Raw genomic sequence first — 72,089 nt, 5'->3', positions numbered from 1 at the left:
GATGAGCAACAATCTCCCGGACATACACATCGGCCAAATTTTTGGCCGAAGAGCTCTCCCGGATGGCCAAAAAGTGGGCACTCTTGGTCAATCGATCCACGATGACCCATATAACATCAAAAACTTTGGCAGTTTTTTATAATTTGGTGATGGAATCAATGGTGATCTGTTCCCACTTCCACTAGGAACCTCCAAAGTATGTAACTTGCCATGCTACCTATGATGCTCGACCTTGACCATCCTTCATGTCAAGCACCTCTCAACATACCAGAGTATCTCTCGCTTCATACACGACCACCAATAACTCAATCTCAAATCCTGATAAATCTTGGTGGCTCACGGGTGTATACAAAAGTGATACTTATGAGCCTCCTCTAGTATTATTTGCCTGATCCCACCAGAAACCGGGACCCATACCCGACCACACGAGGTTAATAACCCCCGACTATCAATGATAAACCTGTCGATCTCGCCCTTGGTCCTTTCCTATTTCCAATTATCCTTTCGAACTTCCTCTGCTTGTGCCTCTTTGATCAAACCCAAAAGTGGAGAATCAACGAATTTCCTCATACACATCCTTCCAACTGAGATCCAGCCGACTTTCGGCTCAAAGCATCCGCTACCACATTCGCTTTACCCGGATGGTAAAGGATCTCGTAGTCATAATCCTTGACCACGTCCAGCTACATGCGCTGCCTCATGTTCAGGTTCGGCTGGCCTATAAGATATCTAAAACCCTTGTGATTCTTGTATATAATATAACAGACCCCATAAAGATAATGCCTCTAAATCTTGAGGGCAGACACCACTGCCCCCAACTCGAGGTAATAAGTAGGGTACCGCACCTCATGCGACTTCAGCTGTCGTGAAGCATAAGCAATCACTCGCCCCCTTTGCATACGGACCGCCCCCAACTAGTGATGGATGCATCAAAAAATACCATGAAGTCCTCAACACACTCGGTAAGGGTCATCATCGGGGCCTCACATAACCTTCGCCACAGCATCTCAAAAGCAACCCGCTGCTCGGGGCCCCATCGGAAATCCACTCCCTTCCTCGTCAGACGAGTGAGGGTACCGCGATCTTGGAGACCTTATAAATGATATATATCGATACTTAAACTTTTCTTTTGTACCCTTATGTTAATGACGAGGGCCATATTGTTTAAATGAGTGTCCATAATGCATTTTCCCTTTATTATTCTCTTAAGTAAAATTTCAATGTTCAATTCTTAAACTAACCTTTGGAATTTGGAGACCTTATAATGATTTTATTGGAAGATATTGATGGGTTTTGAGCATTCTAACACTCCTATGGTGTACATGCAACCCTAGAAACCTTGGATCTATGTTTGACTAAGATACATGCAAATAATTATTTTTCCAAGGTTCTTATCCTATCTAGCATGGCATGGGGAACTTGAATCAAATAAAGCTAGTAGAATTACTTACCTTGTAGTTGTAGTTGATTGCTTGGAGTTTTAGAGCCTAGCACCAATAGTGTGGATGCCTCAAATGGAAATCACAAATCACCACAAACTTTGGAACCTTGAGAGAATAGTCACAACTATCTTGAAATCGGACATCTTACTTTACTCACCACAACTAGTGTGATTTCAAGAACCAAAGCCTCCTTTATATAATGTGGTGGATTAGAGTTACATCCATGTAAACCCTAATACCCATGTCTTTTCATTTCCATGAGATCCATGGGTTAAAGCTCCATGGAGTATCCATGGACTTTCCATGCAAGCCTAGCCCATTCCAAATAAGCATTAGCCCACACTATATAAATATAGGACCCATATTTAATTAGTAATACTTTTGATCTCTAAATTAATCCTAGATTAATTATAGATCAATACTAATTAAATAATATGATTTTATATTAATATATTAGAACTTATAATATATTAATAAATCATAACTTATACTATTCTCAAAAGATTATCCATAAATTGTTCGGGTGAAGTGCAACCCAAATGGACCATGTCGGATCAGGTCAAGTACATACCAAATATAGTTATAGACTTAGACACTATATCCAACAGTCTCCCACTTGGATAAGTCTAATAACTATAGTTGCAAGTATGACTTCAGGAACCGATCAACAATCGTAGCTCTTTAAACTCTGTTGAACTAGAACGCACCATTTTAGATAAGTGATCATATAATCCTCTGTTCTAGATATCAGTCGGACAAATACATGGAACATGGTCTTGCTTATTGTCCAACATTTGTTTCCCGATTTCCGATTTGTTTGACATAGAACTTAACTGAACACATCAATTTAGTTCTGACCGGGCCCAGTACATAGGTCAAAACAAAATCATCAACGGGCCCAGATATCGCTTCTAATCCTAGAAGGAACAAATAAACTTCAACTCATATGTTTGCTCTACTACTTGTTGAATTACACACAAAGGTACGTTTTATAACATCGAGTTACCAATGCATTTTCGTACAATCAATGCATAACCAACTCATAGGCAACAAATCATATCTCTAGGTTTGAAGACTTATATGATATTAACGTCTCACGATCACTCGAGATAAATTCCATGAAGTGATACTAGTGAGCGTGGGTTGAATCCAATACTCAGAACTTATGAGCACTCATGAGTGTTGTAGCCCCGCTTTGTCTAACATCTTAGACCTCTACAAGCCAACCCATGACAGTCTTGATTCATATCTACTTCCAACATATGACCAACTGTGGAGAGTTTGAATAATATGATATAAATCATAACATAATTATTCTGGAAGTCAAAACATGCAAAAAGAAATAATAGTAAACGATTGACAAGTGATAGCAACACTTTACTCATAAATAACAGCTTTTATTTATCATCAAATGTCAATTACATTTTACAAATTTCAAGATTATCTAACTACTAAAACTAATATCATCCTTTAGCCCTATGCTCCGAGCATGTTGGAGATGCTTAGCCCGAGTCAATCCCTTCGTGAGGGGATCTGTTGGGCTCTCATCCGATGATACCCTCTTTGTCACGAGGATTCCTTCTTCTATTCGATGTCTGATGAAGTGATATTTTCTGTCAATGTGTCTGGATCTCCCATGATCTCTCGGTTCCTTGGCTAAGGCAACCGCGCTATAGCTGTCACAGAAAATCTCCATTGGCTCTTTTATAGCTAGTACAACTCCAAGGTCTCCGATGAAGTTCTTTAGCCATATAGCCTCCTTTGCTGCCTCGCTTGCTGCTATATACTCTGATTCACAAGTGGAATCAGCCACTGTCTCCTGCTTGGAACTTTTCCAAGTAATTACCCCTCCATTTAGGGTAAAGACCCAGCTCGACTGAGAGCGGAAATTATCCCTGTCAGTCTGGAAGCTAGCATCACTATACCCTACAACTCGTAAGTCATCACTCCCACCGAGGGTAAGGACCCAGTCCTAAGTCCTCTGTAGGTACTTGAGGATATTCTTTACCACAGTCCAGTGTGCCTTGCCAGGGTTCCCCTGATACCTGCTAACCATGCTCAAAGCAAAGGCTACATGAGGTCGAGTACACGTCATATCATGCATGATTGATCCTACAGCTGAAGCATAAGGTATTCGACTCATTTCTGCTATCTCAGCCTCTGTACTAGGGCTTTGTGTCTTACTCAATCTGGCGTTACTATGGATGGGTAACTCATATTTCTTGGAGTTATGCATGTTGAATCTTTTCAACACTTTGTCCACATAGGTGCTTTGACTAAGTCCAATTAGTCTTTTACTCCTGTTTCTCAAAATCCTTATCCCTAGGATATAGGCAGCTTCACCAAGGTCCTTCATAGCGAAACACTTCCCAAGCCAGGACTTACTTCCTGTAGGGTTGGGATGTCATTTCCTATGAGCAGTACGTCATCCACATACAGTACCAAAAAGCTAACTATGCTCCCACTAGCCTTGATATAGACACAAGATTCATCTTCACTCCTTGAAAAGCCAAATTCTTTGACTTTCTCTTCAAAGCAAAGATTCCATCTGCGAGGTGCCTGTTTCAATCCATAAATGGATTTCTCGAGTTTACACACTCTATTGGGGTACTCTCTACTGACAAAACCCTATGGCTGAACCATGTAAACATCTTCAACCAACTTTCCATTAAGGAAAGCGGTTTTGACATCCATTTGCCATATTTCATAGTCATGAAATGCAACAATGGCTAATAGAACCCTAATTGACTTAATCTTGGCCACTGGTGAAAAGGTCTCATCATAATCAACTCCCGGAGTTTGAGAATAACCCTTTGCAACCAGTCGTGCCTTATAAGTGTGTACATTACCATCCATGTCGGTCTTCTTCTTGAAGATCCATTTGCACCCAACTATCTTACGATCAAGTACATTGTCAACCAAGTTCCAAACTTGATTGTCATATATGGACTGTATCTCGCTATCCATAGCCTCTTTCCATTTAGCAGCCTCAGGGCCTGCCATGGCTTCCGTGTAGCTGTTAGGCTCATCCACATTTACCAGTGTGTTATCACTGATAAGTGTCTCACCTTCTGTAGTAATATAGAAACCATAATAATGCTCAGGTGCATACCTAACTCTATTGGAACGCCTCAGAGGTACAGATTCTTCAATCGGCTCAACGGGAGTTTCCTCCTCAGGTTGAGGGCTAGGGTTTGAGGTTCCTTCACCACTTGACTCTTGAATTTCCTCAAGGTCAATTTGCCTCCCACTGTCTCCTTGGCTCATGAATTCTCTTTCTCGGAAGAATCCTCTTCTTGCTACAAAGACCACATTATCACTGGGTCTGTAGAAGATGTAGCCAAATGATTTCTGTAGGTAGCCGATGAAAATACACCTTTCACTTCGGGGTTCGAGCTTATCGTGAGTCTCGCGTCTCACGAAAGCCTCGCAGCCCCAAATCTTGATGTGGTCTAGATTGGGAACTTTTCCAGTCCACATCTCGTGAGGTTTTTTGGCAACCTTCTTTGTAGGGACTAGATTAAGGATATGGACTGCAGCCTCTAAGGCATACCCCCGAAATGAGATTGGTAGCGAAGCTCGACTCATCATGGAACGAACCATGTCCAACAAGGTCCGATTGCGCCTCTCAGCTACACCATTCAACTGTGGTGTCCTAGGAGGTGTAAATTGTGAGATGATCTCACATTCCTTAAGATAGTCAAGGAACTCAGTACTAAGATACTCACCACCACGATCGGATCGAAGCATCTTAATGTTCCTGCCCAACTAATTCTTCACTTCTTGCTTAAACTCTTTAAATTTCTCAAAGGTTTCTGACTTATGCTTGATTAGGTAGACATATCCATATCTACTAAAATCATCAGTAAAAGTCACATAGAAGCGATTAGCATCTCTTGTGGCGGTTCTGAAGGGTCCACACACATCCGTGTGTATGAGGTCCAACAAACCTTCACCCCTAGCATAAGTGCCAGTAAAAGGTGACTTTGTCATTTTACCAAGCAAACACGATTCACAACTATCATCTGACTTTAGGTCAAATGACTCCAAGACTCCATCCTTTTGGAGTTGGCCTATGCGTTTCTTGCTTACATGTCCAAGACGGCAATGCCATAAAGATGCTTTATCTAAGCTAGTGGAAGAGTCAATACACAATACATTATTTCCTATATTATCTACAACAGATACAATTTCATACACACCATCACAATGTAATGCTTTAAAATAAAGAACATTATTAAAGAAAGCATCAATACTACCATTATTATTATCAAAATAAAAGGTAAAACCTTGTTTATACAATGCATGAAAGGAAATAACATTTCTTTCCATTTCTGGCGAATAATAACATTTATTCAAATCTAATATAAACCCACTATTTAGCACTAAGGAATAAACTCCTATCTTGGTGACAGGTGAAGCTTTCCTGTTTCCCATGATCAAGTTTATCTTTCCTTGCTCCACATTCTCACTTCTTCTTAGTATCTGCAAATCACAACATATGTGAATACCACAACCTGTGTCAAGGACCCAAGACTTAGAATGAGGTGAGTTATTAGACAATATAGTGTATATACCTGCATGGTTGGGTTTTACTTTCCCATCCTTCAAATCTTGCTGGTACTTTGGGTAGTTTCGCTTCCAGTGAGACTTTTCATAGCAATAGAAGCATTCAACCTCATTAGGGTTAGCAGAAGGAGTGACAAAACCTTTCTTGGTTTTGCTTGAAGAGGAGCCTTCAAGGGTCTTACCCTTGGTACCCTTAGAAGGGTTCTTTCTCTTCTTCCCTTTGCCATGCCCGATTGCCAAGACATTGGCCGCAGTTGGAGTAGGAGTAGGAGTAGTAACAACCGACTTACCCTTTAGACCACTTTCGGCGGTCTTCAAGAGTCCTTGAAGTTTGCTGAGGGTGACTTCTTCCTTGTTCATGTGATATGTCATGCGGAATTGATCATAACACGATGGTAAGGAGTGCAAAATGATGTCTATTGCTAACTCCTTGAGGAAATTCACATTCAGCTTCAATAAACGGTCCACATACCTTTGCATTTTCTGCATGTGGCCCATGATGGGTTCACCATCCTTCATTCCGGTTGTTATCATGGAGGAGATTATTTCATATCGCTCTTGACGAGCACTTTCATGGTAGCGGTCCATCAAGTCCCATTGCATCTCTAAAGGATAATAGTCCTCATAGGACTTTTGGAGCTCGGAAGTCATGGTGGCCATCATGACGCATGCCACTTTTGTAGCATCTCTTTCATGTACCTCATATTCAGCAAGCTCTTCAGGAGTAGCAGTTGGCTCGGGTACCTTTAGCTCCTTGTCGAGAACATATTCTTTGTTCTCATACCGAGTGACCATCCTAATGTTTCTGATCCAATCAGTAAAGTTGGATCCATCAAAGATGACTCTCCCACAAAGATTCATGAGAGAGAAGGAGCTAGTAGGGTTAGAGCCAGAAGCATTGTTATTGGAAGACATCTGAAAAGAAGAGGGAATATATTATATTAGATTTAGAGATAGTCCTTAATAAAACACCCAAATGTAGTATTAAGGCTAGGACCCAACACAATATTTTATAACTTAGAAGAGGGATGTCGTAATCTAAGCTATAAGATATTTGAAGGTAGGTGAATGACGATTCACCAATTTCCACCATGAAAAACGAAAATTTTAATTAGGTTTTAATTGGTTTAGAAACTCCTAGATTCTTTGAGATTCATTGAACTTTCTTCAATGGCATGTTTCAATCTCGAGTGTGCCCTTCAAGTTTTGTGACTGGGATGCCGAGGATCACAAAACAAGGTGTGAAGTAACCATGCAAATTATTTGGTACCCTTAATGTATTACCCCTCAATCAATGTGCCGGTTAACCACACACGCTCCATCGATACTATGATAAACATTAAGTCGCCCTTTACCTACCTTGTTAAGTTCAAGTTAGTGTGCCGGTTAACCACACACGCTCCACTAACGACTTAAACAAAGTGTAAAGTGTAATTTCATGGATTAGCACCTTATTCACATTTTCCTAAAATAACTAAGATTGGGAATTTAATAAGGTTTAGTTACTTTAGTATTTTCATTATACTTTTAATGAGAATTTATAAGTCCTTGTCCTAGCCGTTCGGCTAACGACTCTCCACCGATCAAGGAAGCGGTGGGTGAGAGTGGACACCCATTAAGTTGCCATTTTATAGGTAACAACCTTATACCCCCTTATAGACCGGCTTCATGAATGAGGCGTACTAGCCGTAAGACGACTTGATCTTATACATATATATTATTATTAACTTATAATATTATAAAGTATAACAGTTGAATTTTAACTTTTAAAATTCTAAGGGTTGGAACTAAAGTTTTAATCATGACTTTACTTGTTCCAAAACTTGAGGGCAAGTTTTGTAAACTTTCAAAACTTTTCATTTCTTATAACTTATGAATTTAATTGAGTATTAAAATGAAGACTTTCATTTTTCTAACTCTTGTGTTCTTTTAATGGTTTTATTTCAAGTGTGACTCTTGGTTTTCCATAACTTGAGGACAAGTTATGGACTCCATTAAAACACATTATGATCAAGAATTAAACTACCAAGTAGGTTACAAACAATTCCTATGATCATCTAATCTTCATAAGTTCAAGAACATGAATATGAACATGTCAAGAATCATAAATTACTCATAAAACTTGTAATTTTTTATTATAGCCATTGTAAATGGATTAGCATAAACATTACACCATCTAAAACAAGTTTTATAACACCAAAACAGTTTAGGGTAATGTTTATAGTCCATTTCTAGCAGCAAAAGTTGAAAATCTGCATTCTGAGGCTCCTACTCGTCGAGTGCACGAACCTACTCGGCGAGTAGGATGAATTTAGACATGAACTCGACGAGTCCCCCCATGGACTCGGCGAGTTCAGCAGGCAGACAGCAAAAAATCAACTTTTTCCACTATTTTGCATCAAGTATCAAACAAACAAGCATAGGCTCTGATACCACTAATGGGTTTTGAGCATTCTAACACTCCTATGGTGTACATGCAACCCTAGAAACCTTGGATCTATGTTTGACTAAGATACATGCAAATAATTATTTTTCCAAGGTTTTTATCCTATCTAGCATGGCATGGGGAACTTAAATCAAATAAAGCTAGTAGAATTACTTACCTTGTAGTTGTTGTTGATTGCTTGGAGTTTTAGAGCCTAGCACCAATAGTGTGGATGCCTCAAATGGAAATCACAAATCACCACAAACTTTGGAACCTTGAGAGAATAGTCACAACTATCTTGAAATCGACCCTCTTACTTTACTCACCACAACTAGTGTGATTCAAGAACCAAAGCCTCCTTTATATAGTGTGGTGGATTAGAGATACAACCATGTAAACCGTAATACCCATGTCTTTTCATTTCCATGAGATCCATGGGTTAAAGCTCCATGGACTTTCCATGCAAGCCTAGCCCATTCCAAATAAGCATTAGCCCACACTATATAAATATAGGAGCCCATATTTAATTAGTAATACTTTTGATCTCTAAATTAATCCTAAATTAATTATAGATCAATACTAATTAAATAATATGATTTTATGTTAATATATTAGAACTTATAATATATTAATAAATCATAACTTATACTATTCTCAAAAGATTATCCATAAATTGTTCGGGTGAAGTGCTACCCAAATGAACCATGCCGGGTCGGGTCAAGTACATACCAAATATAGTTACGGACTTAGACACTATATCCAACAGATATAACGTTTTACTTTAATTATAATGTTAGGTGTGTGATTTGATTATTCAAGGAAATGAAATCAAAGAAGACAGGTGAGGGATGAGGTAAGTATGAAGATGTTCTTTCTGTGTTTGTTGTAGATTACATTGTACTTTCATTTAAAACTACCTGGATATAAGATTGTATTTTCATTTGTTTTTGAAAATCTGTTCAAATATAGCATTGTACTTCTTTTAGTAGCTTGATCTATCGTTACATTTCCATTCATTCGATTGATGGGTAATTACACTGAATAGCAACATACTTTAATTTGGATACAAAATTATGCAATGTATTTCATTATTTGTCTCACAAAATGAACACATTTCGCCCCGCGCAACGCGCGGGTAACCCCTCTAGTTTACTATTAGGTTTTATACATCTAACATTTTCTATTTCAATCATATTTTACTTTAATCCTTTAATTATATTTAAATTTAAAATATTGGTATGTCTTTTATAATTAACTAATTATCAAATTTAAATTTTAAAAAACATATAATATTTGCAATGTTTTATTTATTTTTATAGTAATAACATAATAATTTTTTATATTTTATATATATCAAATAAATAACCAATATAATTGTATTTAATATTTTAATGTCTAATAGTTTTTGGAACATTTCGTATTAAAATATAATATGTGTTTAAAAAACAACAAATTAAAGTAGAAGTTTATAGAACATGTTAGATAGATAATGATAAATGAGTTAAACTTATAAATAAAAATAGCTTTTAAAAGAGGTTATGGTTACAAAAAAAACATCATATTAGAGCTTCTCCAACGACATAACACTAAAATAATCATTGTTTAACACAAAATGGTAATTCAACCCTAACCAACCTCTAAAATGGTGTTTTTTAAAGGCCTTCATATTTGGTGTTAAAAGGAAGTCAACACAAAAATGATGTTAAATTTGATGGTCGGTTAGAGGATTCTTGGCCTCCAAAACACAAAAATATTGATTTTTGCGGGATGATTGAAGTTGTTCTTAGTAGTTAAAGTTGATGATGGACAAAATTTCGAGTCATAATATACATTGACTAGTGTGACAATCGTGTTGTATTTGATTTGACGGCTTATAAACACAACTCTGACACGACCCGTATAACCAAATGTGTCAAATTGTTTAACACTAATGTGTATGTACCAAACACGAATATGACTCACCTAACTCGTTTAATTATATGAGTCCGCACGTCATAATTGTGTTCACATGTCATAAACGAGTTCGCGAGTCATAATGGTGTTCACATGTAAGAGCATGTACGTAACACTTTTATTCATTTTTAACGTATTTCATGCTATTTAAAGTTATTTTTCATTACTTTTAATCAATAATGCTTATCTTCATAAGAAAAAATTATTGATAGAAGATCTTATAGATTTTGACAGCGCGAATAAATTATTAGTAGAAGATCTTATAGATTTTGACAGCACGACGTCATGAAATGTGAAATGTGGAAAGAATTATGATTTAGGTAATGCATATTAAAAACATGAATTAAGAAGACAAAGTTCAAAGTTCAAAACTTATGGCTTGACATGTTAAAGAGATTTGTGTGTAGGGATATGCACATTTAGGAAAGTGTATATTAAAAAAAGACAAGTATTTTTTTAGAGTTGGTTGGTCGATCTGCATACGACCTCGGACATGTCTCATTTATTACATGTGTTATGCGGATACTCAAAAATAATTCAAACTCGCTTAAGGTCAACCCAAACCTATTTATTTTTATATTACTCTCGGTATAAATGAAACCCTTAAAACATTTCAATAAAAATAAAATTCATCTCTTTGACAACTAAATAAGTTATGGGAAAAAAATTTCCATTTCTTTAAGATTATATCAAAATCTACATTTAAGAAAACGTGTCATAATTGAACTACTTTGATCACCACCGGGCACGTTAAAATCGTTTTTTTATTTTTGAAAAAATTATCTTGACACTTTCCTTCTATGAAAGTTCAAAAGCGAAAGTAACTTTTTATCATAACTTTGTTGTCTTGTTAATTTTTTTTTAGTTTTTTTTTTCAATTGTATTTTTTGTTTCGATACTCTTACATTTAGCTATTGTTTTAAGATCAGGAATCGCAAAGAGTTACTCTATTGAAGTTATAGATTGTTGGGTGCTTTGCATTTACCTAAAAAAAAAGTATTATTGTTGTATTATTGTCTTTGATTATTGTTCAAAGACTAACTATGTGTCTCTTAAAAATTTTAAAAAAATCATAATCACAAATTCACAATTAATATACGTTCAATACTTATTATTACAATGTTAAACTATAGTAATCATGTTTACAGTAAGGGAAGTGATCCGTACACAATAGTTTTTTGTCATACACAACAATTAATGCATTATATAGTTGTACAATACAACATTTTAAAGCATCAATTGTTGTGTATTGAAAAATTTGTTGTGTACGGATCAGCTCCCTTACAGTAAACACGTGCACTTGTAAAATATTCTCCTGCCAATACTATCAAAGCGGTGTGTATTAGACATCGAGTTTTTTCTAGAGATTTTAATAATTTTTTTGTTTGTAGCTTTTATAGAAAAAGTTTTGTTCCGAGTTATGAACTTAAATCTTTAATTTTAGAAAGAAAAAAACACCTCATTTAATTCAAGTAGCTGAAATAATTTTTTTATAACTTGAGCTTTTGACTTTTAGTTTTTTTTAATTTGGGAAAATGACAGTGTAGCATATTAAAGTTTCATCATTTGTCCGATTTTGTCACTAAAGTTATTTTTTTGTACAATAGACCACTAAACTCGTATTTGACCTGTCAATTAAGCCATTTTTCTTGACTTTAAAAGGTGTACTGATTTTCATGCTTACGTAGATACATGATGTGTCAAAAATGCATACTTGTACATCCAACGTGGGCTACTGACGTGGCGAAGATGGTCCATCGATCTAACAAACCTATTAATTGAAAGCCTGATTTGGACCACATTCACTTATTTGTTACCCATCCGTGCAAACTCAAATCAAGAACCTTCCTTTTCTTAATCAGACTGTTGCATTCTTCAAGATCAATGTCTTCGAGCTTGTCCACTGCAAGGAATTAGCTCCAAGTAGCTCGTCCATGTTCAACATGGTGCGCCGAAATACGTTTGCGATGTTCCAACTAAGGAATGAACATGTTGGAAACTCACTGTAACATCCTAAAAATTTAAGACTAGGTTCTTAAATTAATAAAGTAAATAATGTAAGATGACTTATTTATAATTAAATCATTATGGGTTAATCATATCATTAATTGATATGAAGTTTAGAAATTTAGAAGTGAAAATAATAACATTTTAAAAGTTAAAGGACCAAAAATGTCAAATTGTAAAGTGAGTTGACCAAATGGTTTACTCAATTTGTGTAAGGGACTATAAAAGTTACATAAGGCATGGAAAAGGACTTTTTATGTCAAAAATTAAAATAGCATCACAAGTATTGATGATTGGTGAGTTTTAACCAAAACAAGCAAACTTGAGAGAACCAAATTGTAAATTTGGAGAAATAAGATGCATCTATTCCCTCATATGGAGAAAAACATAATTGAGCCCCTTTCCACCTCCTCTAATGGCGATTTTGATCTCAATAGCTTCTAGGGTTTGTTCCAAGTGAGTAATTAAGCATCTGAGCAAAGAAGAGAAGGAATCAAGGCTTCCAAGGTATAATTTCTCCTCCATGATGGCAGAATCAAGTATAAACTTGGTTTTGAGTTGGTTTTGTGGGAAATTATGCTGAGAACAATGAATTACATTATAGTTGAACCATTTAATGAGTAAAGAAAGTTCATAGTCATGAATGTAAACTTTTTTAATGATTTGGATTCAAAAACATGAAGGCTTGAATGATTTTTAGATGAATGTATGGAATATTTGGTCATAAGGGCATTTTGGGAAACCTAAGGATAACTACATAATGATTGACATCTAAGAAGTGAATGATATTCATGAACATGAGTCGACAATCTAGATATATTGGAGTATTAACATGAATGATGTTAGGTGCATTTTGTGCACCTTTTTGCACAACTTTTAGCCTTTTTTTAAGCATGTCCTTAGCATAATTTCGTTGTTTTTATTGCATTTTAGCATATTTAGGTTAATTTCTTGAACAACCTTATTTGCACACTTTTATGTCTTTTTCAGGTAAACCGAAGCTTGGAACGCGCTTTGGGAAGTGCCGGAAAGCATTGGTGAAGATTTCGGGATGATCGGGCGAAGAACAAAAAAGTTGGAAAAATCAAGTTTGGAATTGGAGTCAGAGAGGTACACGGGGCGTGTTGAATTTACACTGAAAAGTGGGCACGGGGCGTGTTTGACCAAAATGGGAGCTGTTGACCATGCTGAACACGGGGTGTGTTGCTAAACACGACCCGTGTCAGTTTAGTGCAAATCAACACGGGGCGTGTTGCTGAACACGACCCGTGTCAGTTTAGCCTATTTTAACATGGGCCGTGTTCGACCCAAAAACCAACTATTGGCAGTTTTTCCTATCTTTCATATTACGGGTTGAGGGTCATTTTTACACACACACAACATATCAGAGCACCATTGGAGAGGAGAATTCGAAGGTTTTTGCAAGGTTTTGTCCATCAATCATTTGGAAAGATTAATTCTTGTTTTTGTAAGTTGTAATTACACTTAATTTCATCTTTGGACTTGTGATCTTATTCTAGCCATGTGTGGCTAGAACCCTAATTTCTCCAACTCATGTTTTGACTTTCTAGTTGTGAATCTAATCATATGACTTGATCTTTGTTCTTAATTTCTATCTAATGAATTTGATTTTGCTTCAATCGAATGTTTGATTCTAATTGTGATTCTTATTGGCCATTTGAATTAGGGTTAGGTCATTCCAGTTATCTCTTTTACAAAATCCGTAATTGTTTTGTAAAATTGAACAAGTAACAAGCATTAAATTGATCTCTATTGAATGAATTTATTGTAAATCTTATTCATACACTTTTACACTCCCGATCTTATGAGGAGTATTGGGTGTTGTTGGGAACATTCACATAAAGCTTCATGCAATCTTCCAATCTAATTCTAAGAGCTTGTTTAGATTAGGTTAGTAAGGTTAGGATTAATCAAAGAGCTTGTTTTGGTTAATTATTGTGGTGAATGGAAAGTGTTAGAGCTTGTTAACACTTTCAAGTACCAACTTAGATAGAATGAAACAAAAGTCTTGTCATCTTGGATTCTCATTGTTGAACTGTCTTACATGAAGTTGGAGCATTTATAATATCTGAATTTAATTAACTCATTCAGCCAATTACTTGTGAATTTACTTTGTTTGTCTAATCATTGCAATCAAACCCCTTTTTCTTTCATCTTTTGTGAACAAGTACCTTACGCAAAAAGGGCATAGACTGGTTGTCCCGTGTCTCTGTGGATCGACCATACTTGCGTTGTACTACTTTTTAGTGCAATAAAGTAGTGTTACTTTGGAGTATATCGTACCCATATTATTTGTTGGGTCTGACACCCCTAACAAATGAATACTAGTGAAGTACCATCTTTAGTGATTGTTTTGGCCCTAGGGCGATTTAGGAACATGGAATGGAATTGAGGATTCCAGAGTTACATTAGGTACTTACAATGAGATTGATTGCGGTTTTATATACTTAACAACACCTATTTTAGTAATCAATAAGTTGGTAACAAGCTTTGTGAACTTTAGAATGCTCAAGTGAACAATAGAAAGGATAACTCTTCTTGTGGAATTAAAGGATTCATATGATCTTAAAGGGGTTTCAACGAGCACTTAAGGAGTTAAGAGGAGTGTTTTAGGATGATAAAACACTTCATGACCATGTGTGAGAGCCCATATATCTGATACAAAGTGAATTGGAAAGGACATTCAAGAACTTTTCAAAGTACATAGCCTTAATGAGAAAAAACTTCACATTTTGGAGCATAGTAGGGTTCACTATAGGGTTACGGTAAAACTACCCACCATTACGGTAAACCCTACTGTCAGTACGGTGAAAATTGTCCCAAAAATTCTTGTTTTTCACTTTTATGTTCCGAACCCTTTTAAACATATACCTTTATCATATTAAAGCTTAGGAAAAGTTGAGAACCCTTGTAAGGGTATTTTTTGTCATTTTAATAACTTATGTCCATGTTATATAAGTGGTATTAGATGTGTTTCTCTAAGGAATTGAACTAGAAGAGGACTAGCTAACCTTCGTGTGATTGAGGTGAGTACATGTTGGCATTTTCCCACGTTGGGGCACATGGCAAAATGATTTTTATGATAATGAAATATCAATGATTTGATATATGAAATGTTTTCAAATGGAAGTGTTAAAATGATTTTCAATATAATGCCTTGAAGGCAAGAACATTTTTGAAAGTAAAGGATGTTTTTGAAAGAATGCCTTGAAGGCAAGAATATTTTGAAAGCAATGAATGTATTGAAAGAACAAATGTTTTTGATAATGTGTTTGGAACTATTTTGAAAATATATGTGCTTTACTTTTGAAATAAGTATTTTGATACTAATGCATAGAAGGTGTAAAGCATGGAAGTAAAATATGATAATGTATGGAATGTGAAAAGCATGGAGAATAATAAAATGAACATATGGCTTGTGTGAAAACCCGGAATCTCAATCTTGTACAATTAATCAATTCAATCAATATTCAACTTCTTTCGTCGATTTCTAGTGCTATTCAAGGGGTCATTTAAGTGTTCTAAGATTGTATATATAACCAAGGTTGAGTTTAGGAATGAGTCGGAGTGTTGAATAGTGAAATTTTGGGCCATACACACCTCTTGGAGGAGTGTACGGCCGCACACCCACTCCCTTGGCAGCACACTCACTTTTGGGCAGAACTTTTACCCCTATATAAAGGGTAGCTCCCTTCCTTTCATTCCTTTAACACCTTGGCAGCACACAACATCATTTCCTATCAAGTTTCTCCAACTTTGAACCTTCCAAAGCTTCAAAAATGTGAGTAATCCATCCCTTAGCTTGTTATACTTGAAGAACCTTTTGATCTAGGCCTTGAATCATGAAAGTCCCGTCATGTTCTTCATCTCATTGAAGGAGTGCAACCACACACTCGTGTGTGCGGCAGCACGCTCGTGTGTGCGGCAGCACACTCATTTGTGCGACCATACACACACCATAGGACCACAAACCCATTTCTAAGACCCTAAACTTGTACTACAACCAAGTATGGGCCTAGGACACTTCATGGATGCAAGTATGAACCTTGAAAACACATTTAAAGTGGCCATACACCTCACTCATGCAATCCTTTGAGGTCCTAACACTTAGTGCAAGTAGTCCCAAGTTCTTAGAATGGTTCTTCGTCACATCTAGTGGTGAAATACCATCATTTGACTCCTTTATGTGTCGTTACTTGTTGATTAGGATCAAATCGTATTCAAGGCTTCACTTGAACATCCCGCATTCCGTATCGATCCTTCATTCAAATCACCCGAGGTGGGTTCATACCCCTACATTTTTCCGTATTTTTTAATGTTTTCAGGGGGGAATACAAGCTAAACACAAATGTTTTCAAAACTCATGAAATTCTCATACTTTAACCCTTTTGTACTGTGTTGAGCATAAGGGTCGTTTTTTCCCTGAAATTTCATAGTTTTCCGGATTCGCTATTCACTACGTTACTCATGCAAACTATAATCGGTATGGTTTGGGATTTTTCTAAACATAAAAAGTATAGAAACTTTCACTACTAAACGTATGCACTAAGAACAGGAATAGTTTACAGTTTGCACCACTACTCTATCACGTTTTCATAACTGTAATTATCTTTACGAACGGTATACATTCGGATTTTCACTACGGTAGAACGCTACTACACTACATGTAAACTAGATTGTACGATACTGTGAGGCGCTACTTCACCACCGTACCCTTAGGTGTACAGGGATAAATCCTATCATAGTATAACCAGAGTCTCCTGGAGGGAAAGCGTGAGATTTGTGAATAGATCTATTCGGGACTGACAATCCCACACCCGAGCTGCTAGCTACAGTTGGGCAGGCATGCCCAGGGTGACAAATGTCATTTAACTCGACGCCTGAAGAACGTTAGAAAGGTATCTAGTCATATCAAGTATGGTTATACAACTCACATTATGTATAAATCACCTTTAGTTTACAATCTGACACTCTTCAACGGTTTTATTTATACTAAATAGAACTAAAACACACTACGTTTACTTGCCAAAGCCAGGGTTTTCAAACAGAAACACTTATGCAATGGCTTCACATACAAAATACTTATACTTCATGATTAGCTTTAGCTAGTCACATGAGGTAGTATTTGCTCATATCACTACAGTTTTCAGTAACGAACATTCATGGTTTTATATGGAATCGATAATGCTACATTTTCACTAAAGAAAATATCGGATTTTATTGGAAACATACAGATATTCATGGTTTTCTACAGACCTGATAACACTACATTTTCATTAAAGAAAATATCGGATTTTCTTAAAACTATACAAACATTTCTGCTAGCTCATCAACAAGTTTCATTACAAACTACTGCTTATGAACTCACCAGCTTTATGTTGATATTTTTTTAAACTACTTGTATTCTTAGGAAATCAGTAGACAGGTACCTGCTGGGTTTTTGAGGAGTTGGAGCAATAAGAGTTTAATGTTTATATTCTATATATATTCTATATAACGAAATCCAAACAAGTTTCAGACAATTTCCGAATTGATGTAAACATTTTTATTTAAGTATTCAATGTAATGGTTGCATTGCTATGATTGCTATTATACATTGGTTATGATGCTATACATGACGTCCTCTACCCCAGAACGTTTCCGTCATTCTGGTTTTGGGGTGTGACAGCTTGAGCCATGATGTCCCCGTAACGGGATATAGAGGAATCTATTGGGGTGGTGCCCCCTTTCGTGAGATAGATGTCCTAACCAAAAATGATGCCTTAATGGACTAATTTTGTTCTTCCCACCTTAGTATTGACTTAAGGATAACACTAGGCCCTAAGTATAAAAATGGCAACGGTTAAACACCGGAATTCGACCTCAATGAAAGATGGAATGGAATGTGAAAAGAAATGTCTTTTGAATTATGTTATAACTATTGAAATGTTTTGATATGGAACGAATTGTGGAAAATGTCTATTGAAATATATTTTGCAAAGATGAAATGTTTTTAATGTAAATATGATAAATTTTTTGGGTCACAAACCCGCATAGCTCACAAGACATTTTTGTCTTACGTATCTCTTTTTAATGCCATGTATCCCAGGTTTCAATTAAGGAGAAAAGATGATATATGGAACATAGAAGTTGAAAGATAGAGAATGGAGTGGAACTTTTTAATTTCCTTTTTAAATGATATCAATGTACTTCTTATTTTTTTGCTATGGTTTGTATGATTATTAATGGTAACACCAAATTATTTAATCATAAATGTTTTTGTGGGACCGATTTTGGTTAAATGTGGGTCGATAGTTGTAATGATTTTGTTTAAACCATGGCATTTTAAAGCTTAAGAAAGTTAGAAAATTTTGGGGGTGTTATACTCACTAACCCCCAAGAGGCATTTTTTGGAATTGTCGAAATAGTATGGTAAGCGTCGATCTATCTCGATTCGTTAATGCAAGAATTTTAAGGTGTAACATCCATAAATTTCACAAAAAATTTTTAACTTTTTCACACATCTAGAAATCATTATTTATTACAAAATGTTTTCAAAATAGTTTCATATCAGAGTATCCCAGAAATCAAAATCATAAAATATGAGGAGCTGCATGACCACGCCTTCGCCTTCCCGCGGTCATCCGAAGTACCTGAAACAAAATCCAAAACTGTAAGCCTGAAGCTTAGTGAGTTCCCCCAAAATACCAACGCCATACAAACGATAACCATATCATAATAAACAGCACGTATATAGAGTATACAGTATGATTGGACCTCCCTCATTGGGCCTTCAGTCTATCTAGCCTACTCTCAGAACCTTCAGCATGTCTGGTCCGCCCTACTGGGCCTTCAGCCTGTCTAGACCGTTCTCCGGGCCTTCCGCCTGACTGATATGCCCCATTAGGCCTATAGTCTATCTGGGCCGCCTGGGTATGTTGGCCTACAACATAAATCAGGTCCGTCTCAACCCACCCCCAAACATACTATCAATACATAGATAACAAATGCCAGCATGTATAAACAGTCAAATCGATCTAACAAATCACTAATCATAGCATCATCCTATATACCAGGATACCGACCTAACAGGTCACTAAACATAGCATCATCCTATATACTAGGATACCGACCTAACAGGTCACTAAGCATATCATCATGCAATAACCAGGATAACAATCCAAAAGAAAGGTCGGCATTGGTGCCTTCGACCCTGTTGAGAGAGTGAGAAGAACTCACCTCACAAGTAGTGCTGAACTGGACTGAAAGTCTTCTACCTCTGTCTCACCGAAAATCCCGAACTATCCAAAATAACGAATACTAAGTCAACAATTGGGATATCAGTCTTGACCAAGGGCCCTACATAGGGTAATAGTCCAATTTTATTTTTCTCTAGTTTGGGCCAAGGCCCAATACCAAATCCATGATCCAAAAGTCCACAAATACAAGTCCCGTTATTGTCCCAATTTTCCAAATTGGGCCCAACTTCCTAATTCGGCCTCATTTTAAGATCCATTACCAAAACTAGCCCCGAAACACACCTATTCAGAAAGTCCAACAAGGCCCAAGTCAAACTGGTCCAAAGGAGGCCCAATCCAGAAGCCTAAATCGCCAAAAGCCTAACAGTAGACATACGTTGGGTGGACTCCAAAGCTACGCGGGGCGTACGCGGCCTCGTGTTAACTGGAAAGCGGGGACGTTGACTGTGTACGCAGGGCATACTGATTTTACACGGGGCGTATGCAAGCTTTACCAAAAATCTAATAAGTGATTAATGGCTTAAGCACTTAAGCCCAAATTACAAATCCACCGACCAAAAGTGTCTTAGAACCATAAAGTCTCAAACTTAGAATTAGTGATTTCGTTAAGGTTTATGATACTATAAATAACTTATGTGAAAACTAAATACCCTTACTGGCAGGACTATAATTCCTTAGTGTATACGTTAAGGTTTTATATAATTACGATTTTATAGACTTAGAATTAGTGATTTCGCTTTACTTCATGTTCCTTGTTTGGTTGTGGTCTTAAAGTGGGATCACATATTCGAAGGTCTATTCAATCATAGTTATGTACAACATGTATACACTACGTGATTATAGGAGGACCTGGTAAGGATCACACCATAAAAATTTCATTAGAAATGCTTCTTTTAATCTCATAATTTCTTTATATACCCCTATTCTCGCACAAACATCATATCTAGACATCGCAACCCTACTACCACAGCAACCAACAGAGTCGAGGAAGAACCAGAAGGGATTCACGAGGAGGACTCTGAGAAGGGATCAGACGAAGAGAAAGGCGCTGGAGAGATTGTTAATGAACCTTACCCTATCAGGAGCAGAAATGAGAGGCTCGCTCGGACATTCAGGTTCAGGCTCTTATTGCGAAGTGATGGAGATCAGTAGCAAAGCCCGAAACATGACGATGCAAATGCAACACATCCACGAAGAACAAAGAACACCATATGGATGCCATGCCTACAAGTAGATCAGGAAAACGATATGGACTACCTACACTCTTTAGAGGAAGAAATATCCACCATGGGACAACCAAATCAAGAGCCCTCGAAGAAACAACAGATCGTTGATGTTCATGCAGCCACAACCCCTGCCACTCCAACATCCGCTAATCAATATGCTGGAACCCTTCCAAAATGTAAAAAGTGTAACTTCCATCACACTGGAGTTTTCCAGGAGATGCATTGCAAAATTTTAACAAGAATGGGCACATTTCCCGTTTCTGTAAGGCACTGGCACAACCCATCACCCAAGTCCCTGACTGTGGAGTATGCCCGACTTGGAACGAGTATGGTGAAACTGGACACTTCAAGAGAGATTGCCCAAGAGCAAGGAATGTTGGTGGTGATGGAAGGGTACTTATGATCACTGCAGGAGAGACTCTCCCAGAACCACATGTGAATATCGGTACGTTCCCCAAACAAAAATATTTAAGCCTTAAATTTTATTAAAACTAGTGCCAACTAAAGTTTATCGACCATAGATCTCGAAACACGACTAATCACAATCGTAAATTACCCTCTCTCCCGAATAAATCACACATTCAAATAAAAACTAAGGATCCTTACGAATGATCTATTATGGCTTAGTGTATACATTAGGGTTATATATAATTATGGTCATGTAGGCATTAGAATGTGTGATTCTGCCTTAGATCATGTTCCTTGTTTGGTTGTGGGCTTAGGGCAGAATCACTCACTCGATTGTCCGTTCGATCGTGATTATATATAACTTGTGTACACCAAGCGATCATAGAGGAACCTGATAGGGATCATCCTATGGGACTTCACTACTAATTATCGAAACTCTTATACTATAGGTAATTACTAAATTGTGGGAAGAAATATTCACAGTACAGATAGCAAAGGGTAAAAACTGAAAACACTAAAAGATATATACATAGGATGCACTCCAACACTAAAACAACAAATCCTTCCAAATCGGCCTAATAACGGTTACAATAGGAAATTTTCACATGATCACTAGTGTCACACCCCAAAACCAATAACGACGGAAACGTTCAGGGGTGGAGGACGTCATGTACAGTATCACAACAGTGTAAAGTAGTAAACAAGCAACAACATCATCCATTGCATTAAAAGTAAAGTTTTAATACATGTGTGTTCTTTCAATGTAATAAGACACCAAAAATACAATCAAAATAAAAGACGAGTCTTGTCTGTGCTCTGTCTTCTCAAAACCTGGCCATCATACATGTCTACTGGTGACCTGAGAATACAAGTTATTTTGAAAGCGAGTATCATCCTAAAGCTGGTGAATTCATAAGTATTTAAGTGTCATTGTCTTGTTTTGGAAAATTGTTATGTATGCTATGTAAATCTTTGAATGATACAGTTGATATAAGTATGAAAACCCTAGAAAATCCCTTATTTCCTACTAGTATGAAATGTAGACTTCTACCAAGACCCGAATGTTCTGTTATAAAAATGATAGTGTTTCCTTCCTTTTTGACTAATACTAACAGTACTTAGTCTAACTCATCATTTATGTGAATGTATCACAAAATAAAGTAATAGGAATAATGTAATCATGTAATTGTTATCCTTTTGTATTAGGATTAACACGACATCACGGAAAGCGAAATGTATAACCTTTGAACATCCTTAGATTGTTCAATTGTCCTCTGTAGCAGCAGCAGGGCGGAAGAAGGGTTAGTCCCGTAAAGGTACTCCTAGTATAAGTAATAATCGTAGGCATCCGTAGATGTTCATCAACCTCTGTAGCGAACAGTAGGATTAAGGAATGGTTAGTCCCGTAAAGGTACTCCTAGTATAAGTATTAACGGTAGGCATCCGTAGATGTTCATCAACCATTGTTGCTAACAGCTGGGATTCGGAATGGTCAGTCCCGTCTAGATATCCCGTTGAACTGGGATAGGTAGGACAATTTACACAGAATGTACTAATAAATCATCCTCGTGAATCGAGATACAAGTATTCATGTAAGTGTATACAGGTAAATGTATCTACGTAAAGGTACTCATGTAATGTATTCATGTAAGCGTATTCATGTAACATGTAATGTATAGTATAGACTCATGAATGAACTGACTCTGATGTAATTCCTTGTAATAGGAATACTGTTTTGTATCTTCTAACTATCCCTATGACAGTAACTGGAAGGTAATCGGTTGTTCAAGTAGGTTTATACACCCTTGCTACACAAGAGTGTGGGAAACTGAATGAAGGATGAAAACTATAACATCAATACATATATAAGAACATAAGTGTATAGATATAGTTTTGTTCAAGAAGGTAAAAATGGTCTTGTAAGATATCTAAGAGTTTTGAACAATAATTAAGAGTGACTTGATGTCATGTTAATAAACATTTCAAAACTAATACTTTTGTTACCAAGGTATTTTTAAGATAGAAAACCATTTCATGTATCACATTTTGAAGTATGTGAAATCTGTTGGATGAAAACACGGTTATAAAATACATATGAGTGATTTAATAACATACTGTTTTCTACTTGTATTCCCCCTCCCCATTAAAGAATTTAAAATCCTTTAAAACATTGATTAAGGGGTATGAAATCACCTGTAGATGGTGGTTTGGATGTACTGAATGATGTAGGATAGCTAGGTGACAAGTGAAGACGTGTTCACACCCAATGATCCTAGTTAACATATAATCACACATATATGTATCCAATTAGACTTTAAATCACTAATTGACAAAGTTAAGACATCCCAAGGCATGTAAAACACCTTATATAAGCGCTACAAGCCATAAGGATTTCATCTAAGCGCTAAAGGACCTTGCTATTGTGTTTGGGGTTCAAGGGTAAACTCCCTTGGAGTTTACGGTTTTAATGACCTTGACCTAATGATTTTACGGTCGTAAACTCCTCTCTTTTTGACCATAAGTTGTTTTGAGGGTTTGCAAGTCCTTTGAAGCATTTCTACTTAGTGGTTTGGACTTTGGAAGGGACTAGGCAACAAAAACACTCCTTGGAGGAGTTTACGGCCTCATGGTCATTTCCCTTTGGGTTTACTACCGTAAACCCTTATGGAAAAGGGTATTGCCATGTTTTCAAGTCCCTAACTCATCAAGGTAGTTGTCTAAGCTAGTTTTTAGGCCTAAGGAAGGAAAATGACCCATTTAAACATACTTTGTGACAATCTTCAATTTCGAGTCAAGTCAAAGTCATAAAGTTAAACCGATCGACTCGTTTAACCTTGTGTATTGGGGCGCAGGTTATGTAATTACTGTATAACTCACTATATTAATGAGAAAACATCACTTGGAAAGTTCGTGTGTTTAAATTTCCTTAACCTTAGTGCTAAACAATAAACAAGAACAATAAAACAATGTTGCATACTCATCGGGAGTGTGTAAGATCCTAAAACATGGCTTAACGGGGTTTACGGACCTTGCATTGCGTAGCCGGACACTCACATTCGTCACACACGAAAACGCTCTCAATCGTTTTCACTCTATCTCTTCTTATCGAGAATCTCTCACAAATCTCTCTAAGTATGTGAAATCTCTCCCAAATATCTCTTTGTATGAGAAATCTCTCCAAGAATGTCAAATCTCTCCCAAATCTCTCTAAGTATGTGAAATCTTTCCCAAATATCTCTTTGTATGAGAAATCTCTCCAAGAATATCAAATCTCTCCCAAATCTCTCTAAGTATGTGAAATCTCTCCCAAATATCTCTTTGTATGAGAAATCTCTCCAAGATTGTCAAATCTCTCCCAAATCTCTCTAAGTATGTGGAATCTCTCTCAAAATCTCTCTCAACTTTCTATAGTCACTCGGGGCATCCCGACCCTCGAATTTGGCGAAAACAGCCCAAAAACGGAAGTCTACTCGAAAAACGGACTTAAGGAGTCGAAACCCTTCTTAGGACCCGAAACCCCTCTTAGGACCCGAAAGTCCTCTTAGGAACCGAACCCTTTTGAGCCGAAGGCTGCTGAACCGAACCCGAAAGGTCCTCTCGGGCCCGAACCTCGCCTACACACCCGAACCCGAACCTTCGGCACATTTCAGGTCTGATCACTTTCTCTTCTGAAGACCGAGCCTTCGCTTCTGAGAACACCGAGCCCTCGCCTCTCGCTTCCTCGCCCCCTTCGCTTCGCGCCTAGCAGCATTAGGGACCAAACCCAACCTCAGGAGGACCGAACCTCGGCCAGGACCGAGAGGTGTCGCTGGGAAGCCTCTTTTCTCCCGGTTTTCGACTAATGTTGCGTTGTAGGCCCGTTTTTAATTGTTTTAACACGGGATTTTCACCCAAAACTTTATTTTAACATATAAGACCCCTTAAGTAATGAATAATCACGTTTTAAGGATAAAACCTTATCCAAAAGAGAGTAGGTGAAGTACAAAGGTAGAGTGTTGACTTTACCTTATTTTATGACACAAGCAACCCCATACCCACTCCATGCCTAACCCACACTCCTCCCCACCATACCTTGTCACTTCCTTGTACTTTTACCCCTCTCACAAGCCATCCCCACGTTTTTAGGGCTGGTCACTCAACCTCTCTCCTCATTTTTCTTTCAATTACTCTCATTTCACCAAAGATCCAACTCCAACTTTTCCCTCAAACTTTTCTCTCTAATTCGAGATCCCAAGGTTGATCATCAAGTGTTCTTCCACTCTTGGTAAGTATAATTCATCCTCCTTGTGATTATTGCACTTCATTCTACTCAAATCATTGATTGCTTACACAAACTCCATAACTATGATGCTAGATTCTCGAAAATCTTCAAGGCATCTCCAAGTGTTCTTGAGTTAAACACTTCCATTCTTCAACAATAATCTACTGAAATCACTTAAGGTGAGTTCATACCCCTTCATTACCATGTTTTCTTAAGTTTTAAGGGGAAGAATACAAGTTAAAACACCATGAACATAACTAAACTTATCTAACAGCTTTCATCAGAAAAGTTGGACTCCATTCACGGACTGTTTTGGATAACTTAAACATTGTTGTTTTCAAAACTGTTTTAGGTTCATGTAGTTCAGGTTCTTAGCTTTAAAATGAATACTTGCACATCTCCATATGATTTTTCTACAATTTATGGTGATTTTTACAAAACTGTCTATCATTTCAAACATCAATCCGGACCAGTCTGTGAATATGGACTTGTTCACACAAGTTAGAGGTCACTAAAAATTATGGAAAAATTTATGAACAAACTAGACTCATTTTCCAAACTCTCATAAGTTGCAGAACTTGATTTGGACATTTTATGATTTTTCTACAAATTTTCTAATAACAGTTACAGAAAATGTTATAATCAGAAAAGCACTAGCAATTTCATTTCACCTTGTAACATGTTGAGCAAGGTGTATATTATTATGTGTTTATGTGTTATTGCAATATATGACATTCTTGTGTTAGTATCTAGATATACACCAGTTAACAAATGGATTTTTACTAGATAAAGCATAGATTAAACAAAGTGTTATTATTGAAGTATACCCATTACACACAAACATTTTATTAAACTATGTTAAGTATAGTTTACGTACTTTGCTATTACTACCCTTGTTTTGATAAACTATAATAGGTATAGTTTATGATACATTTCCAAATACATACATTTCAGAAAGGTACATTTATACAAAAGGGAAACTTTCATTACGTTAAGTGTAAATTCGTTAATAACTTTGTGAGACATTCGCTTCGCATAAATCATAAGTCCTATATTGTAACCAGAGTCTCCTGGAGGGAGAGCGTGATAGTTGTATATAGATCTATATTGGGCTTGAAAAACCCACACCAGAGCTGCTTGCAACAGCTAGACCGGCAGGTCTGTGGTGACAAGTGTCATTTCAGTTCTACGACGCCCGAAGAACGTCGTTTTCAGGCCACCTAGGTCATAGTATGGTTATAATAACTCACAGAAAGTATTAACAAACATAAGAATTTACGAGAATTTCATTAATATCATACGCATTTATGTTGAAATAAACTCACGTTATTTTCTGTAAATAAGGAAGATTACTCATACGTTTCGGTCTTTGGATACAAGACTACAGTATTCATTTTAAGGAAAATATCGGATTTTTCTGGAACAACTATACAATTACGAGACAAGCTTTTTCATAATTGTATACAAAAACTTATGAACTCACCAACCATTGTGTTGACACTTTTTCAAACAACTTGTATTCTCAGGAAATCACTAAACAGGAAATCAAGTGGATTTTGAGGATGGGACGTTAAGGCGTCAAACGTTTCATGTTTTTGTTAACATATTGTAATTGATTTTGAAACATGTAATTCATACAATGATGTAACTCTTTCAATTATATATATGTTGGTTGTGTTTACTTTCATTACTATTTCCATTGTTGTTATGATACTACACATGAAGTCCTCCACCCCCGGACGTTTCCGCCATCCTTGGTTTAGGGGTGTGACATACTTTGGGGGTGTTTACGGTTTTGGGAGACCCCCAAACCGTAAACACCTATAAAGTGGGTCTTTGGTGTTTTTCAAGGCTTAAACACATCAATGGAAGGTTTAAACATGTCAAGGTAAGTCTTAAACACCAAACTAGGGCTAAACAAGGGACTTAGGCACACTTTGGCGCCATTTATGGTGTTTACATCCCAAGAATCTTCTTGGACCGTGAACACCTCTAACCTTGTGTTCTTGGCATAATTTATTGATGTTTAAATGTAATACTACCTTAATAACACTCAAGGATGGAAGTACTTACTATAAGGAAGCTTGAAATATGCTAAAAGTCCAAGAACACTCAGTGTGTGTTCTTGGTGTTTTTGGAAATCTAATCAAAACACAAAAGTGAATGGATGAATAGATGCACAAACACTAGATTAAGTGTTTAATCAACTTGGAATGGATAGAACACTTACAACTTTGAAGATCTTGAATTGTCTCTAGTTTGCTACTTAAGAGGTTTTCTTGAGTTTACTCTTTTGGAGTTTACTCTTTTGGATAAATGGGGAGTAAACTCATCATTGACTAGACTTAGGGAGTAAACTCATGGATAAGCATGAGTTTACGGATTTTGGGATGATTTTTCGACCCAAACAAAATAGTTTGGCCAGGATCTTCTAAGACGCGAGGTGGTTGCGGTTTTTAAATTTCAAAACCCGAGACGGCACTTTCTTACACCCGTTCGTTCAAAGAATATTATTAAAATAATCAAACGAACTCTAAATTTGTTAAAATAAGAAATAATGACATTAACTTATAATAAGAAGTGATTGACTTGTAAGGTTTGACCGAACGAAAAGTTCGGGTTGTCACATCATCCCCCCGTTAAAGGGAATTTCGTCCCGAAATTAAAGTCTAAGCAAATAAAGTATTTACAGGTAACTAAGGAAAAAGATGAGGATATTTCCGTTTCATCTGATCCTCTCGTTCCGAAGTGAATTCAGGTCCCCATTTTGCGTTCCAGCGAACCTTCACTATCGGGATACGACTTTGTTTCGTTTGCTTGACTTCTCGGTCCATGATCTCTACTGGCTCCACCATGAAGTTGAGGCTCTCGTTGATCTCGATCTCGTCGAATGGAATAACAAGAGTCTCGTCGGACAGACACTTTTTCAAGTTCGATACATGGAAGGTAGAATGTACGTTACTGAGTTCACGCGGTAGATTGAGTTTGTAAGCTACGGGGCCGATTCTTACAAGAATCTCGAAAGGCCCAATGTATCTTGGATTTAGCTTTCCACGCTTACCGAAGCGTATCAAGCCCTTCCAGGGTGAGACCTTCAGTAGAACACGTTCACCCACCTGGAATTCCAACGGTTTCCTTCGCTTGTCAGCGTAGCTTTTCTGTCGGTCTCTAGAGGCTTTCAATTGTTCACGAATTTGAACGATCTTCTCTGTCGTTTCCCGAATGATCTCCGGACTCGTGAGAGTGCTTTCGGGAACCCGTCCCTTAGCTAACTGGGTATCACCCACCTCAGCCCAGCACAGAGGGGATCTGCACTTTCGGCCATAGAGGGCCTCGAATGGAGCTGCCTTTATGCTCGTGTGATAACTGTTGTTGTAGGAAAATTCAACAAGGGGTAAATAGGTATCCCAAGCTTTCCCAAAGTCTATCACACAGGCCCGCAACATATCTTCCAAGGTTTGGATAGTTCTCTCACTTTGCACGTCGGTCTGTGGATGGTAGGCTATACTCATGTCCAGCCTAGTTCCTAGGGAACTTTGTAGTGACTGCCAGAACCTCAAAGTGAATCTACTATCTCTGTCCGAGATAATAGATAAGGGAACACCGTGAAGTCTTACAATCTCCCTAATGTAAGTTCTTGTAAGTTTCTCCATTTTGTCTGTTTCTTTGATTGGCAAGAAGTGTGCAGACTTGGTCAGTCTATCGACGATGACCCATATGGAATCAAGTCCACCCATCGTCTTGGGAAACTTGGTTATGAAGTCCATAGTGATCCGCTCCCACTTCCATTCTGGTATCTCCGGTTGTTGTAGAAGACCGGAGGGTTTCTGGTATTCGACCTTTACCTCCGTGCAAGTAAGGCACTGACTTACGAAGGTAGTAATATCTGCTTTCATGTTAGGCCACCAGTATAACTTTTTAAGATCCAGATACATCTTATCTGAACCTGGGTGGACGGAATAACGAGTGTTGTGAGCCTCGGTCATGACCAAGTCTCTGAAGCCCCCGTGTTTCGGTGTCCAGATCTGATCCATGAGGTATAAGGCTCCGCCACCCTTGACTTCCAAGTTCTTATCCATCCCTCTAATGGATTCACCTGCCACGTTTTCAGGTGTCAAAGCGTCGAGCTGAGCCTCCTTAATTTGCGTGGACAAGTGTGAATGGATAGTTAGAGTCAAAGATTTGACTCTACGACCAGCATATTCCTTCCGACTTAGGGCGTCGGCTACTACATTGGCTTTACCCGGATGATAACGAATTTCGCACTCGTAATCACTGAGTAGCTCGACCCACCTTCGTTGTCTCATGTTGAGCTCCTTCTGGTCGAAAATGTGTTGTAGACTCTTGTGGTCTGTAAAGATCGTGCTTTTTGTACCATATAGGTAGTGTCTCCAGATCTTCAGAACAAACACAACTGCTCCTAGCTCAAGATCATGGGTGGTGTAGTTAACCTCATGTGTCTTCATCTGTCTCGAGGCATAGGCTATGACTTTACCTCGCTGCATCAGAACACATCCGAGTCCTTGATTGGATGCATCACAATAGACAACGAAGTCTTCTATCCCTTCGGGGAGGGATAGTATTGGTGCGGTGCACAAGGCTCGGTTGAGCGTTTGGAACGCTCTTTCCTGTTTCTCTTCCTAGTCAAAGTCCACGCCCTTCTGGGTCAGTGTTGTAAGAGGTTTCGCTATGCGGGATAAGTTCTGAATGAACCTGCGATAGTAGCCAGTGAGACCTAGAAATTGACGAATTTATGTAGGTGTCTTCGGTGCTGACCAGTTCTCAATGGCCTTGATTTTGGAAGGGTCCACGTGTATTCCTGCTTCACTAACAACATGGCCCAAAAATTCGACTCGTTGGATCCAAAATTCGCACTTAGAGAACTTCACATAGAGCTTCTCCGCTCGTAATGTTTCTAAGACTCTACGGAGATGTTGACTATGTTCCTCCTTACTTCGAGAGTAGATGAGTATGTCATCAATGAAGACGATGACGAACTGATCCAAGTAAGGACGACACACCCTATTCATCAGATCCATGAATACTGCGGGCGCGTTAGTTAATCCGAACGGCATCACTACAAACTCTTAGTGTCCATAACGAGTTCGGAAGGCTGTCTTGGGAACATCATCCTCTAGCACTCATAGTTGGTGATATCCGGATCGTAGATCTATCTTCGAGAAGTAGTTGGCTCCTTGAAGTTTATCAAATAAATCGTCAATGCGGGGCAAAGGATAACGATTTTTAATGGTAAGCTTGTTGAGTTCTCTATAGTCGATGCACATGTGAAACGATCCATCTTTCTTCTTGACGAACAAGACCGGTGCTCCCCATGGTGAGAAGCTTGGCCTAATGAATCCCTTCTTGAGAAGTTCGTTAAGCTGACTAGAAAGTTCCTGCATCTCGGTCGGTGCCAGACGATAAGGAGATTTAGCTACGGGAGTAGCTCCTGGCACTAAGTTGATTCTGAACTCGACTTGGCGTTGTGGTGATAATCCGGGAAGTTCTTCTGGGAAGATGTCGGGAAAGTCGCGTACTTCTGGGATGTTCTGAATGTCTTTCATTTCTTGACTCATATCAACGACGTGTGCGAGAAATGCATGATATTCCTTTCGCAAGCACTTTTGGGCTTGAATGCACGAAATGATGCGAAGGCTTGTACTAGGTTTTTCGCCGTAGATAACTAAGGTTTCGTTGTTAGGAAGGTTAAGACGAACTGCTTTTTCAAAGCACATGATGTCAGCGCGAAAAAGACTCAACCAATCCATGCCGATGATAACGTCGAAACATTTAATTGGGACCGGCATGAGGTCTATCTTGAAAGTATGGCCATCTAAAGTTAAAGTACAACCTACGTATATGCAGTTAGTACTCTCCGTTTTCCCATTAGCCATTTCTACCGTGAATGAATTATCTAATGCACATGGTGGTTTGGATGTACTGAATGATGTAGGATAGCTAGGTGACAAGTGAAGACTTGTTCACACCCAATGATCCTAGTTAACATATAATCACACATATATGTATCCGATTAGACTTTAAATCACTGATTGATAAAGTTAAGACATCCCAAGGCATGTAAAACACCTTATATAAGCGATACAAGCCATAAGGATTTCATCTAAGTGCTAAAGGACCTTGCTATTGTGTTTGGGGTTCAAGGGTAAACTCCCTTGGAGTTTACGGTTTTAATGACCTTGACCTAATGATTTTACAGTCGTAAACTTAGAGTTTACGGTCGTAAACTCCTCTCTTTTTTACCATAAGTTGTTTTGAGGGTTTGCAAGTCCTTTGAAGCATTTCTACTTAGTGGTTTGGACTTTGGAAGGGACTAGGGCAACAAAAACACTCCTTGGAGGAGTTTACGGCCTTATGGTCATTTCCCTTTGGGTTTACTACCGTAAACCCTTATGGAAAAGGGTATTGCCATGTTTTCAAGTCCCTAACTCATCAAGGTAGTTGTCTAAGCTAGTTTTTAGGCCTAAGGAAGGAAAATGACCCATTTAAACATACTTTGGGGTGTTTACGGTTTTGGGAGATCCCCAAACCGTAAACACCTATAAATGTGGGTCTTTGGTGTTTTTCAAGGCTTAAACACATAAATGGAAGGTTTAAACATGTCAAGGTAAGTCTTAAACACCAAACTAGGGCTAAACAAGGGACTTAGGCACACTTTGGTGCCATTTATGGTGTTTACGGCCCAAGAACCTTCTTGGACCGTGAACACGTCTAACCTTGTGTTCTTGGCATAATTTCTTGATGTTTAAATGTAATACTAGCTTAATAACACTCAATGATGGAAGTACTTACTATAAGGAAGCTTGAAATATGCTAAAAGTCCAAGAACACTCAGTGTGTGTTCTTGGTGTTTTTGGAAATTTAATCAAAACACAAAAGTGAATGGATGAATAGATGCACAAACACTAGATTAAGTGTTTAATCAACTTGGAATGGATAGAATACTTACAACTTTGAAGATCTTGAATTGTTTCTAGTTTGCTACTTAAGAGGTTTTCTTGAGTTTACTGTTTTGGAGTTTACTCTTTTGGATAAATGGGGAGTAAACTCATCATTGACTAGACTTAGGGAGTAAACTCATGGATAAACATGATTTTACGGATTTTGGGATGATTTTTCGACCCAAACAAAATAGTTTGGCCGGGATCTTCTAAGACTCGAGGCGGTTGCGGTTTTTAAATTTCAAAACCCGAGACGGCACTTTCTTACACCCGTTCGTTTAAAGAATATTATTAAAATAATCAAACGAACTCTAAATTTGTTAAAATAAGAAATAATGACATTAACTTATAATAAGAAGTGATTGACTTGTAAGGTTTGACCGAACGAAAATTCCGGGTTGTCACAACTAGCATCTATTGGTTAAGCCATAACCATACTGATATCACATGTTTTACGAAAAGGTCGTTCGCCTTAACCTACCAACTAACGAAAACACTTGTAATCTATAATGACAAACTCGACACAAACCCCTGAATCGTCTCTCGCTTCAAAGCTCATAAATACCCACACGATGGGTACCATGCCTTCCTAGCCCACATGGTAGATAAGAAATAGGAAGCGAAAAACATCAAGGATGTTTCGAAAGTCCGTAAACTTCACTAAGTATTCCCAACATATCTTCTGGGAATACCACTTGTATAGCAAGTCAAGTTCAAGAATAGAGATTAAGGACCCATGCGATTAACCTATCACTACTAGGTGCATACATTAGGGTGGTATATAATCAAGATTCAACAGGCATAGGATGTGTAATTCTGCCTTAACTCATGTTCCTTTTTTGGTTGTGGGCTTAGGGCAGTATTACTTATCCGGGCGTCTTTTCAATCTTAATTATATACGACTTGTATACACAAAGCGATTATATACGAACCAGGTATGAATCCTTCCACGAACTTCAAAACAAAGCTGCCCAGGACTAAGAGTGGAAGCGCAACCATCTGAGTGATGAACCAAACTCACACACTCCCTACCGATCAAAGCGACAGATGAAATAGAAAAGCTGACAGGAACATATCACGAAGAGGTGGTGGGACTGCATAGTATACCGCTATCAATTATCAAGGATAAGGGAAAGTCGATTCGCCTCGCGCTTCTGACGGTCGTTACAGAAGTCTTTTAAAACCCAAATTGTCTTGAGTACATATTGCCATCCATAAGAGAATAGTAAGAGTAACCGAAACAAAGCCGCATACCAAAAGTGAAGGTCCGCTGGAATGCCAAGCGAGGACCCGAATTCAATTAGGAAACAAGAAGACCAGATGCAACGAAAACACCCGCATCTTTTCCCTAGTTCATGAACACTCACTATAGAAATAATTTCGGGACGAAATTATCTCTAACAGGGGGATAATATAACAACCAGTTATTTCAAGTTAATGAAAATCAAAGAGCGTCAATAAAAGTCAAAATATTCAAAAGTTAAGAATAAAAACAAAATAATAGATACACCCAATATCTATGAAGAAAATTGTAGTGGTTGGGACAAGGATTCCGGAGATATAAAGAACACCGGAATCCGAGTTATAATGAAGAAGTTATGACATGTCGATGTTTCGCGACAAAACTGGCACGACACCAGGAATCGTAAAAAGTGAGTTTACAATAGAATACTTTTTATCCTTAGTGATCTAAATGAAAGTTGTAGAGTATTTCTCCACCTACACGTGGAAATAAAGAACGTCAAAAACGGACCTTGTATGCAAACGTTATGACCTTCCAAAGATACAACTGTGTAAGAGCATGACACGTGTTAGAAACCCGAATCTGACTGGAATCACGACGTGAGCATAAATTCTCACGACGTGAGGAGTCAAAACACCACATTTCAAGGCTATAAGGCAAATGACAAGTCTACGTTTAAGGCTCACGACGTGATAATGTTTTCTCACGACATGAGGAGTCAAACGGACACTAATCCATGCTAGAAAACACCTGGGAAAGCTACAGGATGACTCATCGAGCTCACGACATGAGCATGTATGGCTCACGACGTGAGAGACCAAAAATCATCCTATAAATAAGAAGCTCGACCATTTCACTCCTTCCACCAAATTCTTTTCTCTCTCTCTCTCATTTGCTAAAGGCGTTCCGCTTCCCGAGCCCGACGATCATGAATCGCTGACCGTTTCTAGTTAGATTCTAACCGCAATCACGCTCGAGGTGAGTTCATACCCCCACTACCCCCACATTTGTCGAACCTTTTCTATGTTTAAGGGGGGGGGGGGTACAAGTAAAACAAAAGAAATCTTGTGTTTAAAAATATAAATCACTTATTATGTTTTCACGTACTTTATATATATATACATTTTACGCAAAATGCTAAAATCATTACTACCAAACTTATAAACTCTTACGTACAAAGTTGTTAAAATTACAAAGGTTTTACCATTTCATCGAAACATACATTTTTAACCTATAATAGGTATAGTTTGCGGAACATTCACGTTATTTTACTCTTTTGGGTCAAAGAAATGATTATATAAAATTATGATTATTTTATACATTGTAAACACTATAAAAGGATAATACATACAATAACAAGGAAAAGAAAACTTCAACACACTTTATGTAAACTAGTTAGTACATGATTGTGACCACTCCTTCGTTGTACCAAACAAGGTACCCATTAAAATCTTGAATTATAATCAGAGTCTCCTGGAGGGAGAGCATGAGTTTGTGTATAGATCTATACGGGACTGACAATCCCACGCCCTGACTGTTAGCTACAGTTGGAACGGAAGTTCTGGGGTGACAAATGTCATAAATTTCTGACACCTGAAGAACGTCGTGCATGCCATTAGTCATTTTAGCATGGTTACAATAAACACTCACAATAAGCATTCACTAAAACATTTGGTTTACGGGATAAACATAACTTCAATGGTTTTATTTAAATAATAAAATTGTATTGCACTATTTTCAAGTACAATAGTTCATACACGTCGGTTTTAGGAAAACAGAGAATCATATTTTCGTCTAAGAATGCTTAGTGTATATGCTAGAGTTATATATAATTATGATCCGATCAACTTAGAATTGGTGGGTTCAGTTTGGGCCATGTTCCATGTTTGGTTGTGGGCTTAGGGCAGACCCATTACATGCGACGGCCTACTGAACCTTGATTTTATAGAACTTGTATACACTAAGGGATTATAGAAGGAAGCTATGGGATTTCTAGAATTACACACAGTTACACTGATACGGTATGATTAGCATTTCAGGAAAACATATATTGAGGACCCTTATTGCTAAATATAGTATTACTGAATATATACTTTAGGGTTATATAAAAAGAAGATCCAATAGGCAGTGGAATGTGTGATTTCCGCCTTACTTCCTGTTCCTTGTTTGGTTGTGGGCTCAGGGCAGAATCACGCATTCAACTGTCTGTTCGATATTGATTATGTATAACTTGTATACACTAAGCAATCAAAGGAGGTAACAGTATGGGTCATACCATTTACATAAATTAGAACTTTGCATTAAAAATTTTAAGCATAAGAAACTTATACTTTTTGGTCTTAAGGTACTAAGAGTATAACTCAATTACAAAGAAAATATTGGATTTTCTGGATGAACACATTAACGTTTTCAATAACAAAGAACATACATTTTCACATAAAATTATTATGATCTCACCAACTTAAATGTTGACACTTTTTCAAAACCACTTGTATTCTCAGGACATCAATAGACAAGTACACACACAAGTTTTCAGAAGACGAAGCATAGTATCGTCACGTTTTAGTTTTTGCTATAGTTTTGTTGTCCAACCAACAATGTTTCGAGCTCAATGTAAATTATATATATATATATATATATATATATATATATATATATATATATATATATTAAATATGATGGTTGTGTTGCTCATGTATTTATTTGCTTACTTAATTTAAGAACCTAGTCTTAAATTTAGGATGTTACACCTTAGACATGTCTTTATAACTTTCTAAAGTTCTAACTAATATTAAACTTCAACGACATATAATGATAGGATGAATCATATCAGAAAAGCTGGTGGTCATGGTGCGACGAGGAGATTAAAAATACAAACAAACAAGTAAGTGTACTTTAACGAGCCAAAAATATCATATTGAGGGTTATTATATGTATTTGGTATAGATATGGATAAGAGCGCAATTAACTAATGAAACGATCATGTTTTGATAATGCAATAATTATGTTGTATACTTATGGAATTATATCTGAAAATGTATAAAGTTTAATGAATGATTAGTTAAGAAATTTATAGTTCACTTTGATATGATTACGTGTATATAAAGTTTTTAAAAAACGGAGTTCGTATGAAAAATTATGGTCGTTCGAAAAGTATGTTGCTATTCGGAAAAAGTCAGCAGAAAGTCGGAAAGGCGCAGCGTGCCCCTCAAATCGACTTAACTTTTCATGACATAAATACATGTATTAGTCTATAAGGAAACCATTTAAATACATGTATTAGTCTATAAGGAAACCATTTATGATTCGGTCTCTCCAAGCCCGAATCTTACCCGAAAAGTTACGCAACGCACTAAACGAGGATAAAGCTATTACGAGGACATGGTAATCTCTTGATTCTCTTACTTTTTTGTAATAATATTAGGATTGAATCAAGATAATGATTCATTTTATGATGAATTAGATATCATAAAGTGGTAAAATGGTGTCAAGAGTAATTAAACGTGTCCCCGAGCTCGATTTAGCCTTAGTAATACAAATTATTATATTAGGGTTTGAAGGAAACCCATGAACTTCTGATATAACAGAAGTAAGAAATGAGGAGATTGAGCTTAAATTATGCTTGATTACGCCCACGATAAAGAAGTTCATAATACGATTTAATTATGAAATAATGAGTAAAAAGTTAATAAAGGAGTTTTCATAGCGGAAACGAGGGTTGTACACCAAAGTTTATAGGATTATCCGACTGTATGATTGGATTATAGGCTTATAAAGTTAAGTCGTCTGATAATGTTTTTGAGGAGCTTAGTGATTTGGTAACAAATGGTTACCCACTTCTGTTAGTGATCAGGAAAAGGTCGCTATAATAGATATGATAAATAAGCTCTTAAGTGTATTAAGACAAGTTCTGAGGAACTTGGTATTTCATCCAAATAGGTGGACCAATGTTGAGCTAAGAGATAGCGTGAGGCCAGAAGCCAGATTGGAAGTTAGTTTTCACTAACTGGTCATGTGAGTACATATGGAGTTTCCTATTTGGGATACATGCCATATTAGCAATATTTAATGTGAAATGTTTGAAAATGATTTGGAAATGTTTCTTGTTTGAAAAGTAATAAATCCAAGCTAGCAAGTAAATGAACTCTTTTCGAAAGAGTCGGTTAAGGTTTTGAAAGACAAATGTTTTCGAACAAAAGAGCTCTTTTACGAGCAATGGTTAACTAGTTATAATTTGTTACATGGATTATTGAAAAGGATTAATGAACCGTGTTTACAATTATAATATGTTTGAATGTCTTACTATGCAATGTTATTATTGAATGTGCATGAGCATATCATCAATCATTTAGGTATGATTGGATCAGTGAAGGAATAGTAACAATCATGCATTATATAAGCAAATTGCATAGTCTTGAAATGCTACCAGATAGACCTAAGGGTCCTTATGGACCAACACATAACCATTTTGATGATTTGTTATCCAATATGGATAGTTGTAATTTATTGGCATGACCACAATATGGATAACCATAGTTTATTGACAACGTCATAATATGGATAGTCGTAGTTATTTAACAAGGTTGTTTACCAGTTGTTGTAGTTATTTGACGGGGCCGTTAATTGGTTGTCGTAGTTGCATTGATTAAGGACATGCATAACATGCTTTACATTCTATTTATAAATGTATGCCAAATTATAATTTTATCAAATGATTTTGATAATGATTTGGTGTCTAAACCCATGTAACTCACGAGACAATTTTTGTCTTACGTATTTGTTAAGTGTTATCTATTCAAGGTTTTTAGATATAGTTTAAAGAGAGGAGTTGAGACGAATAGAAGAGAGTCAATGGATAAAATCTGGGCATAGCTTCTCTAATGTAATCAACTTGGCAGCTTTACTATGGTTTATTGTATTGATTGTAATGTCCGAAAGAATATTTTTACAAATGTATTTGTAAATGAAATGAGAAAATTTTGGGACCATATTTTATAAATAAGACCCGTTGACAAAAAAAATATTTCATAAACCATAGTAGTTTGATGTATAAAAATTCGGAATGTCACAGATACATTGCAAAAGTAGTCCATGAAATTGTAGAAAGTATAATAGATTGATACATGGGAATATGAACGAAAACATTCAAAAAAATTATGTTGTACTATAAGAAAACTCATCTTTATAATTTGGATGGGTTTATATGCCATGTTAAGAATATACGGCTAAAATCGAAATGAATTGATTTTGAGAAAGCTAGATTCCTTTATGATCAACATTTAGGTATTATGTAAGTTCTATAGTTGGTTTAATGAATAATGTTTATATATATATATATATATATATATATATATATATATATATATATATATATATATATATATATATATATATATCCGATCATATAATTTTCATAATATCATTAAATACAACTTTTTTAGTTCGATTACATCTTGTTTAAATTAAGAGAAATTAAATATAGGATAAAAACATAGACACTGTGAACCACTACATCCCATCTCTTACTTGATTTTCCTATCTATCTTGATTTTTCCATCGAGGTTAACATTTTTTCTTTATTGGTTGGTAACATAGATGTACATTTTTTTGTAGTGGAAATAGGTACATTATTTTATGACTAAACCTTCACCTGGCGATGGAATATAATAATGTTTGACTTATCAGGTTGACATTTTTTCATAAATGGTTTTTGAAAACCTATCTTTAATTTCACTAGATGTAACAACTAAAGAAAGTTTATATTTGTGAGCAAATATCCACTGTAGTTTTTAATAAATGCCCTTACATATCGGGATTAACCATTAGTGTTTGCCACGATCTTTCAATACAAACGATAAAGAAAAACCCGTACGGGTATGATCTCATTTTTGTGAAAGAAATAACGAGGTTATCTGATTATTACTATATTTATTTTAAAATGTAACATTTTTAACAATGTTAAATAAAAAAATATCAAAATTTCATACTATGGATGTCAAATTTCACAACATGGATATCAAAACTAAGACTATAATTTAGCAGGTTATTTATGTAAATTTGGCTGTCACCTAATTTTGTAGGGTAAACATACAAAAAAAAAATATATTTGTAGGTTGCTCTTACGAAATGGGATTTTGAAAGTGGTGTGAGAGCATTTCGCAAGTATACCTTGCAAAATTTATGAGATTCAATTTTCCCTTTAAATCCATACCAATTTCATAGTCCATGCTAGTGATATTATTGAGTATTATAAGAAATCTCTTATTTAACCTAAAGGATGTTCTACACATAACTTTTAAAAGCTTCTAGCTTTTAGTTTAGTTTTCTTTATATATATATATATATATATATATATATATATATATATATATATATATATATATATATATATATATATATATATATATATATACTAGTTTATAACCCGTGAAACCACGGCTACAAATTTAATTAAACTTTAATAGTTAAAACACAAAATTATTAATCAATTATAATCGTTAATTTAAATAAATATGTGAAATTATATCACCTTATAATTTGTATTAACTTTATTTTAATTTTTATTCCATTGTTATTAATTTATTGTAATTAAAGTGAAAATTTTAAAATTTGAAATAGAGAATTAATAGGTTGACAAGTGACATGCATTAATTAATAGGTTTAGTAGGGTGACACATGACAAAAAAAGAATATAATATGTATTAATTAGAAGGCCTAATATGATGACACATGTCAAAAGGAGATTAAAACTATTCTTTTATTAATATATATATATATATATATATATATATATATATATATATATATATATATATACTAGTTTATAACCCGTGAGAACACGATTACAAAATTTATTAAATTTTTATAGTAAGAACTTTAAATTATTAATCAATTATTTTAATTATATTATTAATTAAGAGATTTTTTAGTTATATAAAATTATAATCATTGATTTAAATAAATATATGAAATTATATCACTTTATAACTTGCATTAATTTTATTTTAATTTTTATTATATTGTTATTAATTTAATTTAATTAGCATGAGAAATTTAAATTTTGAAATTTGAAATTTGAAATGGAGAATCAATATGTTAAGTGACATGCATTAATTATAAGACATAATATGATGACACATGGCAAAAGGAAAATAAAATATGCATTAATTGAGAAGCCTAATAGGGTGACACGTGTCAAAAGGAGAATGAAACTATTCTTTTATTATAATAGGGATATATATATATATATATATATATATATATATATATATATATATATATATATATATATATATATATATAAACTTGGAAAAAAAGTCCTTTAACATTAGAAGCTTCTAACTTTTAACTACAAAAAAAGTTTCAAATCCAAAAACTACTTCAAAAACCGTTTAACAAAAAACACTTTTATACATTTACAAATTTGACTTAACCACCATATTTTAAACTTAATAATGTATTTTAGATAAATTATTTTATATAATTTTATATGTTTTAAAAGTTTTAAACTATTTTTGGCAAACATGCATACAAATTTTAACTTCAAGTTACAAACTATCAGCTTGTACCTACCAACTTCCGATTTCAACTAGTTTTTGGATACTCTTAAATTTTGAAAATGATTAAGAGTTTTGCTTAGGTTATATTTTTCTTCAAAAAATAAAATATACTTAGATAAAGATGTATTTTACTCTAATAATTTGTACATACCTTATCTATATATATAATCCAAAATATAATTTTTTTTCCTTCTTTAAGGGGGGACTATACATAATAATTTATTGGGTAGGGAGGAAGTATAAATTTTTTTCGGTATTTGTCTGCGTCTTTCTTAAAGTAGAAACATATACGTGTACTTGCCTTCATCGTAGTAATACGATACCCATTACTCCCTCTCTCTCTTTGAATCACCCTCTTCGTCACATCCATATTCATTTTCGTCTTCCTCCCCCTTTCTCTTTCTCTCTCTCTCTCTCTCTCTCTCTCTCTCTCTCTCTCTCTCTTCTTCCAGTTGCCTAAGACGACTTTTTTCTCCTTTCAGATGGCGCAACAAGCTTGAACAAAGTCTTAAAGCAAAAAGCTGGTGAGTTCATTAGTTTCTTCGTGTATCTCGTCTGTTTTTCATGATTTCCCCTTTTATCTTACCGATATTCTATTTAGTTTATCGATGAAACGCAAACCCTTTTTGATTGGTTCTGCTTCTTTTGCTGTTTATATGATGATTTTGAGAAATTGATCTGGGTTTGTTGTAACTGATAGTTGGATCTGTACGAATTTCGATGTCGGTTGTTTGAATTTGTCTGGATATCAGTTGATTTTTTTGGTTTGATTGTTAATCGCCCCCTTTTATGAACTAGCCGGAGTAATTTCCAAAAAGTTGATTAAATTTACAAGTTCTGATGAGATTCTTCGTTTTTCTCCCCCCTTTTTTCACCTTTTGGATGAGATCTATGAAATCGAAGGAATCAATTTTTTCTGATTGCTCTGTTTCACCCTAGACAAAATAATCATAACTACAAAGTCTTCGATCAAAATTTAAGGAACTTCAAAACATTATTTTCGAATCCTTGGATAAAAACTCAATCAGTGGATCTAATTCTTATTTTCATCTCTTGTGATTAGAGTCTGTAAAGTTCGATTTCTCTTTCTATGTGTGTGGACTGTTTTGTTTCAGGTGTTTATGAATAATACAATTTCTAAGTAGATTCTTTATTTCTTCAGGGAGAATCTCTGATTGACGCTTGATATATTCAGGAGCAAATAGTTGATGTGATATTTAGACAGATTTACAAAGATTTGATTGGTATTGGGCTACTGTGATCCATGGGGATCTTTGAAGAAATGGGTTTCTATGGAAATCTTGATTTCCTTGCAGCTCCGCCGTGTGAAGGGGATAGGCCGCCGGAAGTTGAGCAAGAGGCACCAATGGAGGACGATTACAGTGATGAAGAAATGGATGTTGATGAACTGGAAAGGAGAATGTGGAGAGATCGAATGCTTTTGAGGCGACTTAAAGATCAAAACAAAGGTAAAGAAGTCGATAACGCCAAACAACGTCAATCTCAAGAACAAGCAAGACGAAAGAAAATGTCTCGTGCACAAGATGGGATCTTGAAATACATGCTTAAAATGATGGAAGTTTGTAAGGCTCAAGGGTTTGTCTACGGAATCATCCCGGAGAATGGAAAACCGGTGAGTGGAGCCTCCGACAACCTCCGTGCCTGGTGGAAGGAAAAAGTCCGGTTTGACAGAAATGGCCCGGCGGCGATCGCCAAATACCAAGCCGACCATTCAGTTTCCGGGAAGAACGAGGACAGTTGCGCCGTCGTCTCCACTCCTCACACTCTACAAGAGCTTCAGGACACCACACTTGGGTCCCTTTTATCTGCTCTAATGCAGCACTGCGATCCTCCGCAGAGGAGGTTTCCATTGGAGAAAGGGGTTGCGCCGCCGTGGTGGCCCACCGGAGACGAAGAATGGTGGTCTCAGCTAGGTCTCCCGAAAGAACAGGGGACCCCACCCTACAAGAAACCTCACGATCTGAAAAAAGCTTGGAAAGTCGGTGTTTTGACGGCGGTGATTAAGCATATGTCGCCGGACATAGCTAAAATTCGCAAGCTTGTTAGGCAATCGAAATGTTTACAAGATAAGATGACAGCGAAAGAGAGCGCCACGTGGCTTGCGATTATCAACCAAGAGGAAGCGCTTTCCCGGAAGCTATATCCCGATAGCTGTCCGCCGATATCTTCCGCCGCCGGAAGTGGGTCGTATCTCGTCAGCGACACCAGCGATTACGACGTCGATGGTGTGGAAGATGAACAGACAATCGAAGTAGAAGACTGCAAGCCCGTTTACACTTTGGGCCAAGTTGGGCTCATGGGCTCTATGGTCCCACAACTAGCCCAAGTCAAGGGTGAGCTCATCGACATAGCGTCTCCGGAGACTTTTATACAGAAACGGAAGCAACCATCTGATGAGCGGCAGCCGCCGCCTCCGGCGGCGATGGAACCCAAGATCTACACATGTGAGCATTCTCAGTGTCCTTACAGTGACATTCGGGTCGGGTTTCAGGACAGATTTTCAAGAAACAATCACCAGATGAGTTGTCCCTATCGCCCAACCCCTAATCCTAATCACAACCCTTCTCGCGGCGGAACCCTAAACTTCCAAATTAACAACCTCCAGAAAGAACCGGTTTTCGCTATGCCGTCGTTTGCTCAGCCCAAGATCACCACCGCTCCCGCCGTGAACCAGGAGAATCAATTTGTTAGTTCGCAACTTGGACTTCCGGGAGATGGTCAACGGGTGATTTCTGATCTCATGTCGTTTTATGATACCAATCTTCAACAACCCAACAGAAATCTCAACTCCGGGAATCTTGACGTCGTCGGCGTCGGCGACCACCAGAAGCAAAAATTTCCGATCCAGATCGACGATGATTTTTTTGTACACAGCGTTGAATCCAACAATCAATCGACGTTCTTACCAACAACAGGGTTCCATTTCGAGAACAAAACACCATACAATCCTGCTTTTGATGCAAACAGTAACCTGGATTTCAGATTTGTTTCGCAGTCGCCTTTCAGTCTAGGAGGAGTTGACTTTTCCGGCGACCCAACTCCGGCGCCGGATATGTCCATGTGGTATCTGTGAAATCAATTATCAAGATTCAAGATAAAAAAAGACTCAAATTCACCCAATTAACAGGTGAAGAGTCTCTTCCTTAAATCCATAGTATAGTATCAAGTTAGTTATTATTATTATTATAATTACCAAAACTTTCTGTGGACTCCTGTTTCTTGTTTTTACGTTTCTTGTGACAATATCTTGTGTAACTATATATATTTTGTTTATATATATAATTGTGGTGTATTGTTGATTGTTATGGATCATTTGAAGTCGAATGTTATTGTATGTTGATACACACACACACAAACACAAACACACACAGTGGAAGGTGGTAGGTGTTTTGGTGGGTGTTTGTCAACATCGGATGGAGACAAAGAGAAGGGTGGATGCATGTGATAAAGGTGAGACTTTGTTGGGACCAAACCAATTGACCAAAAGATTAGGTGCAAAGATGAAAGATGAAGAACATGGACATATGCCTCTATTGATGTGGGGCCCAGATATGGATAAAATTTAGAAGATGCTACTGGTGGTGGTGGTGGTGGCTGTCCACAACACAACAAAACATGACATCAAGGTCATCAATGGCTGTTTGACTTTTCTTTCCTTATATAGGTCTTTGTCGACTATCTTTGTGGTTTTGGACCCAACTTTTATTTTACTATTTTGGTTGTGTGTTTTTGTAAAGAATAAGATTGATTGGAATAGGATTAATAGTTGTCAAATCTTGACTTGTCTTCATAAATCATTTTCTTTGACCAATTAGAACTCAAACTATCATATGATGGGGAGTGGGGTCGAGTAGTTAAGTTAAGTGCATCCGTCTTAAGAAAACTTTTCATTAATGGTGTCTATAATAGGAAAAAAAATCGTGTCGCATTAGAGGATCCATGGTTTAATGAAATTGTTAAATGAGGTGAAACATGAAAGAAAAAAAAAGTAAACAACACCATTTGAGCATAAAACAAAAAACCATCCTAAAATCCACGTCAATTGAATAACATTAGCAATATTTTTGATATGTCAAGACTTCAAAGTCTCATGTAATTTATGGAATTATACACGTCAACTACTACACTTCTATCTTAGGGACATATTATGGACATATGGAACAAGATATGGATGAATAATGAATTATATTCTAACATAGGTATCTATGGAACAACATATGGATAAACAATGAATTACACTCTAGCATAATTATAAGATAGTGAGATGTCAAGTTAGCATATAATTAAGTTGGTTGTATGGAAGTGGGGCAACATTTTTAAATATGATGATGATGTGATAGATCATAGAACTTTGTACTATTCAATGGATTTTGAAATAAGTTGAATGGAGTAGGACCAACTTTCTAAATATGACAATGATGTGATAGTTTATTGAACGTTATATAATTTAATAGATTTTAAGAGTTAAACTACATATTAGTATGTAAAATGAAATGTCATGTTACAATTAATCAAATGTTGTAAAGTTGATTGGTCTGTGAATTTTCCAAAAAAATAAAATGTTGATGTGTCATTAGTCAAATGTTATAGAGTTTAATGGTTTGTAGATGTCCCAAAAAATAAAATGTTGATGTGTCATTAATCAAATATTGTAGAGTTGAATGATTTGTGGATGTTTTAATCGTATGCTTAATAAATTAAAAAAAAAAAGTCAAAATATCTCCATCGTAGTATATTTTTTTTTAAAAAAAAATTATTCATAGGTTCCATAAAACATATTTATTTGAAACTAATAAAATACAATTAAAATTAATGTTGTTAAAATCGCGATTTTAATCGTAGGATTGAACGATCCTGCGATCCTAAGACTATCCCCATTGATGAGCAGCTCACCATGGCTTACCCAAAAAACTTAAAAAAATAAATTAAAAAGAAAAGAAATGGTGTGAGTGGATTGCCCCCACAACCTAGCTCACCATAGCTCGTCATCTTTCTCTCTCTTTTTTTCTTTTTTATATTTCATTTATTTTATAAAAAATAGACGTGATATTATTTTTAAAAATAAATAAAATATATTAAAATACATAAAATAAAATTATGTATTTTAATAAAATAGAGGATTGGGTTAAGTTGCTAATGTAGATAAAAAGTTCATGGTTAGTTAGATTGTGTTTGTGGAAGATTTAAAAAATAGTTTTTTAATAAATATTTAGGTTGGGTTGAGTTGCCAATGAATGTAGTCTAAGCATGAAAAACGAATCAGATCGTATTTAGGGTAGGATCACAAGTACGATCATCGGATCGTAAAATCGGGATCCGGTCCAATTCCACCCTCCCTTGATTTATTTTTGAAAAAAGAAAAAATATAAAAAATCAAATTTCTTTTTAAAAAAGAGAAAATTGAATTTCCCACTTTACAACTTTTATCATTTACCGGTTTATCGTTTACCTTTTCTTTGTGACTAATTTTTTGAAGTTTTTGTTAGAGCTGGCAAAAACTGACCCAACCCACTAGCCCAACCCAAAATTAACAGGTTGGATTGAGATTTTCAACCCATTTATGTTAAATGGGTCAACCCGTCTAACCCATTTAAATAAATAGGTTGGGTCGGGTAAAAACTATCAACCCGTTTTCAACCCACCAACCCATTTAACTTTAATTTATATTAAATTTAATAATTATTAAAATATTATCATGTATTAATCTACGTATTAGTTTATAAATTACAATGTTTGTATTATTATTTATGTTTTAAAAAAATAGAATCCTAATTTCTACCTTTTTGCTTGGCACCGACAACACTAACCACTCTAAAAAATCTCTTAAAAATTACATATCTTTAATGTTATTTTAATAATTTCTTTGAATATGTGAATTGTGATTGTGCTTTTGTCATACATTGAAATTTTATTTAAGTCTGTAACTAATTTAAGTTGTGTAATCTTTAGTTAATTTATTTATTCTTTATATTTTAAATGGGTCAACCCAAATTTAACCAATTTATTTAATTGGTTGGTTTGGGAATTACATAAACGGGTCAACCCAATGACAACCCATTTATCTGAAAGGTTGGGTTGGGTTGGAAATATCAACCCATTTAAATAAACAGGTTGAATTTTCAACCCAATTAATAAATGGGTTGAACCCAAACCCAACCCAGGTCGACCCATTGCCACCTCTAGTTTTTGTAGATTTTGAACGGAAAACTGAATGCTAGAGATATTTTTTCATGTTTTGAACTTGTAAGTTAAAATTATATATGCTGGAGATCTTAGAGTCCGATCACGATCTTGTAAACCAAAAAACGATCATATATGAGATCCCAATATTGACAACTCTAATGAAAAAAATAAAAAATAAAAAATAACTTTAATAAGTCGGTAAATTTACAAGCAAATTGAAAAATCTTTGAAATGAAAAACTTTTTCACTTTGCTAAGTTATTTGACTCAAAAAGTTTTCCAAATATTGTTTGACCATGTATTATGGTCACCATGCATGGTGTAGAGTGGTGATGTGGCACATCGATCGACCCTCACGGTAACAACATGCTATCTTGCAAATTGAAGACCCCGTTGTATCTGAGGCACCGCTGTGAGAACTCTATTTCCTCCTCTCTCATCTTTTCCTTTTTTTTATTATTATTTGTATTAAATAATAGTTGTGAGACCCGTATAATATACGGGTTGATTAAAACAAAATGTTAAGTACGAACGATTAAATAGAAATTTTATTTGAATTTGAAATTGAAATAAGTGAAAATTATGAGAAAAAAATATGCAAAGAATAAATTAATTAAAATTATGAGTTTAGTGTGTAGTAAACGGGTTAATTATAACAAAATATTAAACATAAAGGTTTAAACTGTAAATTTATTTGGAATTGAATTTGAAATTTAAAATTTGATAGTCATTATGGTAGGTTTAATTTATGGAAAGTAAATCAATGATATATTGAAAATGAAAATTAAAGTAATGACAAGTGGAAAATAAATATATTTCAAATTATGACAAAATAACATGTGGCTAATCTTATGAGAGAAGGACATGTGGCAAAGTCATTTTCATTTATTAGAGTAGATAGTGAAATATTAAAGATGGAGGTATTTGTTGGAGATATGGCAACTACAGACCAAGTTGATATTATACTAAATCTATTGGGTTATAAGAAAGTATGTTCAAAACGGTGAGAACTATAAATAAAAGGACTAGTTTGCTATTTATTATTGGTTTAATTAGAATTACAAAAAAAAAAAAAAAAAAAAAAAAAAAAAAAAAAAAAAGGAGGTACCTTGATTTCTAATCAGACATATTTGAATTATGAATATATAAATATGTATTTAATTATATATAATTTTGTCATTAATTCAAATTGTTGCTTGGTGAACAAGTTTGACCATTTAGAAATCAAACTATGATGATGGGGACGCGTAGTTAAGTTAACACCATCCGTATTAAGAAAACTTTTTCAATTAGAACATCTATAATAGGAAAGTTTTTAATGATGCTTTTCGTGCCACATAACAGGATGCATGGTTTAAATAAAATGGTTAAATAGAGTGGATTAATTAGCATGTTGGATTGTTGGTAAACAATGAATTGAACTCTCGCATATTGAGATGTTAAGTTAGCATACAATTAATTTGGAGTTGATGAACACTATATTTTTAGATGATGATGTGAGAGTTTATTTAACTTAATAGAGTTTAACAGATCTTATTCTAAATGCCACAGTTTGTATGGGAATGAAATATTGATGCGACAATTAATCAAATTTTTGTTGAGTTGAATGGTTTATGTCTTCGTGGATGAAGGCCTAATTCACAAATTAAAAAACTTAGGATGCGTTTGATTGTAGAAAACTGTTTTCATTTTCTAGGAAATGTTTTCCGAAAATAGGATTAAGTTTTCACTTTCAATTTTCAATGAAAATTTTAGAAAACGTGTTTGGTTGAAACCAGAGGAGTTTTCATTTTCTATCTTAGAAATTTGGAAAAATTTGGAAAACTATAAAAATCATTTTTCTAATTTACATACAATTTGGAAAACTGAAAATTTTCATTTTCTTGGAAAATTTTGGAAAACTGAACGAACCAAACGCGTTTTTAAATTTTCGTTTTTCTTGGAAAATTTCCGTAAAAAACTGGAAAATTTTCCACAACCAAACGCACCCTTAAGTTTTCTCCTGTAAAGTTTTTCTCAAAATGTTTATTCATGGTTCCAAAAAATGTATTTATTTGAAAATATAAAATGAAAAGACTTTTCGTAAAGAATTTCTAAGTTTACAAGTAAACTGAAAAAACAGAAAACTTTTTTTTACTTTGCCAAATTTATTTGACCCCCACAAATGTAGAACTTATTCACAAACGTATTTGTGGGTGTCAAAAGGTTTATTTATGTGTCGGCCTCATGAATATGACAATCTCTTTTTTCTATATGATTGTGTCGAAACATAACACAGAGTGAAACTTTTACAATTGGTTGATTGGCATATGATTTTCTAGAATCATTTTAAGATCTAAGAGTCATAATTTATTTTTTCTTAATTATGAAGCAAACTTATTTTTGAGCTCAAGGAAAGGAATCATGAACCTATACTTGTGGTGTTTTATGTTTGTCGATTTAAAGCTTCTTTTTGTTATACATGATGTATGGATAGCATTTATTTTGTACTACAAGATATGTTTGGTTGATTAGGATCTATACCTAATACTACGAATGCCAATCTGCCTTTTGATTCTTGTAGTTATTTCACACGTATTCAAGATAAAAAAAAACAATGAGAAAATGATTGTGCAATTAAAGTACACTATATTTTCATGTATAAACTTTCGGTAAGGACAAATGACATGAAAATGTAATTTACTTTGGTTTAGAGTTCATTTTGGTATTATACTTTGAAAGCTGCTTACATCGATACATATGATCAAAGTCTATTAAATGTCTGTTTTAGGATCTAAAAACCACTTGCATGTTATTTTTTAACCGGTTTTAGATCCTCAGACTTGACATATGGTGCTGTTGGGCTAAATTTAAAGTTGTACCTTGATTATGTGGTTCAAAAAAATTTCATCAAAGTATAGAAAAACATGATTTAGATATGCATCATTATCATCATCATAAATCGAGTAACTACCCTCACCCCCAAAGCATACACACATGTATACAAAAACACAATTTAGCTATGTATTAGTATTAACATTATAAATATACTTTATTTATTCAAAATTTATAAAGATGAGTAGATTACCGAAAAAAAAAGATAGATCATGTGCATGCATATGTAGAAGAATTAAATCTAAATATTATTGTGAAACAAACAAAACAAATGAAGTAACATTTTATATTCGAAATGTTTGACTTTTTTCTCATGTATATTCGAGTAAAATAATGTATTATTTCCATGTTTGATTAAATCTGGAAAAGGGTGAAGAAAAGAATGTCTTGAAGAAGGAAACTTGATAATCCCAATTGTTATTGAGATCCTATGTCAAAGCAATAAAACCAGGCAAAAATATATGGTCAATAACAATTTAGAAGTATACAAAGTATATAATTAACAAATGTACTTTGCTTTTTTGGTTGTGAAACCTAACAATTTCACATTTGTGGTGTCTCTAACCTCAAAGCATGTGGTCCAAAGTCTCAAAGGTGCAATCCTATGTCTAGAATGCCGAATGTGTATCAACCATTAATATGCCATTAAAATGATCACACAAAAAGAAAACGAAAGATACATTCATCTTCTAAGACTATATCTACTTATTTAGCACTGACCGACACTACCTTAGTCTTTATTAAATAATGACTTTTTATTTCCACTACATACACAAATCAATTCATATACTTTTTATGGATATTCACAAAAATAACATTTTGGCCAATAAACATCACAAAATAACCACAATTTCAAAAAAAACCTTAATGATAATCTAGTTGAAAATCTATATTATGTATTGTATTTTTGATTTAGATAATTTAATTATTAGGAATGTTATCCATAATCATTCTCATATGCAGGGAACCACTGGAAAAGAGTTTTCTAGATTTTTATTGGACAAAAAGAAACTTATTTTTATCTCCTATAAGAATTATGGATCATCTTGGTAGTTATCGACTAGTAGGGTTGGCGGTTATCGTCATCTCCTATAAGTAAAAAGATGTATCTTGGTCAGGACTTCACATATTTTTTGTTTAAATGTCAAAGACCAAAAAATCTAAATAGAGGAAGAAATTAAAAAAAAAATATGGATCATTTTGGAGCTTCTAACTTAAAAAAATAAAAAATAAATAATAAATAAAAAATAAAAAATAAATCTCCAAGAAATTTCTAACTTTTAACTAAAACAAAAAGTTCTAAATCTAAAAACTACTTCAATTAGCTTTTAACAAATAAACTCATTTATAACTTTGCAAAGTGACTTAATATCTTTTTTTTTTTTAAATCGGAGACATGTTTCAGATAAATCATTTTATATAATTTTACATGTCTTCAAGCTATTTTTTCGGAACACGTATATACAAATAAAAACTATAACTTTCAACTTTCTCCTACCAGTTATCAGTTATCAATTATCAAGTATCAGTTATCAGTTATCAGTTATCAGTTATCAGTTACTGGTTACCCGTTATCAGTTAGGTTAACAACTAACACCCTAACAGCTATCAGCTTCCAACATTAACATTACATATGGATTTGAATTCACGTGAAAAATATGGTTTTATCAACTGGTTTATAAAGTCCTTACCTAATATCCTCTTTAAAATGTCTACTATATTTTTTTAAAACTAATGTAATCATGAGATAGGCCTGTCTTACATTTTTTTATGACATATGTTTCAAGTTCCAAAATAAAGTACATTTGAACTTATTTTGTGAAACTTAGAAGATGACCTTAGGCTAAATGGAGTGGTCACTACCAGCCCACCGAAAAAGTACTGTCACCTTTACGTCACATCAGCTTCACCACCAACCCACTACACCTTGGAAATGGTCATCACTAACAATATTCATTTTTTTTAATTTTTTTTTATCTTTTGTAACATTTATATTAAATAAAATACATAATAAATAAAAAAACATATTTTTTTGTAACATTATATTAAATAAAAACAACCCACTAGACATTGAAAAAGATTACCACTCCACATCATTTATATTTTTATTTTTTTAATTTTAAAACATTAGATTAAATAAAAAAACATTATTATAAGTAATCATTTTACTAACTAAAAAATCAAATAAACATATTATTAACTTTTAAAATTAAATAAACATAATTATATATAGTTAAGGGTTTAATATAATTCAGATAAAAGTGAAAGGGTGTAATAGGATTAAGTTACAAAAATTTTGGGACCAAATTTGTAACTTCAATTAAAACATTTATAATATCCAGGGGCTTTACTTCGTCGTTTTCACTCGATTTCATTGGAAAACGGGTACCCGTTTTTTTTTTTTTTTTCTTTTCTACTTCGATGGATTAAAAAAAATCCAACAAAATTAAGGCGCAAACGGTCGGAAAAAAAAAGGCAAACCAATAGAAAGCTCCGTCTTCTTCCATCTTCCCATCCACGCGACACCAAGAACACCGGCCCTTGGGGCGGTGTTCACAGGTCTTTGGTCGTGCCAACTCAGCATCACGCGTCTTTTAGGACGTCCACTCCTGATAGCCTTAGGATTAGAAAGAAGAGAAATATTACTAAGCATTATTTATGGGACTATAGTTTTTTTTTTCCGTAAAACAATGCAATTCCAACCAATAAAAATATTTAAAAAAATAATTAGGATGTCTATATGGTAAAATGTGGTGTCTTTTTAACCGACTTTTATATATATATATATATATATATATATATATATATATATATATATATATATGAGTGTCTTTTTAGTCAACCTCTCTCTCTCTCTCTCTCTCTCTCTCTCTCTCTCTCTCTATATATATATATATATATATATATATATATATATATATATATATATATATATATATATATTTTCATTGGTCACGACATTATTGCAAATAATGTTACTATCTATATGTTAATTCCCGATTAAATAGGACGTGGTGTCATAAAAGATGACGATGACAACACCTATTTCTATTGGATATTCTTGTTCTCTATTTTAGTATTTTTAGACTTAAAAGAGTTAGCTTTTTTTTTGTAAATTTTAAAATCAATACATATATATATAATTTTTTTTTTAGCCGGTTTACATAATTGAGTTTCTATAGATGCTGGCATTTTTCACTTTGAAACATGTTTGGATCCGATCTCATTTGACATTTGTTGACCGTTCAATCTCGTTTGAAACTGGTATGAATCCGGAAAAAAAAATATGTTTGTGCACCTCTACTTTCAACTTTATTGAGATGTCAGGCAAGGATGCTCGGAAAAATTATGCATATCTACAATTGTTCAACAAAGGCCTAAGCCTTATAGCAAACAATCTTGGTAAACCCCATCAGGTTTGATTCTTTCACTACTTCTATGTGTGAAAGAGGTTCGGGCAGAGCGGTTTATGCACGTATCAATGCCTACATTGCCTTTGCGGGTAAAAGAGTAAATGAACAACATTGAATAAAACTGTACGCGATGGTTCACAAGCGGCCGAGTATTTATTCCAGAAGGGCTTATTCGATCTAATCGTACCACGTAATCCTTTAAAAAGCGTTCTGAGTGAGTTATTTCAACTACACTTTCTTTCCTTTTAATCAAAATTAAAACATTAAGTTCAATTATTTTGAACAAACAAATAATTAGTTTATCGGAATCCAAGTTAAAATTCCTTATTGAAATGTTGGCAAAGAATGCTTAGAAAAAAAAAATCTTGGTGATCTGTTTGATTCTTTTAATATATATATATATATATATATATATATATATATATATATATATATATATATAGACACATATACACACTATGTTTTCATTGATTCATGACATTATTGCAAATAATGTCATCATTTATATGCTAATTCCCGATAAAATGGGATGTTGTGTTACAACGCGAAAACTAAAATACCTATTTCTGTCATCTTTTGTTTGCTATTTTAGTGGTTTCTATTTCTTTTATATATATATATATATATATATATATATATATATATATATATATATATATATATATATATATATATATATATATATATATATATATATATATAACTTTTGTTTTTTTTCAAAACAGTTTCTGTATGTGTGTAACACAACATCCCATTTTATCGAACTGCAGTTTTCGCGTAGTAACACAACAACCAGTTTCTGCTTTGAAAAAGGTTTGGATCTAATCCGATTTGACTTTTGTTGACTAAAGTTCGATCTCATTTGAAACTAGTGTTGGTGATTTTAGTGTTATCAATATATTTTAATGTAGTTAGTATTAACATAGAGACATGTTGAGTATAGTTTACTTTTCGAGACTGTAGGCGCGGGATGCACACTTGAATTGATAAACGTGAATTCATAAATACGAGGGTCCATGGGCAGCACCTCATAACCTAAACGAAATTATATTTGAGAAATAGATCGGACATAAATTTTCCCTCCAAGAACCTGGTAGTTATGTTATAAAGTTGTGGTGACGGTTATTCCCTTGTAACTACTATTAACCGTTATTTTGTCCTATAACCATCATTTTAAACTGTCATTTTCCATGTACAAAATGGAAGATGGTTATTGCATGCAAAGTTTTACCAAGCTTAATAACCAAAAATCATATTCTTCTCTATGCTTGCAAATTGTTTCGAAGAACACATGACACAATCAAGGTATTTTGTATTTGCGAATCAGGTTAATCATGTAATCTGATTCGATCTTTTGGATTATCTCATGAATCTTCATTCATGTAATTCCAAGAATAATTGTCGAATTATAGATTTCAGAAAGTGATTTTCATATACGATTCAAGAGATTATCCAAGTTATTGTTATTGTAAACCCTTAAATTCTAAAAAACTCACTTTGTTGCTTGAAACAATTGTGAACGTGTAAGCCTTACAGCAAATAATCTGTATAACCCCCTTCAGTTTGATTCTTTCACTACTACGTGTGAAAGAGGTGTGGGTAGGACGGTTTATGCACGTATTATTATTGAGATGTTGGCTAAGGATGCTTGGAAAAGGAGAAATCAAAATCAAGGCCATCGGCATCACCTCTTAATACTTATGTTATCCATACAAAGAGATGTGACCAATGCAAAATCTTTGGACATGACCATTCTTCTTGTCCCAATCATGTAGTTACTACCACTTCTCCAAAGCCGATACAATCTACTCCCAAATCTAAAGATAACGATGGCTTTCAAATAGTAGGGAAAAAGCATTGATCAACAATAAAAACAAACTCATCAATTGTCAATTCATAGTAAAGCTCAACACCAAGACAACACATTCATGAATTTCCACTACAATACACTCCAACCCGTCTATTTGTACGATATGGGACCCGATCTCGAAACCGCAAATCTCGGGAGTGGACTCGGGCCTCTGCTTCCTGATGTCGACCCTTCATTCTTCAGTTTCTGACTCGAACTATAATCCAATGGACCCGAACGTCTTCCATTCCGATGTTTATGATCGTTTCCTTTTCCATGCCCCTTATCATTATCATTCAAGTAACCGGAATCATGGCCCGATTGCGGAGTGGAATCACCGTACGGATTCCGGACAACCGGAGAGGAATGTCCCATCGATAGAGCCGGGGAGCTCCGTGGGGACATGCTTAGTAGTGACATCGGATTGGAATGAGTGTTTCCGTAGTATTGACTGTAAATGGAACGTAGGATTGCGTATGGGACGTGTTGCTCGAGTGAAGTCCGTGGTAGGTATGGAGAGATTGAACATAGTTGGTCTAAAAAGATTAGCTTTGCCACCAAATGAGACCTGTAGATACAAGGGTAAAATGGTCATCTACTCTCATTCCGTCCGAAAAAAAAAGTCATAGTTCATACTATTAGTATTAATAACCTGTCGATTTCATTCCAGGAATCGAGTGCAATTCCCGCAGAGATTTTGACAAAGAGATGCATTGTGGATTTTATGTTTGATTCGACAGACTGCTGATCTGGCGTTTCCGATTCCACCGTGTCGCCAGCATGGCCATTTGCATATAACTGTCTCTGTTGATGTTCTCTTTGAACCCTAACTAGCTCACTTCCCGCAATCACAGCAGAAATACACCTGTAAATGAAAGTGTCATTATAAATAATAGTATATAATAAACAAATATATTAATAATTTAATATTACCTTGCTAAACAGTGAACATTTGTATTGAAGCCACCTGTCTCAACATTAAAAGCAGTAGTATTCCAAATACTCGAAGTCATAAAAGTGGAAAACAAATAAGCCAACAAACTCCACGAAGCATCACTCCCACCACCGACCTCCTCCAAAATCTCCCTCACCCACTCGGAATCATGATCCACCACCACCCCAACACCATTCGCCACCCTCCTCATCCGCCTAACCACCCGTTTCTCCGGCACCTCCACCGGTAAATTCCCTGCAACTCCCGCCAACAACGAATGAATCAACGGTGCACCTTCTAGAAGCACCGCCCCGGAAGCTTCCGCCAGCAACGCGTCAAACGCAATAGCCTGCCCGGCCTGAATACAGAACCCAATCACCGTCTCCACATCGATTATCTGTCTCACATTCGCTTCCCGCTCGATCCGGTCACCCGAGAGAATGCTGCCCGAAACCGCTTCTAGAGATTCCCGATTTGCCCTAAGAGACGAGTCAACACAGTTCAAAAGGGCGGCTGTGTGTTCTTTTAGCATTCTGTCCAGCCTGTCGACTCCGTATCCACCGAATATCCTTACAAAAGCGTGTAATTCCTTGAGATCTGTGACAGCTTCTGCGAAATACCCGCCAACTGGGCGTGCGCTTTTGAAGCATCTGTGGAGTGGCGCGTACAGGATTCCTGCTCCTGAGATATCTTTTACTATGTTTTCAATGTACCAATTGCAGACTGCTTCGATTGCGGACCCCGTTTGTTGATCGTTATTGGGTTTATCGAATGTGTGGAGAGATGAAACGGGACCCGTGAAGGATTCGGTTAACAAAACTTCTCGGATCCCCTGTGTGAGGTCCATGCTCATATGCTGTTCCGCCATTAGGACTATGCTGACGTGTCTACGGATTAGGGATTCTAGAACTGTGGGGCGTTGAAGATCTGTGTCTGATTTTAATACGGTGTGCAGACGCCTTCTGAAGTTTCCTAGGATGCATTCTCTCATGTACTGTGTTTCAAAATGTCATGATGAAATAGTTTTGTTTTATGTCATTCAAAATAAATACATTTATTTGGATTATCATTACCTCTCTCAAGACAAATACATGATTTAGAACACAGATAGGCTCCATGTCATTCAAAACTGAGCAAAGATTTGTTAACCTCTGCATGGCAGCTTCTAACCTATAAACACATAAATAATGTTGTGTGTGAATTTTGGGGGAAGAGATAACAAAATGTAACAAGTTATAATGTTGAGGAATCAGGAATGTTACATTTTAATGGAATTATTATTTTCAGGGTAGCTTTCATAGCCTGGCAAATGTATACCAGATACCCTTGGGGATTTTGCTGAAGGAATAGAAAGTCTGGATGTCAAGTTCATTAGAATTGCTGCTTGTTCTGGAAGAAGCTGGGATTTAAAAAATAATAATAATAATAATAATAAGTTAGGTTTATCAAATTTAATACATGAATTTGGTAACTTTTTAAGGAAATTGATGAAAAAGTAAGAACCTGTGTCTCCAAAGAGCCAAAACCTCCTTCAGAATCAAGAATGTTGATTAGCCCTTCCAATCCTCCCATGATTGACTCAATGAGTGACTCAACATATAAAACAGCATCTCGACCAATTCTAGTTAACTGTATCAACCAATCAATATTCAGTAAATTGCCCTTCAAAAGATATTGATAAAAACTAAAAAGCACGCATAAAATTTAGAGTAAGTTACACTTTTGGTCCTTATTTGAGGTTTTTGGTCCCTGTTCAATACTTTTGGGACCAAAAGTTGTCATTTTACTTGGAACAAGAACAAAAAACGTTACAAGAACCTCAAAAAATGACCAAAATTGCAAATGAAAACTTTTTTGGGACCAAAACTGAAAAAGAAAAGTTTTTGGGAACAAAAAATTACAAAATCAGCTATACTCAGGGACCAAAAACTTTACAAGAACCTCAAAAAATGACCAAAGTTGCAAATGAAAACTTTTTTGGGACCAAAACTGAAAGAGAAAAGATTTTGGGATCAAAATTGACAAAACCAGGTAAACCCGGGGACCAAAAATGTAATTTAATTTAAAATTTATGAATTACCTCTTCTGGAACAATTGTAGAAGCACATTCAGGAAAGCTGCTAGCAACACCAAGCCATGCACAGCAATGTTGGGGGCGTCCTTCAGGTCCAAACATGGTATTCCTGAAAACCTGTTTTTCCATATTTATCAAAAATATATTTTTATTTACAAATTCTCAAAACTAGCATAAATAAACTAAAATAAAACCTAAAACATACAGTTGTAAGATGTTGATGGTAGAAATAAAGCCTTTTCAAACTCCCATGTTTTGAAAGCTGTGATTCAAGTTCATCAACACATCTGGCATTCATATAAGAATTAAAATTATATATTAGGTATGTATACAGGTGAGTTAAAAAAAAAATTAAAAATATAAACTTTGAGCACCTTGACCAATTGTATAGAGCATTCCCTTCAGATAACAAGCCTTCTTTTCCAGTAGACACGGTTGCTTTCTCCAAATGTCTTATGTTAATTGAAGAACGTGCAGATGTAACAATCATTAAAATCGATAACCAGTCTTTACGTAATTCCTGTTTATTTAATTTTTTTTATACATAATAAACATGAGTATAAATAAATAAATAATAACAAAACTTGAACGGATTAAATTAAAGATTACTACTACTTACTGATAGATCACATGTAATTGCAGAGATATTTTCACCCTGTGGTTTTGGAATATTTTCAAGATGGTCAACGATTTTTTGGAAAAGTCCTTTTAGAGTGGTGTCCAGGTCAAGAGCCACCATGCCAGGTGTATTCAGTAGGAACCGGATGCGGCCCGCTGAAGATGACAGGTAGGATAAACCATACCCTCTCACAGCTGTAAAAACATTGTCTAATTATTTAAACCTTCACCTCAAGGGTAAAAAGGTAATTAAACATTTTATAAAAACCCTCACCTGCAATGTATTTGCGTACTAGACAGCATAAGTGATCCATTCCATCCAACAAGAATCCTATTGTGGGATCATTTGCATTCTACACATGTTGACAAGTCAAACTTGTTAATTAATATTATAATATATATATATATATATATATATATATATATATATATATATATAGAGAGAGAGAGAGAGAGAGAGAGAGAAAAAAGAATAATTTATCACTTACTATGTCTACAGCAACTATACGATTGGTTTTGGATTTTGATGAATTAATTCCAACATGTTGAAAATACCATATCACTTCACTTTGTGCCAATGCCAATGCAGAAAATACCATCTATATTACAAATATTTATTAAAAAAAAAGGTTAATAGTTATATTATATCATTGAAAAATATAGATTGTAGTGTGTGTTTAATTATAATAAACCTGAATATTAGGAGCTAATAAACTCGGTTGATCAGTGAAAAACAAAACCATTCTTCCAATCTCTTGCTTTAATAATATTCTCCTTTCATGATGAATAGCATCACATGATAAAATTGCTTGATCATGCACTTCACTAAAGAAAACATACAAACAAAACAACAATTATTAATTAAAGTGATCAGATTAATTAATATAATTCCCATGTTAATAATAATACCTTATCATTTTCTCAACTTGCTTTGCAACACTATATTCCAAATCAGCTTCTTTTTGCTTTGTACGCCCTGATTTTGCCATTTTCTTTGATTCCAATATTCGTGGCATTACATATAACTGATAATCCTCATGCAACAATATATACTACATTTCAAGAATATAAAAAAATATATATATATTAATCTCCTCAAACAAAAAGTTATCAACTATCATTTAGAGATTAATTACCTCGTCTCTATATAAAGTAAGAACTAGATTTTCCTTCAATACAACCTGTAAACATGATTAATGTAAGCAAGAAAATTATTAAGTTTATAAAAAAGTAGGAATTGTATTTATAATTATAATTATACCATAGCAATATCAATGCTGGTTACTCTAAGAAGCTCATCAGGACAAACAAGATAGCCAAATAGTGCCCATTCTCTATAAGAAGTTACATTTGCCAAATCTTGAGCTCTCTGTAAACAAAGAAAAAAGAATAAATCATTATGATTTTATAAAGGAAGTATATAGTTTTTTTAAAGTAAAAGTAAAAAAATAATAAATTGTGCACCATTGGATGTGCAGAGTTTGTGAGAATGTCAGGATATCTGGGATGAAAGGGGCTAAGAAAACCCTCGTTTCTAAGCTTTCGTGTATCTGTAGACAAAAATATAATGGGACCCACAGCTTCTAGAACCTGAAAAAAAAATAGGTTTAGTGCACAAATTGTAATTTAGTTTCTAGAAAGTTCTAGAAGAAATTCATAATCAAGAAAAGAAAATGACCTCTCCAATGCGAGGACTAACAAAATTCAGATCTTCATGCAACCCTTTTAATGGTGGATCATATGCATCTATGAATTGAACCAATCTGTAATTCCATGAAAAGATATAATAGGTGGATAAATATTTATATATCTTAAAGTGTATGAATTTAAACACATAATGAATACCTATAATAAAAATCACAGTCTCTATCATTTCTCAAAATAGCATGGAAAAGGTTGTACATTTGGATCATCATTTTCCTTGGTAACTGTAATCAAATAGTATACCAGATTTTCAGCAAATGAAAATTAGTATAAATCATCATGTAACTCTTGATACCTAGAAGATATGGAAGTGGAAAAACAATATATAAAAAGTTATAAACAGTAATAAAAAACATAGATTATCATACATGGCCTATAGACTTGCCTTCTCAGCAAAGAGATTGACACGAACAAATGAACAAAAGAGGTCCATAAATGCATGTAAGATTAGAGAGTTCTGATGTGGCTACAAAAAAAAAAGAATTTAGAAATATAAAAAGTTAATTTGCATAAAAAGCATAAAATATATAGAAACACTCACCAACAGGGTAATAACAGTGCTGCTAAGATCCAATATGAGTCGCAAAGCTTGTTCTCTGAATGCCACAATATCAAGTAGTAGCTACAAAAATTTATCCATTTATCAAAGAATATAAAACCATTTTTCACATTTCTTGAATGTGATTAACAATGGAGATATAAGAGATTAAGAGTAAACTCCACACCTGAATCCATGGCTCCAAGCTTTGTAAGTGAACTTCAGCTTGATCATTTAAAGCATCCAAAGCAACTTTATCAACCTAAAAAAGTTAATTATCGAGTTTATGTTTCTTAGAACTTAATGGAAGAATTAGAATGAAACCCAAGAAATAATCAAATACAGAAATACTTACACGTTCAAGTTGCAATTTACTATGATGTTCTGGAAACTTCTTTGAAAGCAGGATACAAATCTTTGGGCAATTTGGGAAGACACCTGCTTTCCAAAATGCTTCAGAAAATACATGATTTACTGAATCTGGATAATCCAGGATTTGATTCAATCTATAGATTTTGGCCATTAATCCTTGTGCAACTTGGGTAAGTTGATATACCCATTGAACATTTAATCCCTTGTGAGATACTCCAGGAAGCTGGAATGATACTTCTGATCCATTATTCCGGGAGGTTCTAGAAGGCATTGGAGTGCCCATTTCTTGATTCAAGTATTCACTCCATCTTGAAGGACCTTCAACCTCCCTTGCTCTTGGGGATGTCGACAATGCTTCTTGTGTTGATAAGTTTAATCTGGATTTTGGCATTTGCATTGTTCCTGTATAATCCAATCCCAATCTATCTGAAATTTGATAACTCGTTTTCAGAAACCCTTCCAGAAAGTCAACATGTATGCAATTTCAAAATTAGGGTTCAGACCCATGCCATGTACGTTTATCAGACATCAAATTAGGTACTAGCTAAGCAATATGTTCACAATGAAGGATGCCCTAGATCTTAGGATGCTCACAATTGCATTCATAATCCAGTTTTATTGCAGTTTGTCATGAGTTACAACCAAGTTCGAATATTTGTGAGTGTGTTAGGGAACTCCAATTCCAGGGCATGGAACTGGCTTAAGGTTTTTGTGCAGATCCATCAACTACAATGGTGATAATCGGGAAATGAGATTATATAAGGAAGAAAGAGAGATAGTACCTTGAACGACGACAAATGTTCACGAACAAAGCCGGAGCTTAAGGCTTAGAGCGAGAATGGAGGTTGAAAAGTGAAATGGATCGACAAAACTTGTGGAATCCACTAATTCAGATCTGGGTTTTTGAGAAAGATTGGAAGTGAGGTTTATGGAGCTTAGAATAATGAGAAGTTGAGGTTGTTGATAATGATATGGTATGATGAATTTTCGCTGTGCGCAGCACTCACTTGGATTTTCAGTTTGTCTGACGCCGACCAACCGAGTGCCATAACCACCCTCCACTGCTTTCAGAGGAAGTCAACAAACAAATTTTATTTTTACGATAAACCTATATCCATACATATTTTGCCAAAAAAATCATTTTTGTGTAAAAAAAAATATAACTAAAACAAAACATTTTTCCAAAAATAACCATCGAGTCAGGACCCGGACCCTCTGCGGAATCGGATTGACCACTCAGGTGATTTTTTTTTGGTAATGGGAAATTGTCATAAAAGTTCTTAACTTTTCCAAAAGGTGTGGTTTTACCATTAGATGAGTTTTGATGATAATAAAACCGGATACTTTCGCTAAAGGTTTCAAATATCTCATTTAAGAGGTTGCACCTTTAGCAGTCGGTTACCCATATGTTGATTTGGCACTTTAGGTGACATGTCAAACATGGGCCCCATTTTATAACTCTCTCCCACATAACCCTTCCCCTTCCCCCCGTTTCTTGCACCCTCTCTCATCCACAGTATTCTTCCACGCAAAATGCCAACATCTTCTGTAAAATCAAGCTCGAATGTGAATTCACGATTTAAGAAGAAGATCAAAGTGAAGTGTTGGTGTGAAGATTTATGTCTTGTGTTTGTTTCCCGCACACCAGAAAATCTAGTCAAGAAATTTTGGGGGTGTACTAATTATAAGGTAAAAATCATTTTCTCTTTTCTTTAGTAGGATTGCACTAAGGGTATTATGCACTGACCTAATTATGTAGGGAGAAGGAGGTTGTGGGTTTTTCAGATGGGTTAACGGTAAAGGAGTTCAAAACAAGATATGATGCCAGAGTCAAATTGGCTTATAGAGCAACGACAAATGATGTCATTAATGCAGATGGTTGTTGTTTTGTTAGGGGCTATATTGTTCATGCTTGTTTTAGTAGTATACAAAATTTAATGGCAGTTGTTTGTTATGCCACTGGTATTGTGATCTTGAAATATATAGCTTTTGATGGTATGAAATATGTAGCTTTTGATGGTATTTGATACTTTGGTAGGTATATGTAATGTTAGGATTGTAATTTGTAATGTATGGATGTTAATTGTAATGTATGGATATTAATTGGAATACAAGTTGGTTTGTATGAAATTTGGAGTACAAGTTGGTTTGTTTTAGATTGAATTAAAATGATAATTGGTATGAATTTGGGATACAAGTTGGTGAATGGTAACAATTGTAATTTCAATAAATGAAATTTGGAGTACAAATTGGTTTGTTTTAGATTGAATTAACATGGTAATTGGTATGAATTTGGAGTACAAGTTGGTGAATGGTAAGAATTGTTATTTCATTAGATTGAATTAAATGGTAATTGGTATGTATTTGCACTTTTGCATAACATTGCATAAAATGGTCCCTAAAATGGTACATTGTAGAAACAATTGATGAATGGTAACAATTGTTAACTATTTAGTAACGAAAAGATTGAACATAACATGGAAGGGGGTGTATCCATTACATATAGTTTAATTACATACTACCAATATGTAGCAGCCATCCATTTGTACCAAAATGCCTAAATAATGCGCAAAAAAAGGCAACCTAAATGGTAACAAAAATAACAATTGGATGCATGTTGTAATCAGTGGGTATATGAATGTTACTGTACCAAAATGTCAAAAAACAAAGTTTACAAAAGTGGCAACCTATACCATTCCCACTACACCCCCACCCCCTTCTTCCTAACAAACTACTCCAAGTTGATTGGCTTTACAGAAGAAGAACCACCACCATCTTTTTCATAGACAACCTTCCTTAGCTTTATCTTGGTAATCCTCTCAGATGTTTTCCTTATTCTCCTAACCAATGCGACAACCTCATGTCCTTCATCGTCACCCTGATTTCCCTTATCATCGCCCAGTTCCTCAACACCACCTTCAGGTCCATCAACACACCTTCAGGACCATCAACATCATCAACATCTCCAGCACCATGACTTTCTTTATCACCATCACCAACAACTTCATCTTCAGCACCATGAACTTCTCCATCACCATCACCAATAGCTTCATCGCCAGCACCTTCAGCTCCACCATCCAGACAAACATCATCATCAGAATGATGACCATCAATGAAATCATTTACATCATAGTGTAAAACGATATAATTAGTTCACAACAATTACCAAAAAAATTGTTAATTAATAAAAGATAATAGGTCTTACCAGTTCAACTGGTGGGGAATCATCCAATTCCACTTGTACCCCTGGCATAGCTTCTATTTTTGTGTAACGTCTGGTTCCTGGTACGTATTTAACTTAAAATTATTCATTTTTATATAGCAACTCGACAAGTTGGAGTCCCCAAACTCATCGAGTAAAGATGTTATGGACCGCGCGTTTGGCTGACCAAATCGACGAGTTGGGAGGTCTCAACTCAACGAGTTGGCTGGGTAAAATGAAACCCTAACTCCAGGATTTTTCACCCTATTTAAACACCTTAACCTCAAGGTGTTGGCCTCATTTCCAGCCTCCACTGTCCTAACCCTAAATCTCCAAAACCCTAAAGCTATTTTAAGTGATTGTGAGCTATTTTGGGTGTTTTTGGTGTGTGTTGAAGCCATTGGAAGAAGGAAAAGCTTAAAGGCACAAAAAGGAGCTTGTAGATCCATAATCCTTGCCTCATCCACGACACTTTTCTGGTATAAAGCTTGAACTTTGCCTTGTAGTTGTTTAGATCTTCTTTTTGGGTTATTTTTCTTGGTTTTGTCCAAATTGTTAGATTAGATGTCTAAGCCCATAACTATTATTGGTATGTACTCGACCCGAGAGTAGCATGGTCCATTAGGGTTGCACTTCACCGGAACAATTTGTATGGATAGTCTTTTGAGAATAGTATGTCTATGGTTTATTAATATATTATAAGTTATAATATATTAATATGAAATCATATTATTTAATTAGTATTAATCAAGAATTAATTTAGAATTAATTTAGTGATCAAAAGGAACTAATTAAATATAGACTCTTACATATATATATATATATATATATATATATATATATATATATATATATGTATGTATGTATGTATGTATAGAATGGGCCAAGTTCATTTAGGATGGGCTAAGCTTGCATGGATGGTCCATGGAATTTTTAACCCATGGATCCTATGGAAATGAAAGGTCATGGGTATTAGGGTTTACATGAATGTAACACTAATTCTCCATACTATATAAAGAGGTTTTTGGCACATGAAATGGCACGAGTGTGTGAGTGAACAAGAGTGGGCCGATTTCTAGTCTGATTACTATTTTCTCAAGTTTTCCAAGGTGTTTTTGGTGATTTGTGATTCCACTTGAGGCATCCACATTATTGGTGCTAGGCTCTTGAAGCTCCAAGGAATCAACCACAAGAAAAGGTATGTCAACCCACTAAGTTTTATATTACAAGTACTCCATGGTATGTTAGTTAGGATGAGAACCTTGGAAAATCATATTTGCATGTATAATAGAGAAACATAAATCCAAGGCTTCTAGGGTTGCTTATACACCATAGGAGTGTTAGAATGCTCATAACCCTTCACAAATATCTTGGTCTATGGGAGTTGGACTTCCTAACTAGGTTAATACTTCAGATATGGGGTCTTGAGGGGTTTTCATGGCATAAAGTTGCCAACTTTATGGCCATGGGAGTCCCATGCAACCTTTAGACCATCATTTTGGCCTTTTGGAGCTTCTAATGGCCATGCATGAAGAAAAAGTTGGAACTTTATGTGATATTTTTGTCCTTTCCCATGCAACCATTCTTAATGCATTAAGCCATTATTCTTCAGATCTATCTTGTAGTTTTGGTGGTCTTTGGATTAAGACTTTGGCCTTTTTGGGTTAGGGTTTGAGCTTAATCTCTTTAGGAAAGGTATTAATGGGTAAAGTTGGAAACTTTACCCTTCTAGAGGTATTTCCAGTCTAGATCTGGAGTAAGGGGTTTAGATTTGAAGAATAATGGCTTAATGTATTAAGAATGGTTAACAGCCTGAAGAACTAGACGAGTTCACAGAAGAACTCGACGAGTTGTATTGAGATGTCCTGATTCTGTTGAAAAGGAAGAACTCGTCGAGTTGGAGGAAAACTCGATGAGTTGGATCGTGATATCATAATTCTGTGATTCATGGAAAGTCGTTGAATTGAAGGGCAACTTGATGAGTTGAGTAAACTTGGAGCGTTGACTTTGACTTTGACTTTTACCAAAGTTGACCCTTAAAGGGTTATGAGTATGAAGGGGTACTTAAGGAAATCTTTTATGCTTGGGGGATTGAGTTGGGTTGATATTTAGAGTTGGGGACTGTTTATCTACTTTCCAGTATTTGAGGTGAGTTACCTTCCCTGTATAAGTGGGTCAAAGGCACCAATGTCAGCCCACTAGTAGTTGTTTATAGTAGAGATGATTGTCTATGTGATAATTGTCTGGTATGCCACTATCTGTTGTGATTTATGTGCTTGTATGCTATGGTAATATGTGGTAGTAGTAGGGTGAAATAGACCCCGTATCTAGTTGAAATAGACCGAAGGGGTGGCCAACACCTAGATATGCTCGGCAGTATTCGATTGAAAGAGACCGAAGGGGAGGCCAGCACCCAGTTACGCTCGACAGTATCCGGTTGAAAGAGACTGAAGGGAAGACCAACACCTATATATGATTGGCAGTATGTTTATTGTATAGTATGTGGTATGATGGGGGAACTCACTAAGCTTTGTGCTTACAGTTTTTAGTTTGTGTTTTAGGTACTTCTTCCTCAAAAGGAAAGGAGCTGGCATGATCGCAGCGCATCACACTATGATTTTCCGCATTATGAGATCTTTGGGAGTTGTACTCTAATATTACTTTTCTATGACATGTTTTTTGTTATTTGACATATTGGTTTGATTATGATATGGGTCGGCACTATTGACGATTCAGCCTAATGGTTTTTATAATTACTTATTTAAAATTGAAATTTTTGGCTCTAAATTCTGGGATGTTACATTCTGCCATGCTATAACCAGCTTCTAGCATATTAGCAATGTCTAAAAGTCCTAATTGTATCTTCTATGGTAGAATATCCTCCTTTTTTCCCTCAATAAACTCAATAACCTTGTTATCTTCCACCACATTGTCACCCTTAAGTGGACTGGACTTTGTTTTATTTGTGAAGTTAACCCCTTGTAAAATTGCATCAATACCTTCTTCAAATTCATCATTTATTGATTTAAGCTTCCAACCAATACTGGATCCTACTTGCCCAAAAGTGTCACCACCTTGCATCACACTTATTTGACTAGTACATCCTTCTTGCATCACATGACCATCCTGAATATGAATTATTGGAACTTCCTGCACCACACCTTATTCTACAATAGTAGGGACTTCTACAACTGGAACTTGTTGAACCACACTTTGACCCACATTATAACCTTCTTGCATGACATTTTCACAAATCACATTTTCACCCTCATCAGCAACTGGAACTTGTTGAACCACACTCTCTTGAGTACCTATAGTTGGAGTATTAGTCTCAGCTTTTGCAGAACCAATCCTCCCACCACCTCTCCTTGTGCACAACTTCTTCCTAGGTACATCAATACTATTTCTCCTAAATCTTTTAGAACATAACTGTTGCTTGCAAACAGATGTAGTTGATGGGGGAATAGGATGTTTTCTTGGACTCATCCTCAATGTTTTATGTTTTCTTGGACTCCTCCTCACTATGTTAGAGCATGAAGGTTGACTTGGGACATTTGGTTGACTAGGGCTCGTAGTATTGTTTTCTCTCATTCTCTCATTTAGTGGCTGGTTAGGAACAAATACATGGGGGATGAGATGTTTTCTTGGCCTTCCTGTCTTCTTTGGTGGGGGAGGCACATATTGTTTTCTCTCATTCTTACATGTCTTCTTGTTATGACCATATCCCAAACAATTGCCACATCTGGTAGTTCTTGCAAACTTCACTTTTGTTGTTGAAAACTTGATCTCCTTCCCACTAGCATGCCTCCTTCTTTTGGTAGCAGGCCTACCAGGCATCCTCCTAGACATTAGAGGCAATGGCTTAATGTATTCGGTTTGGGCCCAAAGATTGATGCCATTAACAGGTTCAATGTTTGATGAGTAACATTGCCTAAATTTCTCTTTAGAGAAGTATGCATTGATGTATGCATCAGGTGTTTGATGGATAAAATTAATTGTTGCATTTGCATGCACACAAAGGATGCCAGCCAAATCCCACAGCCTACATGAACAGGTCATATCATCTAAGGCTGAATTGTAACTGTCACACCCTCTTCTAGCCTCAAACACATGTCCTTGACTATGAATTATTACCCAAAACCTACAATCAAGTATCTAGTTAGTAACAATAATTAATGTAACGCCCGCAGATTCGGGCTAGTCAATTTAGAGGCAATAGGGGTCGAAAACGACTTTTTGACAAGATATTATTTATAATAAATAATATTAACCAAGTTGTATAATATGTCACAAGGTTTCCGTACATATAAAGAACGCCGAAATCCGAGTTATAACGAAGAAGTTATGGCCCGTCGAAGTTTTACAACAAAACTGGCACGACACCGGGAGACATAAATAGTGAATTTAAGATAGAGGAATTTTTAGCCTTAGTGATCTGAACCAAAGTTTTAGTATACATTAAACCGAGAGCATCCATAAAAAGAACGCCCAAATCTGACTTCGTATGAGGAAGTTATGATTTTTCTAAGATTCGGCTTAGCAGTGCACGACCCGAAACTCGAATTTTAGTTCGAGCGGTTTTTGGCTTACGTGACCTAAATGAGATTTGAATATCTCATTAATAGGAACTCAACAGTAAAAAGATAGACGAAAACGGAGTCCTTATGAAGGAGTTACGAATTCTTCGCGATCATTTAACAGCCTAAACGTCTCCTACTGTTAAATTTGAGATCGGTCGAGAATTAGCCGATGGAGTCTAAACGAAAGTTGTATATCTTGATTTTACCTACGCGTTGAAAAAAAGAACGTCGAAAACGGACCTCGTATGCGAGAGTTATGATTTTTCTAAGTTTGAAGGCTGATACGCGATAGGGGGTGACGTGGCACCACCAGAATTGGACATGTGGCACCACCAAAAGGCTGCCACATGCCCCAAATCGGCGAGTAGGTCCTCCTACTCGGCAGGTCCATCAGGAATTCAGCCTATAAATAGAGGTGTCGGGCATTCCAACTTCCTCACACCTCACCCTTCAACTTTCTCTCTCTAACCTCCCTTAAGCCCCCTAAAGTCTAGGTAAACCCCCTAGCACCCGAAGGAAGCCCCGAGGCTCCCGGAGTCCCGAGAAAAGAGCCTTTCGGCTCAGGAACGCTGCTCCAGCGAAGCCCAGTTTTGCGAAAAAACCCACTGTAAGTGAGTTGTACCTATCCTATCTTTAGTATAACTTATGTTACAATATAGTAATGTTATTAGGACCTTATAAGGAATATTTGGGATATTATTATGGGTTATATAAGTATTGTTTAACTCTTATATAATAATAATAATAGCTAGACTATTAAATTAGTCTCGTCAAACGTTAGACTAAACTCTAGTGGTAATGATACTAGGTTTCGTCAAGGGATAATTGTTTTAAGAGTAACGAAGTGCTGTCCGAGTGCCGAGTCACCACCTTCCCAGGTGAGTGCATATTTACTTTCATCTTACACATAGATATGAAGTATTTTATATAAATTACGTGCTATGTGTGCATATTACCTGAGTACTTGTTGTCTATGTTGGATGAACGATTTTATACACGTTTTAAAGGATTTAAACTGTATATGTATTTTATATCTACAAAATGTGTTGGGTAAAACATGGGTAGATGAAATAGTTTTTGTGTGACAAAAATAAAATGATGAAGCGGTGATATAGACCACGAGGTAAGGGTGATAGGTGAACCATGAGAGAATCCTTTTACCCAAGTGATGGCCCCGTCATCCAACAGAGTATGGATGACAACCACAGACTATTCTAGACAGTCCAGTGGACACTAGCAGGCTCGCAACCTGTAGGTGTTTTGAACTGTCTATTCACCAGGTGTACGCTAAAAACCCATCGACATGTATTGCGAGTGGATTCTCGGAAACGATATTGTTGATAAACGAGATAAAACCCATTAAACTGTATTGCGAGAGTAGTCTTGGAAACGATACTGTCAATAAACGAGATAAACCTTGGTAACTATGGATTTAGTGCATGTTGAGTAAACCTTGGCAACGATGGATTTCGTGCCTATTCCTTAGGATAACCCCTAGGAATAAATAAACGAGGAATAATTGAATTCTTAAGGTAAAGAAGATAATGGGGATGGGTAATTGGGTTGATTTTTTAAATGCTTAAACATAATAATTATATTATTGTGGGTTGAAAACCCTATGTACTCACCAGGTTTCCCAACCTGACCCACTCAGTTTATTTATATCATAGGTATTGATATGAAGTCACATTACACTGAGAGATTTGAAAGAGATGTAGATCACTATTGCAAATGAATGTGAGTTATGTTTATGCTTATGTTTCTGTATTGACGATGACATCCCAAATGTTTTAAAAGTGAATAAAAATATATTTCTTTAGAAATGCTTTGATAACGCGATTATCATGTTTTTCTGGGAACAAATTCCGCAACATTTTTATTAAAAGAGATACTCTGATTTTTATAAAGCATAAACAAAAATCGGTCTTTTCTGGCCGTGAAAATGGGGATGTCACAATTAATGATTAAGACAAGTTTTAGAAAGCATAAAATAGTACCTCATATTTTCCCCAATCGATTCATTTTTTTCAAAATTTTTGGACAAACATTTGAATGCTACTTTTCACTTTCCTCATTCATGTAAGCAAACCTGTCCATGATATAAATTTGTATCTCTTCAAGCATGGTGATCAAAGGTTTTTTCTTAGCATCCAATATTATTGAGTTTAAGCACTCTAAGATCCCATTCTCAACTGATTCACATGCACTCTAAGATCCCATTCTCAACTGATTCACATGCATAGCCTGATCCAAAAAAGGCTCTACACCATGTTTTTGGTTGCTTTAATATCAAGTATTCATATGCAGAAGGGTTCAATGTCTTGATGCTTTCCATATGCCTCTCGAAGTCACCTTATGTGCAACTCATAGAGGCAGCCCAAAACAACTTCTTATACTCTAAACTTGTGAAAGCCTTT

General features: G+C 35.5%; 2 protein-coding genes across 2 annotated transcripts; one reads left to right on the top strand and one right to left on the bottom strand.

Moving 5' to 3' along the window:
- Window positions 1–41,617: 41,617 nt before the first annotated feature.
- LOC145086976 (ETHYLENE INSENSITIVE 3-like 1 protein) lies at window positions 41,618–44,637 on the top strand. The gene is made up of 2 exons (XM_079024856.1): window positions 41,618–41,835; window positions 42,474–44,637. Exon 2 carries the CDS (start codon window positions 42,576–42,578, stop codon window positions 44,403–44,405), a length of 1,830 nt encoding a protein of 609 aa, XP_078880982.1. The 5' UTR covers window positions 41,618–41,835; window positions 42,474–42,575; the 3' UTR covers window positions 44,406–44,637.
- Window positions 44,638–55,642: 11,005 nt separating this feature from the next.
- On the bottom strand, window positions 55,643–62,966 carry GRL (transcription activator). The gene is made up of 24 exons (XM_079024855.1): window positions 62,673–62,966; window positions 61,874–62,316; window positions 61,706–61,780; window positions 61,522–61,602; window positions 61,366–61,446; window positions 61,122–61,204; window positions 60,955–61,039; window positions 60,741–60,866; window positions 60,538–60,645; window positions 60,413–60,457; window positions 60,186–60,328; window positions 59,969–60,101; window positions 59,765–59,875; window positions 59,551–59,629; window positions 59,278–59,471; window positions 59,033–59,178; window positions 58,864–58,945; window positions 58,665–58,775; window positions 58,088–58,213; window positions 57,847–57,983; window positions 57,658–57,754; window positions 56,584–57,578; window positions 56,303–56,515; window positions 55,643–56,218 (listed from the first exon to the last, which is right to left on the bottom strand). Exons 2-24 carry the CDS (start codon window positions 62,285–62,287, stop codon window positions 55,762–55,764), a joined length of 4,122 nt encoding a protein of 1,373 aa, XP_078880981.1. The 5' UTR covers window positions 62,288–62,316; window positions 62,673–62,966; the 3' UTR covers window positions 55,643–55,761.
- Between the last annotated feature and the right edge of the window lie 9,123 nt (window positions 62,967–72,089).

The sequence above is a fragment of the Lactuca serriola genome, chromosome 2, assembly GCF_051521515.1.
Source record: "Lactuca serriola cultivar US96UC23 chromosome 2, Lser_US96UC23_V15, whole genome shotgun sequence".
NCBI classification, from domain to species: Eukaryota; Viridiplantae; Streptophyta; class Magnoliopsida; order Asterales; family Asteraceae; genus Lactuca; species Lactuca serriola.
The sequence above is the reverse complement of the archived record's forward strand: the minus strand, read 5'-3'. Positions and strand labels throughout refer to the sequence as shown.

Coding starts and splice junctions, on each gene's coding strand:
- LOC145086976 (XM_079024856.1), top strand. CDS start 42,576: ATGGGGATCTTTGAAGAAATGGGTTTCTATGGAAATCTTGATTTCCTT.
- GRL (XM_079024855.1), bottom strand. CDS start 62,287: ATGCAAATGCCAAAATCCAGATTAAACTTATCAACACAAGAAGCATTG. Junction 61,040..61,121: donor GACTGTGATTTTTATTATAG/GTATTCATTATG, acceptor ATGGAATTACAG/ATTGGTTCAATTCATAGATG. Junction 60,102..60,185: donor CAAGTTGAGAAAATGATAAG/GTATTATTATTA, acceptor TGTTTTCTTTAG/TGAAGTGCATGATCAAGCAA.